The sequence below is a fragment of the Setaria viridis genome, chromosome 7 (genome assembly GCF_005286985.2).
Source record: "Setaria viridis chromosome 7, Setaria_viridis_v4.0, whole genome shotgun sequence".
Taxonomy (NCBI): domain Eukaryota; kingdom Viridiplantae; phylum Streptophyta; class Magnoliopsida; order Poales; family Poaceae; genus Setaria; species Setaria viridis.
In genome coordinates, this window is record NC_048269.2 from 25,213,205 (window position 1) to 25,281,849 (window position 68,645).

General features: G+C 51.1%; 6 protein-coding genes and 2 non-coding genes across 10 annotated transcripts; 4 read left to right on the forward strand and 4 right to left on the reverse strand.

Moving 5' to 3' along the window:
- The first annotated feature begins 5,215 nt into the window (after positions 1–5,215).
- Positions 5,216–5,287, forward strand: TRNAP-CGG (transfer RNA proline (anticodon CGG)). Its single transcript has one exon. It is a non-coding gene; the product is annotated as a tRNA-Pro (tRNA).
- A 183-nt stretch (positions 5,288–5,470) lies between these two features.
- On the forward strand, positions 5,471–5,542 carry TRNAP-CGG (transfer RNA proline (anticodon CGG)). The gene has a single exon. It is a non-coding gene; the product is annotated as a tRNA-Pro (tRNA).
- A 941-nt stretch (positions 5,543–6,483) lies between these two features.
- On the reverse strand, positions 6,484–10,970 carry LOC117865178 (SH3 domain-containing protein 2). The gene is made up of 10 exons (XM_034749317.2): positions 10,772–10,970; positions 9,561–9,674; positions 9,409–9,478; positions 9,135–9,286; positions 8,570–8,671; positions 7,893–8,093; positions 7,737–7,799; positions 7,452–7,607; positions 7,272–7,346; positions 6,484–6,851 (listed from the first exon to the last, which is right to left on the reverse strand). The coding sequence occupies exons 1-10, from the start codon at positions 10,823–10,825 to the stop codon at positions 6,735–6,737; spliced, it is 1,104 nt and encodes a 367-aa protein (XP_034605208.1). The 5' UTR covers positions 10,826–10,970; the 3' UTR covers positions 6,484–6,734.
- Positions 10,971–18,292: 7,322 nt separating this feature from the next.
- On the forward strand, positions 18,293–20,406 carry LOC117862983 (B-box zinc finger protein 20). 2 transcript variants are annotated; one of them, XM_034746544.2, is made up of 3 exons: positions 18,293–19,018; positions 19,117–19,497; positions 20,087–20,406. In XM_034746544.2, the coding sequence occupies exons 1-3, from the start codon at positions 18,815–18,817 to the stop codon at positions 20,279–20,281; spliced, it is 780 nt and encodes a 259-aa protein (XP_034602435.1). In that variant the 5' UTR covers positions 18,293–18,814; the 3' UTR covers positions 20,282–20,406. The 2 variants fall into 2 exon arrangements, with proteins under 2 accessions (XP_034602435.1, XP_034602436.1); XM_034746545.2 differs by having other exon boundaries at positions 18,302–19,018; positions 20,090–20,406.
- Positions 20,407–20,492: 86 nt separating this feature from the next.
- Positions 20,493–24,424, forward strand: LOC117865292 (COBRA-like protein 7). Its single transcript, XM_072295022.1, has 5 exons — positions 20,493–22,367; positions 22,471–22,559; positions 22,793–23,294; positions 23,369–23,809; positions 23,910–24,424. The coding sequence occupies exons 1-5, from the start codon at positions 22,256–22,258 to the stop codon at positions 24,188–24,190; spliced, it is 1,425 nt and encodes a 474-aa protein (XP_072151123.1). The 5' UTR covers positions 20,493–22,255; the 3' UTR covers positions 24,191–24,424.
- Positions 24,425–25,514: 1,090 nt separating this feature from the next.
- On the reverse strand, positions 25,515–29,661 carry LOC117865001 (aldehyde dehydrogenase family 3 member F1). The gene is made up of 8 exons (XM_034749067.2): positions 29,221–29,661; positions 29,020–29,088; positions 28,832–28,928; positions 26,996–27,202; positions 26,665–26,894; positions 26,393–26,553; positions 26,222–26,312; positions 25,515–26,129 (listed from the first exon to the last, which is right to left on the reverse strand). The coding sequence occupies exons 1-8, from the start codon at positions 29,422–29,424 to the stop codon at positions 25,743–25,745; spliced, it is 1,446 nt and encodes a 481-aa protein (XP_034604958.1). The 5' UTR covers positions 29,425–29,661; the 3' UTR covers positions 25,515–25,742.
- A 17,667-nt stretch (positions 29,662–47,328) lies between these two features.
- Positions 47,329–48,836, reverse strand: LOC117862984 (salt tolerance receptor-like cytoplasmic kinase 1). Its single transcript, XM_034746546.2, has one exon. It carries the CDS (start codon positions 48,611–48,613, stop codon positions 47,558–47,560), a length of 1,056 nt encoding a protein of 351 aa, XP_034602437.1. The 5' UTR covers positions 48,614–48,836; the 3' UTR covers positions 47,329–47,557.
- Positions 48,837–58,804: 9,968 nt separating this feature from the next.
- On the reverse strand, positions 58,805–63,241 carry LOC117864415 (trihelix transcription factor GTL1). Of its 2 annotated transcripts, none has more exons than XM_034748519.2 (3): positions 62,206–63,234; positions 59,737–61,315; positions 58,805–59,635 (listed from the first exon to the last, which is right to left on the reverse strand). In XM_034748519.2, the coding sequence occupies exons 1-3, from the start codon at positions 62,583–62,585 to the stop codon at positions 59,378–59,380; spliced, it is 2,217 nt and encodes a 738-aa protein (XP_034604410.1). In that variant the 5' UTR covers positions 62,586–63,234; the 3' UTR covers positions 58,805–59,377. The 2 variants fall into 2 exon arrangements, with proteins under 2 accessions (XP_034604410.1, XP_034604411.1); XM_034748520.2 differs by having other exon boundaries at positions 59,468–59,631; positions 62,206–63,241.
- Positions 63,242–68,645: the final 5,404 nt, after the last annotated feature.

Consider the following 68,645-nt stretch of genomic DNA (forward strand, 5'->3'; position numbering starts at 1 on the left):
GACACTTCTGATTGATAGGGTAGCCATGGTGCTCGGATCTGCTGTAATATTGATGCTCCAAATGCCGGAGAGACACCTGATGAATTGGTGCTCGGATGCGATGTAATGTCATTATTCAATTGCCGAACAAACACCTACGATGGATATTATATCCACACTGCACAAATGTTAGTATGTTGACGGTGTGTTTGCTACCATATGCGGTGGTTTCGTATCGAATTTATCCTATACCATGCATGTGATTTGTCCCCTTTCATTGCCTACTATTTACTTGTATTTGATTGTTCAAATGGTAGGGTGCGTATCGCGCGCCGAATGGTCCAGTCCTCTATAAAAATAAGGCCCCGTTTGAATACTATAGATTCTAGAATCTAGCTTCTAGAATCCAACTATGGATCCAAACACTTTAGATTCTGCCACAGATTTTAGAATCCAAAGCTAGCAGATTCCAGAATCCTAAAAGCTGAGCAAACCTAACTTCTTGTTGATTCTAGGTTATCAAATGACGATATTGCCCTTACCTTTTTCACATCACCATGCTACCAGCAAGGGTATTATAGGTATTTGGTACCATAAAGCAACACTCCACCTAACCTATAATCCATTTTTTTGCGAGAAAGAGATGCAAACGGTGGTAGCACAGTACATCTTGATTTTATAATAAAGTCCCTGGGTAAAGCAAAAATTACAGCAAGAACCTTACTGTTTATCTTCCTCCTCAAGACCGAGCGCTGACGCCAGATCCGAGATCGCGAGGTTGCACGAGGGATCTTAAAGCCACCAAACTCACCTGTCCAAATCGAAGGGCGAACTCCAAACATTGGCAAACTACAAGAGATTCTCGGTAAAAGAGCATGAGCTATCGGCCACTTCGATTTGGCCCCATCAGCCTTCATCCTCCATGGATGTGAAGCATCCAAACCTAGAAGAACTAGAGCGCAGCACAAGCTTCCCCAGAACAAGCACCAGCACCTCCGTTGAAAAGGGCAACCCAGAAATAGAGTCCCATCCGCAGGCAACCGGATGGACCAAAAAAAACCTCACCGGACAAATCGAGAAAGAAGCCTTACCCGATTCATCCCGAAGGAGCAAAATCCACCTCACCATGTTGCCGTCTCCGACCACCGACGAGAGGAATAACAACAGAGCAAACACCTTTTTTCTGGCCCAGAAGTGAACGAAAACGTAGGCATCGCACCCTAGCAAACCCTAGCTCCGCCATCAAACTCCGACGACGAGCCAAACCTAGGCCTAGACAGACTCCTATCTAACCTATATACATCCGCACGCCGATTCTGCAACCCACCTCCCTCTCCGACGCTGGACCGGTCGTAGGAGAGGAAAGGGGCCGAATTGCCGTCAGAAACAGCTTCCGCCTCGAGGTCGCCTTTTTCTCCTTTGAGCACTGTAGCAGGGGATAAGAACGAGTCGAGTGGTATTGACAAGGCAACAATCCCTATCTACCCTATAATCCATGGATCCAAACACCTCATCCATCACAACTTCTACAATCTGGATTTTAGAATCTAGCTTCCACAATCTATTAGGATCCAAACACAGCCTAAAAGTCTGTTCTCCGGCTGGAAGCTCGAGCCTGAACATTTTACAATGGCGCTTGGAGAAACGTAGCCGGCCGGCCGGCCGGCGGCCGACTAGTAGTAGTAGGTTGCGACTGTGTGTTTGGGGTGGATTGTTTATGCCCGGGAATTTCGCGACGAGGAACCGGGGTTGGGTTTGGCCTGATCATGAGAGGTCAATCGGATAACGCGAAGGATGGAATCATGCACGCGGCTGCAGCAAACACACCGAATCCATCAGTCTACTGCTACCACCGGTAGCAAGGTTTTTTAACCCTTCTCTCACGCCCACAGTTGGTCACGTGAGCCCGCTGGGCCCCCCACGTCGTCGGCGCGACCGGTTCCCGGCATTCAAACCCTTTGCGCCCGTCGTTCCCTCCTTGCTAGGTACTCAACGAACTTACGAACCGCAGCAGCGAGCAGCGGGAGCAGTAGTGACATTGTACGGATGGTACAGTTGATGCGGTGAGGCCAGCGTACCCGTGGTAAAATGAAGCCGCCCGCCGGAGCAACGCATAAAGGTCGTGGTCAGGCTCAAGGGGTACGTGTGTACCCCGTAGCTTTTACGGTTTTACCTTCGTTGCTCTTCTGTTTTTATCCAAAAGCATAGGATGCTTGGGTAAGGGGTAAAAAAATCTCTGGTGTCGCCTGCTGAATTTTATTTCACTGTTAATGGACAACACGCTATCAGTTCTACCTGGTTTGGCTGTCTCAGTTTTGACCTCAATGGAGGTGCCCAATTTTCTCTTGTGCTGAAGAGTCTGCGGGCTGCAGTCTCCAAATGTTTAGTTCCCAGCTCCCAAGGATAGCGGACACCTTATATTCGATCGTGATGACTGATGAAAAGCCTGATAGCAACTCGTCGGAGAGAAACTAAAAATAGGAGGCCATCGGTCATGGCCCCATGAGTCTCCCAGTGGGCAAGGACGGCTAACACTAAGCATTTCATTTACTTTTGGAAATTACTGGCTGAGATGCAACGTACAGTTATTTTAAGCTATGGGCGAGCACCGAGCAGCCGGGGAAGATTCGAAATGGCTTGCAGAGTTTCTGGGTTTTGTCTCTTGCACCGGTCAACTTATGAGGAAAGGGTAGGAAATGACGCAAGCGGAGGATGCTGCTTACCAGCTAACCTGCAGATTTCGAGCCAACTCCGGTACTCTTGCTCAAAAATTGCGCTGTACAGTGTACAGACATCTTAACCGATTTCGTTTGGTTGTGACAGGGGACAACATGCGGTTTTCGTTGCTAAGCACCTGTCGGTTTGCTTTCTCATCCGAAACCATCCAAAGCCTTGCTCCGAACAAAATGAAATCGACAGTGCAGGAAAAGGCACAAGCTGATCAACTCAACTCTTCTTCAGCCTGGACGTAGCAGCAGAATTATTGGACGGTTGGACCTCCCGCATGTGCTGGCGCTCGAGCTGCGACGACTCGTAATGGCTCACCGCCGTAGTGCCCACGACGTGGTCACATGGAGGAGGAGGAGGCACTCCATTATACGCCCAGCACGAGCAGGCGAGCAGCTCGTCCCCGAAATGGGACGACACCGTACGCGTCCAGATGCTCCAACCACTGACCCAGCCAAACAATTTCCGGATGCAGCGCCTCTCTCTCACAACGTAGTTCTTCTAGACTTGTAGTTCCACATGGCGTGACATTTGCAGAAAGAGATGTTGGAGGAGAAGAACAACGTCATGTGCTGCAACACCGATGCATTCCAAGAACTCAAAACAAAGGAAAAAAGGGGGGAGTGTCACGCCCTTCGCTCATTCGCCCATCCAGCCACCGGAATTCGAAACTGCAATACGAGGTAGCAGTTCAGTGGTGCGGTCTACCGCTGCCTGCACTCCTGGCTTTTCCTCCCTGTCCGTTCGAGTTCGTCGCTGTGCAATTCATTCCGGTTGGTGCTAACCCTGCAGTGCAGGCCAGAGGGAGAGAGTGGGTTCAGCTAACCCACCAACAGGTTCAGGAAGGTTTGGAGCAACAGAACGCGAAAGCGGAGAGCCCGCATGCACCGATCGATGCGGGTAGCTCTGTTTCCTCTCCATCCATGTGGGCGTTGGAATGAGGGGGAATGATGATGGGTGCCATCCGAAAGCGCGGCACCCGCTCATCACTCGCTGCAAGCGCAGGGTTCGCAATGATTACGGTTAGCACTCGCACGGTAACAACAGCACGGAGAGCCGCGCGACGGCGAGGTATTTTTGGAGCGGCGTGCTGGCGTTCTCCTCGGTGTTTTCTTTTTTTTTTCTCATGGCGGAAAGACGGGTACGGGGTGCGGCGTCTTTTGGGTCATGTTTAGTTACCCCCAACTCCCAACTTTGATACTATGCAAAAAGAAGATTCCCCATCACATCAAACTTGCGGTACATGCATGGAGTACTAAATGTAGATGAAATTAAAAACTAATTGCACAGTTTTGTTGTACTTTGCGAGACGAATCTTTTGAGCCTAATTAGTCAATGTTTGGACAATAATTCACAAATACAAACGAAACGCTACAGTGTGCTACAGTGCCAGCACAGTGATTGGCACCTCCTAATTTGGCGTCTCACGATTCTCGCCCTCGTCTCTTTTTCTGAAAGAAATCCTCACCTATCAGCTATCAGCTCCGCCCGTTCGCTCTGTCTGATTGACGGGACGGCCACGGCCTGGGCCTGGCGCGACGGCAGGCCTGCGGTGCCCTGTCCTGGCCTTTCCCTTTTGGTCCGGTGGCCCGTGCTGCTCGTCCGAGTCACCGCGGCAGCTGCTTTTGACCCCCGTTTTCCCACCCACGGGCGCGCACCGCCTTTCACTGCTAGCCAGGGCCCCACGTAGTAGCTAATCATCTCTCACTAATCACTATCACTACCTATCACCTCGCGGTTTCTTCGGAGTTCTGTTGATCTATGGTGGATTGATTGGACCTTCCCCGCCTTATCCAGCCAGCTCCGTGGACCCTTTGGCTGTGCCTGCCAGCCACTGGGCCCACGTGATCAACGGAACGCCTACTGTGCATCCATTTGGCGACGTCCTGGTCAGGTCCAGGGAGCTCGCTGACACTGACAAGCGTGGTGGATGCTCGGTCACACGCAAGCTCTCCGCAAGGATGAGTGCCGGTTACGTGTATCTGGCGGACGTGACGGGCCGTGGGCCGGGGTCGCTGCCACCGCCAGCGGCGTCTCCGGCCGGCCAGCTGCCAAGTTGCACCGACGGGCGGCGGCTGGCTCGTCCGCGCGCACGCGATCGGCGTCGAGTGGGTCGATTTGGCCGGATCGCTGGTCGCCGCGCTGCGTCGGACAAGTCGACAACCCAACGGATTTCGGTTTACCCACCACAAGACGAGGTATCGGATATCGGTAGCTCACCTACGCTGAGGTCACGCGGCGCGGCCGTGCGTGTGCCTGCTGCGGACTGTGGCCGGTGCGTGATGTAATGCCGGTTGCTGGAACTGAAAGCGACGGTATGACCGTGATTACTGTCGTCCTTGTGTTCGTGGATGTTGACAGTAGAGCTCACAACGCATCCGGAGGCGCTGCAATGCCCCGATTTGGCGTCACGGTAAAGACTCCGGCAGCCTCTTGTTTGTTGGTCGAGGACAGGTCTCCTCAATCTTTTTTAATCTAAATTATTAGCTTTATCAATTATGAACAGTTTGGGTGTTTGGTCTAGTGGTATGATTCTCGCTTCGGGTGCGAGAGGTCGCGAGTTCGATTCTCGCAACACCCCATTTTTTTATTTTCGAAATTTTTAAGCTGCTAAAAACCTGACTCGCCCTGCTGAGGGCTTGAGGCATCTTGTGCAGTGGCCCAAGGCCCAACTGAACGGTCCCAGTCTCACGGCCCAATAGCTGGGGAACAAAAATATTGTTCACTTTTGTTAAATAATTTCTTTATCGAATATCAACATGTCGGGTGTTTGGTCTAGTGGTATGATTCTCGCTTCGGGTGCGAGAGGTCGTGAGTTCGATTCTCGCAACACCCCACGTTTTTGGTTCCTTTTAATTTTTAAAGCTGCTGAAACGCAAGTAATAATACTTCTCTCCCCGTTGAGGCACCCTGCGTAGTGGCCCAAGGCCCAAGTGGACCGTCTCAGGCTCACGGTCCAGGTAACAAAAGCATTTTTTATTTTTATTTTTTTAAAAAGCTTGAAACAAAAAGCATATCGAGCTTCTCCTGAAATGGGAACGAGCCGGAGGGGCCACCTTTTTTCTCCATCTTCTCCCATCCTCCATATAAAATACTCCGACTCTTCTAATGCTCCATAGGTAGAATTATTTTTTCCCAAATTGTTAAGACTTCAGCTGAAGCCGCAGGAGAAGTCGCAACTCGAGCCCGACCAAATTGGCCCTAGGTTTCCAACAGCAGCGGAGCAGCTTTTTGCACGACCAAATTGGCCCCAGGTTGCCAACAGCAGCGGAGCAGCTTTTTGCACATTTTACTGCTCAGTTTTTTTTTCATATTTGCACCGAAGCTAATACCGGTATACTGAGTAGGTTTTCCCTGCAGCCGATTCATTTAAATTAAACGGTTGGTCCTCTACTTCCAACTGCCCCTTCACATACGTTGCCCATTACTGTAAGTCTGTAACTGATCAATGCAGTGGGCAACCGACTTTATGTTTCGCGCGCCGGGGCAAAGAGTACAAAACGCCGTTAGCTTACAATATCTAGATTCGAATCGAGAATGGACCCAAAGTTTGGTACCCAGCAAGAGCCGTTCTATCTAGGGCAACGTTGATTTCCCACGAACAAACCTTGATTTCCACGCAATTCCTGCGCAGCAGAAAGTAGCTTCAAATTCCATTCAACTTGGCCATTTAACCTCGAGAGTCGAGCAGCGAAATTGTCAGTGGCTGTATACTTCCTGTTGCTAAGAAACAGAAATTGAAGTTCACTTGCCAAAAACAAAGTTATGAACAGCAAAAACTCTGAAACTATATCTATTTCACCATTTCAATCGACATCAAGACAACTAGTGTTCAATTCAGTCTCCCGAAATGTTTTACATTCAAAATCTTCTCGAAACTAAAAAAATGGGAAGCGAAATTTAATCTATACACATGGCACACGGTAAATACATCGCGGAAGCTATGACGCGTTGAATCAGAAGACATAGATACTGTTACAACCTCCAACAATAGAAACCAAAACCACGTAATTGACAGTTCAAAACTCCTAAAAGATATGTGGAACTTTGCTTGCTAAGACACGTTCCCGCCTTTCAATATAAGCATGAGGGAACCATCCAGCTTTGCCCTTGCACTCGCCTTCGGCCCACCCATTGCTTGAGATCTGTGTTTGCACAAAACAGCATCAGACAATTGGCAGACTGAATGATCTATATGCTTATCACAGCTGCTGCTGAAAAGACGAGCATTTTGCAGAAACCAGAAGAAGCAAAAGAAAAGAAAAGACCATTGGTTCAGACGAAGTTAAAGACAGATACATATGATCATTTGTTCAGATGAAGTTAAAGATGATTGCCATGGCTGCCTGAATGATCATATATGGTTATTACAGCTGCTGAAGAAAACATAAGCATTTTACAGAACCCACTACTTTGAGGAAGCAAATAAAAAAGACGGTTCAGATGAAGTTGAAGGGAGCTAAATGATGGTGTTTATCTGCTATTAGAATGCATTTAAAAAACACAAATGGTATTAACAATGTGGAGGAAGATTTAAAAACAATGGTTGTCAAAACGTATATTACCTTTCGGACAATTACAATGTCACCAGCTGACAAGGTAAGCTCAAACTCACTTTCAGCTTTGAAGGAATCAAGGGCCTGCAACACAGAGAACAAATAGTCATATTCAAGAAGCACATTTGGTGAAAATCTTAATGAAAAGGACAGTTGGTGCAATAATTCTTTATTAAAAATATTCCACACCTCTCCGAGGAAGAAATCGACAGGTTGGACTGATTCATTAGCAGAAGTGGATGCAAATACTCCATTAACTTCATCATAAGATGGTGGTGGTGGTGGCATATAATTTTCTGCAGCTGGGGTCGGAGGTGCTTCGATTTTTTGGCGCTCAGACACCATCTATCAATCAGAACATAACGTCAAATGAATATATAAAAGATTCTGCATGTTACAGTGCACAAGAACCATTTCAACAGAGCAAACCAATATATAAATATGCTCAAATAACAAAGCCTATAGCATGCATACTTCTTCTTCCAGCTGGTCAAGTATCTCGAGAACTCTCTGATGGTAAGCTCTCTCAGCCTCAACCTTAAATCCGAAACAGGAATGATTAGTAACCATGAAATACAGAAACCTGAAGGATAAGAAAATGTTGTGCCAAGGCACCATTGATATGATTACCAGTGCAATGAGACGCTGTAAGGTCAACCGCTGCTGCTGAGCCTCAACAGCCGACATTGCTGCAATAGCTTCCTTCCCTAATCCCACCATGCTTGACTTCAGTTCTTCAAGCTTGTACTCAGCAGCCTCCAACTTCGATATCATATCACCGTTCCCAGGTGATTCCCTCACTCTGTTCTGCCGTCTTGATACTTCGACAACCTAGAAAGAGACGAAAAGGAAGGGAGGACTAAGGGATTGTACTGTTTTATGTTGTAGAGAAACAGAAATTTAGCTCAAACTACAGATTAGCACAGCCGATTCATATGATCATAGAACATAATAGAATTATATGTACAAGAGCCTTGGCATTGGATAGTGGGAAATATTAAATGATACTGTTACATTGCTTTACTAATGATTATATCTTACAGTCCCAAGCGTTAAGGTTACCATTTTAAAAAAACCGTTAAGGTTATAGTATAGCATGGACCGTATTAGCTGTCATTAAGCTCATGCAACTCCTGATTAACTGTCACCATCAACTGTGAGAATAACTCTTTTAAGGCAGTTACTCCAGACACACAGGTGCCTTTTTGGATTTTTTTTTAAGTGTCTTCTTGGATGAACTATAACCATGAAGAATAAAGTTTTACAATTGCAGGGAACTTAGCTTATCAGCTAGCAAAGATATTCACCTGTGCTTCGGCTTCTTGCCTCATTCTGTCATATCTCTGGGCCAGATGTCTAGCATCCTCTAAAGGTGCACCCATTACCATTGCCCGCAGCGGCTCTGCCACCTAGAATTCAAATAAAATTGTTAATTATTTTGTCAGAAATATATACACCCTGTCTACATCAGTGCAAAGACAAAAAAAAACTGTGCAATTATGCTTCTAAAATAGTACAGATAATTAGAAAGTTCTACATTTTTCGAACAAATATCATGTGTCAAATATTTTTAGCAAACCACTACCAGCACTGCTACTCTGGCTCTTTCATTAAGTAGGGGAGAATTCCTCAAGAAACCAAGTAGGGGTGAAAATAATTAAAAAGGCCCATCAAATATCCCGGTGATTAGCATGCTATGTAGAAGACAATTACAGCTTAATATTTAAGACATTAACAGCTTGCAAAAAACAACGAAAATCAGCAGATCAAGGGAAATCTAGCTTGAAGTTTCAAACAAAATAATTTCAATCTTGCAATTTCATTATGATTTGGTGCTCAAGGCAAAGCAAATTAAGCATTAAGAACACAGACCTGTGTGCCAAATGCTTTCAACATGTTGCAACGCTCCTTTTCCATCTGTGAACGTGCCTTTCCAAAGTATGTAGCAGCTTTGGATAAAGTATCACCACTTGTACATGTGTTCTCAACACCATATTTCTGGCTGTCATCAGACAATTTATTCCCTAATACAGATTGCAGAGATTATCAGTCAAAATCAATTTACTCAGATGACAATATAACTGACTAGTATTGTTCAGCATAAAGAAAATCTCCATTCGACTGATAGATAGTAGGAATGAACTACCTATTTCAACTTGTTTCGATCCTGTGACTATATAGCCCTCCACGCCCCGAACAATGTCTCTTTGAAAATGCTAGAAAAAGATGCCAATATTTTATCAGGGAAAAAAAGGAAGGTAAAGAGGAAAGGAGACGAGAAATATGCCTTCATCATACTTTAGCAGCACGAGTCGATAAGTAAAGCTTTTCCAATCTCTGATGCAGTTTAACCTCTGACTCATCTGTAAACGCATTGTCTGAATTCCCATAGCCAAACTGCTTGAACACACCCTGCAGATGTGTCAATGAAAATAAAGTTATATCACTTCTAAGAGTTAAAAAAGTAAGAGTTCATACACTTAAGATGGAGCATTTCATACGCTTATTTGATGTAATCAAAACAGCAAGACAAATATCAACTAAAAGTTAAACATAGTATAAATAGGTGATCACTGAGCTGGTGGTGATCAGTGATAATATGGGCAAATAAGCAAACAGGTTCCAGGTATGAATAACCATTTTGAACACTGTATATGTAATTTAAGGGAGCTATGGTTCAAGTTTCATGCTTGTGAATATGACTTATGCAGCAAGTTTTGCAAAATGCAGAAATAGGCATTTGAAGTTCAGTATCACATTCAGAATTCAGCTGAGAATCCCAAAATTAGTTTACCAGCTGATCTTATCACACTTTGAGGTAGGAACAACATCTGCATGAATGACTACATACCAAATTCAAAGTTAGGCTTCTATACACCTAAAATCTTACATATCCTAACAACTCGGATATCTCAACAAGAAACACGATCGAACTAGGTCACCTGATTATTGCCAACTACTGTTTCATGTTGGCTTTTAAAAAAAACTGTCCTCCTTAACTCCTTTATACACTTGGAGCCCTCTAATACATATACATTTACTTGGGCGTTCCTAAGCCACTACAACTCCAGGTTTCGGTCAAGCATTTCAAGACTGTTTAAGACAAATGCAAAGCAGCAGACTAGCAGAGAGGCTACCAGTCTACGACTGCAACGATGTGTGGTGGATAGAAGAGAAAATGTTCATGCGGCTCTTTAATCCAGCAAGGAAATCAGGGGCGATACTTCCAATCAGAATAAGTCAACCAGGCTGATCGCACCTTTTTTTCCCCGTCGAAACTACAATTCAGAGCCCACTTCGCACGATCAATAATCGTGCACACGGCTAGATCCTACTCTGGAGGCAACCTCGCACGCAGAAATCAGGACCGAAAAAGCATAGCGTATACTCCCCTTCAAGCGACACATGTCATCAGAAATTCAGCGTCCAGGGCGGCGCGTAGAGGGTGCTCAGATGAATCGCGATTTGGGAGAGGGTGGCCGGGACGGACTCGGGAGCGCGTGACTGACCTGGCGGGCGACCTGGTCCTTGAGCCTGGAGGCCTGCTTCCACAGCGCCTCCATGGGCGGGCGCGGGAGCGGACGCGCGGGCAGCGGTCGGGACGAGAGGGCGCACCGGGGTCTCGCGGGGGGCGACGAGGAGGACCTGGGGGTCCGGCGGTCTCCGGCCCCTCTCCCTTTGTTTTTCCCCTCGCCTGGATTGCTTCGTCCGTCCGACTCTCCGGCGCTTCCGCGGTGGTTGGCTTCCCGCACGGCCCTTTCAGTTCAGGCCAGCCAGACCGCTGCGATTGAACCGCGTGGGTGCGTGCCTTCTCGGTCGGTGGTCGCCCCCGTCGGCCGGGGGATAATAAAAACGGCTCTGGCTGTCAGGCCGGGCCCGCGGGGCGGTTTGCCCGTGGCTGCAGGACGCGACTCCGGGGAGCGGCCGGGCCCGTGGCCGCGCCCGTGCGTGCGGTTGGCAGAGGACGACGACGACGGACGAGTCCGTCCGTGTGTGTCGTTGAATGCGGTCACGCGGACGCGGCAGGCTCGATCCAACCGCCTACCGCTCCCCCCTGTCGGCGCGCGGGCGCCGAGAGATCAAGCGCTCCTCAAATATAACTGCACTAATATGAAAAAATCGTTTCTGGGTCTATAACAGGTGGAAGCTGTGGAGAGAAGCGCGATCAGGAGGCTGGAAAAAAGATATCATTTGACTACTTAGGGTGTGTTTGGATCGGAGACAAGGAGTGATGGGACGGTCCCGTTCTAATTTTTTGGGATGGGATCGTCCCGTCTGATGTTTGGTTGAGAGGGATGGATTCATCCCAATTTTTTATTTGGTACGATGGATTGAAAATGAGGGACGGATGTCCTGGGTAACACCGTTAGCTACAGGTTTTAGTGGGACCCACATGCCATCTATGGGCCCACATGTCATCCTCTTTCTTTTTTTCTCCTCAACTTTATCTTCTCCGACCGACCCCCTTCTCCCCATCCGCCATCGCCAGCCAGCTCTCGCGCCCGCCGACCTGATGTCCCGGCCGCGCCGCCGGAGCAGCTCCCGCACCCATCGGCCCTGGCTGTCCCGCCCCCTAGGACGGGCTCCGTCGGAGGCGGGTCGGGCAGCGCCGCTCCCACCGGCCATGGAGGCCCGCGCAGCTCGCCCCCGCCGACCATGGAGGGGGCCGCGGAGCTCGCCCCCGCCGGCCATGGAGGCTCGCGCAGCTCGCCCCCGCCGGCTATGGAGGGGCCGCGGAGCTCGCCCCCGCCGACCATGGAGGGGGCCGCGCAGCTCACCCGCCGCGGGCCCTTCATGCTCGCCGCGGAGCCGAGCGCGCCGCCTGCCGGCCCTTCACGCTCACCCGCCGAGCTCGCCTCCCGCCGGCCCTTCACGCTCGCCGTGGAGCTCGCCCGCCACCGGCCCTTCACGCTCGCCCGCGGAGCTCGCCCGCCAGACGGGAGGCGACGGCGTTGAAGTGGGACGAACCCGTCCGCTCGTTTTTGCCGGACGGGTGCGTCCCGGATCTTTTGGGTATATTCTCTGGTAGGGATGTCTCTATCCCACCTGTCTCCAAACCAAATACGGGCTGAAGTGGGATCGTCCCATCCCGTCCCGTCCCGTCCTCGGTACCAAACGCACCCTTAGTTTTGGCTTATCTTAACATAAGTAGAATTTAAACTGTTCAGGAACTCTGGCCTAACTCCTACGAACTGTAAATCGCTTGAAACATATAGTTTTTGAAACATTATTTGAAACATACAGTAAGCACTAAATATGTTCTATTATTAGCAGGTAAAAAGCATTCAACATGCGTTACCAACAAAACGTGAAGCCATTTTGGCACCTTTTGGTGATGCTCGTAGTTTGGAAGATTTTGGCTGCAGGGTAATTAGAGAATGTTCAATGGTAATAACGTTATTGAGGAGGTCTGTTGATGGATCATGGCGTGCGTGATTGACTTATCATTTTTCGAGTGTCGAATGACTAGTTTTTTTTCCGAGCTTAGTCGTAGGCCATTTCTTCTTTGTCGTTATTTTATAAATTCTCCGTTTGAGCCTTTCGGTGTGAGATTGAGTCTGCATAGGGCTAGTTCCTAATTTGGGAGTGGTAAAGTTTGTATTTTGCCATAAATGCGCAACTGTAGCATTTCGTTTGTATTTATGAATTAGTGTCCAAACATTGACTAATTAGGCTCAAAAGATTCGTCTCGCAAAGTATAATAAAACTGTGCAATTAGTTTTTGATTTCGTCTACATTTAGTACTCCAAGAATATACCGCAAATTTGATGTGACGGGGAATCTTCTTTTTGCATAATGTCAAAGTTAGGAAAAAGAGGAACTAAACAAGGTCAAAGCGTTGCTCAAGCAAGTTTTTTTTTTTAAAAAAAGATGGCATCTACGAGACGTAGCTGTCTTTGTTTTTCTCATGGACAAGCTAGTATGGGGGTAGGGGCCATGCCCCCCCCCCCCCCCCCCCCCCCCCCTGATGGCTCGATCTTCTACACCCTAATATATTTTACAGTATTAGCTTGTCTACGAATAAAAACACATATGGCTTTGTCACTGTTTTTTCTTCTTCTTTGCTTTGACAGTTTTTAAAACGAAGAAAGACAACAGCAAATGAAGGTTCAACCAATAATGGGCTTGCAATACGTTGGGCCGGATCTCCGTAACCTGACCAACTGGACCAGGCCAGACCAAACAAGCGTGGGCCGGCGTCTGTCGTCTGATACCTTTGTACCCTCTCCGGAAACACATTTTGAAAGGTTTTACCCATCATCCGGGTGATTTCTCATTCGAGAGAGGTAGAAGAGGGCACAACCTGACGACCTATCCTTCGCCGGCGTCGACCACGCGATCTTCCTCTCGCCTCTCGTGAAGGAAAAGCGCAGCGCAGCCACGCACAGCGACCGCAGTTCGCAGCTGCCGCCCGCGGGGAGGATAAGGAGCTGATGGGCCACGGGCCGATAAAAACGAACGGGCCCTAAAATGAAACAGCAAGAAGTCCGATACACCACTGTTAACGTCCAGAAGTGGCAGGTTTAGGTAGATCTGGTCAGATCTGTTTAGACCGGTCTCCCAACCGATCAGATCGATTTGGGGAAAGTCGCTAAAATGCAAATTGGACTTCACCATGGCGTATCTCTCGTCGAGACGATCGAAATGCATATATGGAACGTCCGATTTGGACTTCGGATAAGAGAGTTATACTCTCGGGAAGAACAGCACCCCGTGCAGATAGGTGAGACCGGCTGACCCCACCGGTCAGACCGGTTGGATCAAAGTGCTCCAAATGAAGATTGGACTCCACCATTGCATAGATCTCGTCGAGTAGATCAAGATTCACCTATAGAACGTTCGATTTGAACTTCGGATGAGAGAGATACGACCTTCGTAAGATCTGCACCCGGGCAGACCGGTTGCCCAGGCCAGTCTGACCGGTTTGCCTCTGTGTAATCCGAATAGGAGTTGTAATTTAGCACGATTTGTATTAGAGTTTTTGCGTGGGGAAGACCTTCCCTCCCTATAAATATAAAGGGATTCAGCTGACTGAGGATATCCAACCCAATCGACAAAAACCAATCTACTATTTTGTATCTTTTCCTTTATTCTTTTGCCCTAACTTTTCCAATCTACTACATGCTATTCTTCCTTCGTCTCGATGACGTTTGAAGACGCTCTAGGTGGCCTGCTGATCCTAAAGCAACCTTACGTGCGCCTGCCCCGATAGGATCCTTCCCGTGCGAGCGTTCGAAGGTCTACCGTCAGCTTACCCGACAACCGATCAAACCGGTCCCTGTAACCGGTCAGACCGGCCTGCACCGAGATGCTGTAGCGAGCCCCTTCACGCGCCGCACGGTCGTGTGCGTTCGTGTGTTGGCCCAAAATAACGTCAACAACCACGAAACGTTACCCGTTTCAGAACCTGACGCACGAATCGTAAAGGGATCTCGGCCACACAAAACTGAGTGAAAACAATACGGGTAATCACCCGAGAGACGGTTAGAAATTCTGTTTTAGAGTGCACTGCCGTTGGCTTGGCCGGTTGGCCCGGACTGCTCAAAGACACTAACCTAAAAATTTGAAGGAGAAGAATCTTGTTTCAAAAGAAAAGGAAGAAAATCCTCTCAAGAGGAAACCTGGAAAAAAAATAGTCGCCAATAAGTAGGAGCACGAGGAAAAAGAACTCTTGCGATGTTCCAAGTTTCCAACTACTTTACTGCCAGCCGGGAGGCGGGCAGCAGGGATAAGTTGTAGAGCACTATATTATACTCCCTCTATCCTAAATTACTATTCATTTTGATTTTTTGATATAATATTTATCTAGACAAATATTAAAAGCTATGTATCTAAAATGAATAGTATTTTGGGAAGGAGGAAGTACAAGCTAGCAGATCAAGGTCATCCAGAAAATTAATAATTAAATAAATCCTAGAATACCCTCTTGGCGAAATATATTATACCCATCGTAACAGTATGCCCGATTGATCATGGAGAGGAAATGACCCGAGAAAATGCGATGGCTAAACAGCAGCGCAACATCCACCACGCACGCACCGATAACCAACGCCTTGTTTTTTTTTTTCCTTTTTAATCTCGCTGAGAAAGTGCTGCGACCTGCCTGTATCCTTCCTGCAAGTGGCCTCGGGATATCATCGTCGCAGCTTGATCAGGCTTCCAGCGTCGGGTTCCCCGGGCCGTCGCATCATCCCACGCGTACGCCGTCTCATCGCCATCGGGCCTGCGATAAGGCGCGCCCGCGGCCCGCCATACCTCTGCCGACGGCGACGCCGCGGGGATAAAGCGACGCCCTGCAGAACGGCATGTCCCCCGCTCCTCGTTCGGATGAGTAGTGCCTTTCGCTCATGCCGTCGTCGTACGCCTTTCACCGGCGTTTCGTTTTCCCTGCCGCCGCGGCATGCGGTCCTGCCTCCTGCGGCGGGAGTCGGCGCTCGGGTTGCCGTCACCAGGAGGTCCGAGCCTGTGATTACCGGGGGATTGATTGGGGCGTCACGTCTGCAAAAGGCTGGCTTTCCCTGTGCTGTGATCCTCCCATGATCAAGCGGAGTTATGAGAGTTTTTCAATGTGATGGCGGCACCGAGAGCTTCTGAAGTGAAGAGACGATGCGCCAGGCAATGGCACGGCGTCGCCAAAGCTTTCTTCTGACCGGATGCAGAAGCAGAACCCTGGTCGTCTGATCGATCAGGATGCCTTGTTGAACATGAACCAATCAGGCAGTCAACCAAAAGAACGAGCCGATGGGGCGGTGGTCTGTGCAGATGGAACGATCCGCCGTGGTGTGAACGGATCCCGCCGGATCTTCCTGACTGTGGCGGGGCTCCGGTGGTTGCACAGCACTTGCGGGGTGAGAGGACAGGCTGCTGCGTTGTTGGACTTGGTCAAGGCGTCAATTCCTATCGGTTTGGATGGCCTTTTCGTCCACGCTGGCTCCGCGGCTTCCAATGCCGTGCCGCCAGCTGAGAAAGCGAGCACGTCCAAGAATGCCCTTTTCGGTCTCGGAGATGGACCTACCAGCGCGGCATTTCTTTGTGTGCAATTGTGCATGCCTCACCTACACTGTGCTCTGCTGTAGTACATGTAGATATGAAGAACAGAAGCCGTGAACAAATACAACGAAGCCTGCAGTATGCTGTGCCTGCACAGTGTCCTGTAAGTAAGCAGGTTGACAGTGATTTGCACCTAACCATTTGCAACTATCTGTTCGTGCCACGGAGTTATCTGCATGTACAGTGTTTCCATCCTTTGCTTATATTTGAACATCCCTGCCTGCCCATTTCAGTTGCGAAAGCAAGGTTTCACCGCCACCCAAATCATACGCTAGGGAGATAATTCTTAGGGGTGTTAAACTTTAGCATCTGTCATATCGGATGTTTGAATACTAATTAGAAGTATTAAATATAGTTTAATTACAAAACTAATTGCACAGATGGAGTCTAATTCGCGAGACGAATCTATTAAGCTTAATTAGTCCATGATTTGACAATGTAATGTTACAGTAACCATTGACTAATGATGGTTTAATTAGCCTTAATAGATTCGTCTCGCGAATTAGACTCCATCTGTGCAATTAGTTTTGTAATTAGCTCATATTTAATCCTCCTAATTAGCATCTGAACATCCGATGTGATCCTATTAAAATTTAGCACATCGTATCCAAATAACTACCAGAACCGTACAACCTAACGCATCCCGCAACGATCCATTTCGTACTAGCAATATGATCAATCCTGCTCGCGATTGATGGGTTCAGGTCCCAAACTCTGGCATATCCGAGAGCTTGAGGCAACATGGGATTCTTTTTCAAAGGACAACATGTAATGAGGTCACCCGTGACCTCAATTGTCAATGGAAAGGTATTTTGGTGAAGCAGTTGGATTTGATTATGCCCAATGTATGAGCATGACTATGGGGGACCATGGTATGGTTCTGGAAACATGCACATACTTAATCAGTAAATTCGCCATAATTTAGCCCTCGGCAGTCGCAGTGGTCCCGTATGCTGGGCAAATGAAGTGCGTGATCTGTGCAAGTACCTGAGTATTCATTCATGGGAAGTGGCAAAGGCATCTGCCCTTTTTGCAGGGGAAAAGGGTAGTATAAGAATTGTGCTGCTTTTGTTTAGGGGAGAATCATTGTACTGCTTCTGAAGCTTACTGAAGACCGGCATGCAATTGTGCATTTTTATCCTTCACTCTAGTACCAACCTTACATAAAACTAGGTCCATTTGTGTTGTAAAATAGGTGCTGAATTTGTAGAAACAAAGAAATCATATTTTCAAGTCCAAGCAGATGGTTTACATTTCATAGATCGATGAGCATCAGTGACGCAAATTTTTTAGTTTTCTCGTTGAATTCTGATGACAAAGCTCTTGAAGTCCTTTGCTTCACAAATGGCCAAAACAACAACGTTGCTACGACCACAAGAAAGAAAAGTGCATGAACGGATCACCCAGCACCAGAGCCCCCGGCATCAAGTTGCAGGACGGCGTCCCTATTGTGAGCCTGACCTATGAGCGCCCATGCAGCCATGTCTGAGCTCTGACCCTTATCGCCTGCCCATCAGCAACCCACGAATGGGCTAATCATTGGGCCGCCCGCGGGTTTGGAAATGTCCCATGAAGAAAGAGTACGCGATAAGTAAGGTTAAACTAGGAAAAACCCACCGAGCCCATTGATCAGTTTTGACAGTATCACTGCATTACTGTTCACTGAAAATAAGAAAACACCACGGCACTGCATCGCTACCTTCAGTAGCGGTAGACTTCATCAGCATGTGGAGGCGAGCTTCGCCGGCTTCGGGCTGGCAGACCTTGATCTTGATCGGGTCTAGTAGATTGCAACGACGGGTGGTCCCGAAAGCGACCCCTCTCTTTTCATTTTCCACATTTTTCTCTGCTTACGGAAACATGAAAGCAATGACAATGATAGAGAAAAGTCGTGACGTTTATCTTACACCGCCGTACTGCTGCTAGATTTTGCTGCTATTGATCTCGATACGATGCCCCCTGTTCTCCTCCTATGGACCTCCTTGTTCTCGCTTCGTACCATCATGGTTCATCAATTTTATTGGAAAAACCAAGATGGTCGGCGGAGACCCTAGCCCTGCTGGCTTCCATGTACTTTGTTGAATTTAGTCTTTTCACCGAACAAAATTTTTTAGATTGCAGACAAGTCATACTGCCACGGAGATGCGTCGGCCACTATCACACGCCTAAATTTGCACCCGTGTGTGTAAAGAGAGAGGGAGGGAGAGATTTCTCCAACGCCTACTTTCCCACTGCCCTAGTACAATATTAGTATACATGACTCCATTGCTGCCTTTTGTGGCACCTCCCCAAACAATATATAAACGCATCTCCTGTGCCACTATTCTAGCTCCTTTGGTTGCAACATCTCTAGCCGAGAGACATTGACTTGAGCAAGTCTTATCTACCTCTCCCACTCCCATACCACTTTTTACGCTTGAATCAGCATCCCTTTTGGGCATCGAACTATCGAGGCGAAGGCGACGAGGCGGAGTGGAGTACCTCGGCGGCGGGCGGCCGGGATGAAGGTGCAGTGCGACGTGTGCGCGGCCGAGGCGGCTTCCGTCTTCTGCTGCGCCGACGAGGCCGCGCTGTGCGACGCGTGCGACCGCCGTGTCCACCGCGCCAACAAGCTCGCCGGGAAGCACCGCCGCTTCTCCCTCCTCCACCCTTCGTCATCGTCGTCAGCAGCGCAGACGAAGCCGCCGCTCTGCGACATCTGCCAGGTAGCTATTGTTCTTTGCCGTCGTTGCTTCTGTCGATCGGGGTCCGATCGGTCGTTGCTTCTGAAACTGACCGATTGCCCCCGTGGACTTGCGCGCAGGAGCGGAGGGGGTTCTTGTTCTGCAAGGAGGACAGGGCGATCCTGTGCCGGGAGTGCGACGTGCCGGTGCACACCGCGAACGAGTTGACGCGGCGGCACAGCCGGTTCCTGCTCACCGGCGTGCGCCTCTCGTCGGCGCCGGTGGACTCCCCGGCCCCATCGGAGGGGGAGGATCAGGAAGAAGAGGAGTTGGAGAACAGCGGCAGCCCCTGCAACGCCGACTCCTGCAGCGGCGGCGCCGGCGCCACCACCGCGGCGAGCGCGAGCGACGGGAGCAGCATCTCCGAATACCTGACCAAGACGCTGCCCGGGTGGCACGTCGAGGACTTCCTCGTCGACGACGCGTCCGCCGGCGCCTGCTCCGACGACGCCCTCTATCAGGTCAGTCCGATCATCTCCATCCCCCTCCGATCCGCCGCTTCATCAGTGGCATGCAAATACAACTGCGAACAACTCCTGTACCTCTCACGGGCATGTTCCTGAGAACGCCATGAACCTACACACCACGTTACGGTCTGGTCCTGCCCTGCGCCGCCAGGTGCACAGAGAGGCCAATGCGCCACACGCATCGCCGCCGGTCGCCGGTCATCTACCCCTAACCTAACCACACCACTACCTTCTTTGGCAACATTTGCGAGCTGACAATCATGGAGGCGGCTTGTTGTCACGCTCACACTTGCATTAAGAAACAAAGAAAACCCCCCGAGTTGCTGGACCAGCCTGTCAGGATAATATCTCGTGGAGACCACCTAGATACGATATGATCTGATGATACAAACCAACAGCTCGCGTATCTTTTTCTCGGTCGGCTCCGTGTCAATTCTTCGCATTTGAACCATCAACTTTAACCACGCACTACATGTAAAAGAAATGGAAGGAAAAAGAGAAAAAGAATCAGCAATATTCCGCTTCATGCTAGGACACTCACTTGGCGTGTCGGCAATTAATTAACTTGCGTTTTATTATTAAGCAGGGAGAGCAAGGGCAGATCGGCGGCCTGCTGCAAGAAGCTTACACGCCGTGGACGGGGCGTGAGCAGATGCTCGCCGACGTCGTCGTCACCACCGACGAGCGGGCCAGCCGGGAGCGGTGGGTGCCGCAGATGCACGCGGAGTTCGCCGCCTGCAAGCGGGCCAGAGCGTCGCCTCCCTGTTCTTACTGGTGAAAAGCTCGCCGTCTTTCAGTAAGATGATGATCTGTACTGGACTACTAATATGTACTATTAGAAGGTAGGAACGATGGAAAAAAGGAGATCTAAAAACGAATCGAGCGAATCGCAAACTTTTCGCATTTCTTCTGGCTAGACTTTCAGAAATGTTTGGTTGGGCATGGCCGCGGGGGGGGGGGGGGGGGGGGGGGGGCTAGCTGTCGCCACAGACGACAAACCTGCGAGGTAATGCTCCGCCTCACCGTGCCAGCATTTGCGTCGCAGTTCGCCCCGCGCTACCCTCGACCTCCGTCTCCAACAGCTCCCGCCGCTGGATTCGCTCCCATCGCCCACCGCCGTCCTAACCCGGCTTTGCTGGGGAGCTCACCGTCACACCCCCGCCTCCTCCACCACCCACCTGATAATCCTCTAACACCCGCGACTGGCGGCACCTGCCACCTCACCCAATCCTTAGCCCACCGGCTATTAAGCGCCGCCCCGCCCTGCAACCCACCTCTGCCGCCGACCTTCCCTTCTTCCCCTTTTATCCCTTTTATAAGATCGGGAGCTAATGGAGCTCCCCGACAACCCCGCTAGGATCCTAACCTAGCGGTGCAGCGGCGCCGCCAGCGAGCGGAGGTGGAAGAAGGCAGAGGAGGTAATGACGCTGACAAGCGGGATTCACGCATATGCGGTTATCTATCGCATATGCGATATATAGTATCCATATATAGTATCCATGGGGTGTTGTGAGTTGTGACTACCTCTCCCTACTGGCATCGGCGCACTGTACCGTCGAGATTGGGCATGTGCCCATGCCTACCGGTCGAATGTTGCCGAGGCATCCGAGGGCCGCCTCGGGCGCCGTCGGGAAGATACAGAATGTCAGCATGCGAGGAAGCGAGAAGGAATTCCACCATGTCGATCGGTTGCCGGCCTCGGCGAACTCTCTCGCTTCTTCCGCTGCTGGCTGGCGCCCGTTGTCCGGCTGTGTCGCCACCGGCTCGCCGTGCGCGTTGATGATGGACAGGCCCAACCCTACTATGGTGTCCGAGCGTGGGCCTTACAGTTACAGACGAGGGTCTAGCAGCCTTTGGGCCTTTTGTCTCCGTCCGCTCGTTGGGCCCAGTTTCACACAAAGCGCTCGGGCTGAATTTGGCCCTGCAATGTGTTTTCATTCTTCTTTGGGGGTTCCAGTGTAAGAGGATGCATGTAAACTAACTTTACATATAATAATTTCTTTTGCAAAGTTGTTAGACATTCGTGTTTTTTATCATATCCTAAGTTCCAGTCCACTGCTCCCGAATCCAGATACGTTCACCAGTCGCCACTAAATTTCTGCCACAATAAGGTGAAAATACGAGGTTGCTGCGAGGTACCAAGCCTTTGCAAAAAAAGGCCACTCCATTGACTTTGGCAAAATATTCGGAAGTCACGTCATCTATCTCTATTGATATCGGGCCGGCAGGTCCCTCATCACCTGCCAATTGCCATCTATCGACACGAGCAGCTTTACATGCGAGGTTGCTCGATTCATGGTGAACTTCTCTTTGCCCCGGACCGGGACCACACGCCGGCGAGCGTGACCCTCCGATTCAAAACTTCCCTCCAAATGTGGCAACACCGTGCCAAATGGGCGTGCAGGGGCCTGTATGGCCAATCCGGGGTTTCTTTCCTTTCTACGCGGTGAGCAGACGCCAACTGGGCCGCCACCAGCAGGCGGCAGTAGTAGGAGTAATCAATGTTTTTTTGCGGCAGCAGACTAGCAGTGGCGGCGTATCTGCGTGCAAAACCCCCGTCTCTGGCGTTTAATTCGAGGCAAATGCTGCGAGATCGATGAGGCGAACGTCCACATCGGCCGTCGGCGACCGGATTATCTACTGACTGAACCGGTGTCTTGTTCCTCGTATCCCCCTCTCGTCTTCCCCTTGTCTCCTGCGAAACCGAGCGTCGAGCGCGTTCAGACGGCGGGGCGGCGGCTCGGCGTCTGGGATGCCCCGGCGTGTGGGGAATTCTATCGGCTTCGGAACCGGAACGATGGGGACGGTGCGCTTCGTCTTCGTCCTGCTCGCCTTCTTGTGCTGTTCTTCCTCCCGATTTGCAGGTGACCTTTCTTCTTCTTCTTGCGCGTTTCAATCGTTCGCTGTTGTTATCGAGAAATGGCCGGCCGAATCGTGGTTGCTTATTGTTTGATCGCGTTGAATCAGGTGCCTATGACCCGCTGGATCCGAACGGGGACATCACGATCAACTGGGATTTCCAGAGCCTCGACGTCAAGGACGCGAACCCGTACACGGTACGCATGCGTGCTCGCGAGTAGTGAGTTTTTGCCACAGCCATTTTTACCGCCTGCGGAAATCTTCCGGCTGATGCACCCGAAGAAAAGATTCAAATCTCTCTGCTTTTCCCATGTTTGATGTTTCAAGTTGCCATTTCCCCCCTTTGCTCGCGGTGATTTTTTTTTAATCTGTCCGTGCATAGATTTCCTGAGCGAATTAAGGGAACCGTTCGATTTGCTCTGGCGCGCAGGTCATGGTGAGCATCCACAACAACCAGCTGTACCGCCACATCGAGCGGCCGGGGTGGCGGCTGAGCTGGAACTGGGCCGGCAAGGAGGTGATCTGGGGCACGTGGGGCGCGGAGGCGACGGAGCAGGGCGACTGCTCCCGCTTCGGCGGCGGCAACCGCCCGCATTGCTGCCAGAAGCGGCCCGTCATGGTGGACCTGCCGCCCGGCACGCCGTACAACCAGCAGGTCGACAACTGCTGCCGCGGCGGCGTGCTGTCGTCCCTCACCCAGAGCAACCGGACGTCCGTCGCCGCGTTCCAGATGACCGTCGGCGAGTACGCCGCCGCCAAGGACGGCGGCGGCAAGGAACCCGAGATGCCGTGGGGCTTCGACGTCGGCGTGCCTGGGTACTCCTGCAGCAACGCCACCAAGGTACCCCCTACCAGGAGCAAGGTCGACAAGAACCGCCACGTCCAAGTGCTCCGTAAGACCTGTTTTGTCTTGGTTACTGAGATCGTGTGCCGTGTTTCCGTGCATCCGTTACCGTGCTCCGCTGCCGCACCTGACCTGGTACATTGTTTGTTGCTGCCGTGACAGTGACGTGGCAGGTGACCTGCTCGTACTCGCAGTACCGGGAGTCGGGGGCGCAGTCGTGCTGCGTCTCCCTGTCGACGTTCTACAACAGCGACATCGTGTCGTGCCCGCGCTGCAGCTGCGGCTGCCAAGGCACCCCGACGTCGCCGCGGTGCGTAGCCGGCGGCGAACCGGGGACGCTGGCGCTGCCGGCGGGCGGCGGCGACGACGACGAGCCGGCCGCGCCGCTCGTCCGGTGCTCCGAGCACATGTGCCCGATCCGGGTGCACTGGCACGTGAAGGTGAACTACCGGAAGTACTGGCGGGTGAAGATGACGGTGAGCAACTACAACCTGGTGAGGAACTACAGCGACTGGAACCTGGTGCTTCAGCACCCCAACCTGCGCAGCCTGACGCAGCTGTTCAGCTTCAACTACAAGCCCCTCGTTGAGTACGGCACCTTCAGTAAGTTGCTCAAATCGCAGCACAAATCTGAAGCAAAAATCGGAGTCCGAGAAGAAAATTGATGCGAGGCTTGTGGGGTTTTGCCATTTGGTTCTTGCAGACGACACGGGGATGTTCTGGGGGATACGGTTCTACAACGAGATGCTGCTGCAGGACGGGAACGTGCAGACGGAGATGATACTGGAGAAGAACGAGGGCGAGTTCACCTTCTCGGGGGGCTGGGCGTTCCCGAGGAGGGTCTACTTCGACGGCCACGAGTGCGTCATGCCGCCGGCGGACCAGTACCCCGCTCTGCCCAACGGAGCCTCGGCGGCGCGGCGGCGGTCGCTGCTCGCCGGCCCTTCCTTGCTGCTGCTATCTTTCTTAGCTTTGTTGGTGTAGGATTATTTTTACCCCGTGTAAAAGGGGAACATATCCCATTTGCACATCTTCTCCCGGATAGAAGGTCACGAGAGAGAAACGAGTGCAAAATCAGGCTTGTGGTAGTGGCTCAGGAAGCAAAAGGTAGTGCCATTAGCTGCACTGCAACTAGCGATGATTGGGAAATCTGAACCTGACGAATCAACCATGCACAATTGCACGACACAAAGACAGAAAGCTTTTACAGGCCGCGAACGTTTTGCTATTGGCCCAGAGTTTTCCCTTCGACCAAGATGGACATCAGCCCAATAAGGTTTACCTAGGCCCAGTACTGGCCTGTTTTGTTTTTCCGGCCCAGTGTGCTGCTGTTTCTTCACAAGCTCACTCTTGTAGTTCAAAAAAAAAAAAATTGGCTGAGTGGTCTAAAACTAATTCCTGTGTAAAAACAAAACGTGGTAAAAATGGCTGCCGGTTCTGAGTTCTCAGAGCAAGTATATTGGTGTCGTCTAATAGACGATCTCATGTATTGACACGTAATCTTGAGATGATTTAACAGGCAACCTGTATAATGGGTTGTCCTATAAGTTGTCTGGTAGTGGTATATAATTCCTTAATTTGTGCATAAGAAAAATAAAATATTATGAGTTGCATTGCATCAATAACTCGTATAATGGTTGTTAAGTTGTCTCGTAGTCCTACAATTTAGCTCATGAGGTGGTTGTTTCGCGAAGCAACGACCTCTTTCTCTCTCCTCGCTCCCTCTCCTCCACATCATAAAAAATCCTACGTGGCACTGCATAAGACGATCTATGAGACCACTGATGTGTAGCAATGTACTTGCCCTTACCGTCGATGGTTGGTCTATAAGACAAGATGGCGAATTCCATAAGACAGCTGTGCGAGCGCCGGAAAAGAAGAATACGCAGTATATTTTTGTTCACAAAATCAGCTCAAAACCCACGAGTAAATTAAGCAAACAACACGACTGTTGTACACTGTTTACTTAGTGTATTACTACAAGTAACAAACAAATCAGAGACATTTTAGTTCAAATTCCTTCTCACTTCAAACTTCTACTCCATCCCAAATTGTAGCCATTCCAAAAATCTTGAAGAGTCAAAGTATCTCAAGTTTGACCAAATTTATATGATAATATAATAATATTTATGATGTCAACTAAGTATCATTAGATTCTCATCAATTATATTTTCATAGTATACCTATTTGATGTCATAAATCTTTATAATTTTTTCTATAATTTTAGTCAAACTTGAGATGCTTTGACTCTCTAAGATTCTTGGAATGACTTATAATTTGGAATGGAGACAGTACGTAGTATGGATCGTATCCGACTAATGCGCTGCTAAACATTATTGCAAATTAGTATTTTTACGGTTTGTCTCACTAGAAGGAAATCCCAGATCGGGTGCAGGCAGCACATATGCTACTTTGCTCTCACAATAACATAATTACTGCATACTACTATTCTTTATTCGCTTATATTCCTTCATTCACCATCAGTTTATTGGCTCCAATCCCTGTTCAATTTATCGGGCTGATAATGGAATCGAGCTCATCTCCTGAGGCCGAGGAAGGAGAGCACGAAGGCGAAGTAGTTGAAGCGGTAGAGGTGGCGCATGAGGGTGACCTTCCTCTCGTCCCACGGCGGGTACCTGAGCGCGAGCTCGATGAGGTAGCCCCGCTTCATGATCGCCTTCTTGTGGCTGAACATCTCGAACGAGTACTTGCCGTGGTACTGCCCGAACCCGCTCTGCCCCACGCCGCCGAAGGGCAACCCGTCGATCGCGTACTGCACCACGGCGTCGTTGAAGGTGACGGTCCCGGACGACGTCTCGTCCACGATCCGGCGCCGCAGCGCCGCGTCCCGGGTGAAGGCGTAGATGGCGAGCGGCTTCGGCCTTGCCTTCACGAACGCGATGCTGTCCTCGATCTTCTTCACCTGCGGGTAGTCAACACAACCGGGGAAGCAGCGTTTCAGTTCACCGGAGCAAAAGATGGCAGCTGCTGCGACAGCGTTGTTCATGAACGTACCGTGATGATGGGGAGCAGGGGGCCGAATATCTCCTCGGTCATGATTGCGGAGTCCAGCGGTGGGTTCAGCAGTATCGTGGGCTCAATGTACCTACAGGGACAGTTTCGTCAGGAGATCAGGTCACCCTGTGCAGTTGGGAAATCATTCAGTGTTGACAAGAAAGAACTCACAAGTTCTTGGCGTCCATGGAGCCGCCGTGCAGGATGGACGGCGCCACGGCCCTGTCCTTGAGAAGGCTGCTCAGCCTCTCGAAGTTGCGCTCGTTGACGATCCGCGCCATGTGGTCCGCCTCCTGGAAAAACCTCTTGAGCGTCGACTTGAGCATCTTGATCTTCAGAGGAAGCAAAACCAGATACGAGTGTCAGGCTCCATGCGATCCACCCGGACGTAATACGACGCAGATGTTGGTGGGTTGGGTTGGTTCATCAGAATTCTGCCGCACCAGGACGGGCGCGAAGCGCTCCTCGACGAGCACGTAGTCGATGGCGATGCAGGCCTGGCCGGCGCAGGACGACCACTTGCCGCCGATGATGCGGTTCACCGAGACCTGCAGGTCCCGCCCGCCGGGCATCGCGTCGAAGATGCAGGGGCACTTGCCACCCAGCTCCAGCGCCACGGGCGTCAGGTGCCTCGATGCCGCCGCCATCACGGAGCGCGCGATGCGCGGGCTCCCTGTCCGTCGTCGGGCAACCAGGAAAACACAGCGCGCACGTGTGAACGTCCGTTTCGCGCGGCAGCAGATACATCATGTACCATGCGCGCGCGGGGCTTACCGGTGAAGAGGACCTTGTCCCAGCGGTGCTCCATGAGCTGCTCCCCGACCTCGGGGCCACCCTGGACGACCTTCACCGCCGAGGGGTCCACGTACCTGCCGATGTTATCGGCGAGGAACTTGGCGGTGCACGGCGAGAGCTCCGACGGCTTCAGCGCCACGGCGTTCCCGGCCGCGATGGCCCCGATCAGCGGCTCCAGCGACAGGCCTGCGCGTGGAACGACCAACGACTGAGAGTACGATGCAACCGTACTTGCGAAACCAACCGTGCCCCGATCTCATCTACCGTAGTGGCAGAGCACCGGTACCACGTCCCTTGCATTTACGAGTTTACGACTGGCTTTAGTGGCTTGCTGCGGGCCTGCGGCGTAGTAAAATGACGAGCTGGGTTACCGGCAGGGCGGCGATTTTAGCCCACGCGAGGTGAACAGGTGAGCAGACAGCCAGGCAGGGTACGACGCCATCATCTCGAACGGAAGGGCACCCACATGACCACATGCCGCGTCCACGTGGACCGCCGGCCGGGCGCGCACAGACACAGCACAGGACAGCACGGCAGTGACGGCACGCACGCTAGTGCATGCTGAACGAAGACGAACTAGCCCCATGCCCCTGAAAATCTCAGGCACACTCTGAACCCGTTGCTCTGTGCATGCTACTGTTTCAGCGATTGTATCATTGGAACGACGGGGATCGCCCCCACACCACGGAGGCGCGCACATGGAGCCGACCGAGAGTCTGAAGGCGGGTGCCGGTGCCCCTGCCCCAAATCTGGTACAAATAAAACTACCGATTCCTGGTCCTGCTACTGCTCTGTATCGGGCTCTTGACTGTGCTTTGTTATTGCGTCAAGTACGATAGTTCGATTCAAACGTTTTTAACGTGCCAGTAGGCAGTAACAAGTCACCGAATGACCAACCAGACCGCCCCATTAATCCCGACAGCTCCAGCCTTGTGAACTAGTGAAGCGAAAGCGATGGCTTTTGGCAGTGCTACCTCATAGGCCTTGTTTAGTTTCAAATTTGGAAGTGGCAAAATTAACATTTTACCATAAATGCACAACTGTAGCATTTCGTTTGTATTTGTAAATTATTATCCAAACATTGACTAACTAGGCTCAAAAGATTCGTCTCGCAAAGTACAACAAAACTGTGCAATTAGTTTTTAATTTCATCTACATTTACTACTCCATGTATATACCGCAAGTTTAACGTGATGGGGAATCTTCTTTTTCATAGTGTCAAAGTTGGGAGTTTGAAGCTAACTAAACATGGCCATAATTAACTTGTACTCTACCAGAGTACCAGTGACAGGCTGATTAGTACCCGATGGACAGTTCGACTGTTGACGGGGACGTGCGTGTACGTGCGCGTGATTTCTCAGCCATTGGACGGAGGCCAGGCTGGGAGAAATGGCCCCACTACAGCGCCCAGGGCATCAAAACTGATACAGCGAGATACTGCATCATCAGTCGATGTCGGCAGGGCCCGTGATCCCCACTCTCGGACGTGTCTGTGACTGTGCGAGCGCTTTGAACGCCACCAAACCTATTGACTCCAAGTCTCCAAACAAAACAAAGACAGGTAGAGCAGCAGTAGGATGAGTACATGACTACAGCGCAGAGAGCAGTAGTTGGAGCACAACTACGATAGTACGTAGCGGTAGGCGACATACAGGCTGCAAAAGGCGATGTAACGTGTCGGAGGCGTGCCATACTATACTAGGTGAAGCCGGTGACATCTCGATTGCAAGGTTTGCTATCACGAATGCAAGTCTGCGATTTTTGTACGAACAGATGGAGAGAGCGAAATCAAAGAGGTGTGGATGTTGTTGATACCCAATGGGACGTTCCAGCAGGAGAAGATGAGGACGACCCCGAGCGGCTCCGGCACCAGCTGCGCGGTCGCCGGCCACGCGACTAGCGGCACCCACACCTGCATATACACACAAGCGTCAGAGAAGTGAACGGCAGCCGCAGCTCGATCCATCGATTTCAATTAGACGAAGCAAAGTTTCGCGGCTTACCCTCTCCGGAGCCGTCCATTTGCCGAGCTGCTGCAGCGCGCCGTTGGCGGACTTGTTGAGCAGCCCGACCTGACAAAAACCGAGCCGACAACCAAAGGTGAGGAATCGAAGATGAAGCAAAAAAAGGCGCCATGGCACGCACGCACGCACGCAGAAGAAGAAGAAAGTGAGACGATGGGTGGATGGCGATGCGGGGCCGACCTCGTCCCTGTACGCCTCGGCGTGGTGCTTGCCGAGGTCCTTGTGGAGCGCCTGGAACGCCTCCACCTCCTTCTCCTTGAGCAGCCGGAGGAGGCCACGGAGCTGGGACTGCCGCCACGCCAGGCTCCGGGTCCTGCCGCCCTCGTAGGCCTCCCGCAGCTCGCGCACCGTCTCGCCCAGCCGCGCCCCGGCCTCGGTGCCCATGCCCTCCCCTCCAGCGGCTGCTCGGCTCGACGAGCTCACTCCAAAGATAGAGCTCGACCGGTGGTGGCGCACACGGAACACTGGGCTGCTCCGCCCCGGGTGGCCTATTTATTGCAACTGGCTCGCACCTGCGCTCTGACAGAACGCTTCAATGTTCCTCCCGCCGTGGCAGTAGCTTTTCCTTTACTTCCTGCACGAGAGGGAGAGAGATGAGCATGAACGTGCCTTGAATGCATGTACCGGGGGTGGTTTGCTGGAATTATCATCCTTCAATGCGACAATCACAGCAACAGTATGGGTTCGATTCATTCCTCAGACAAAAGAAACATTAGTGGCATCTTGACGGGATAGTCGCCGTGCACGCGCTGTGTTAGCGCTCCAAACAAACAAAACGTGAGGCGCGACGTCCGGCGTCCGGGCAGGTAGCCTGGCCGTACCGTGATCGCCGTCCCTCGCGGCGAACTGATGGAGACCCTGTCGATGGATTCCTCTCCGGCCGCGAATCGGCCGTGGTGATCTCAACTGCCGGCCTGGGTTCGCCGATGGCAGAGTTGACTCCTCTGAGTTGTTGTCGCATCAACTTTGGGATGTGCGCCCGTGTCCGTCGTGGAGTTGACACGCGATCTGCCTCTCGGTTTCACATGTTTTCTGTGCTGCAACCTGCAAGAGTGAAGTTTCAAAAAAAAAAACACTGCAAGTGTGGGCATCCAGTGTTTGGATTGGCCGATCGTATTGCGGCGGGGTAACTTGGGTTGGTTGCGGTTAGTGGTTGCTCTTCTCTGCTTCCTGCTCAGAAATTCCAAGGTGTGCGCGCGTGTACGACGAGTAGGTGCAGCAGCGTGTGCGGCGTGCCCGGCATGGCTGCTACCTGCTAGCCACCACCGGTAGTAGTACGGGGAGCTCACCGTTTGTCGTCAACGAGACGGGCCGAGGCACCAAGCACGGCCCGTTCGGGTGTCTGCTGGCGTGAGCTCTTATCTGGGTGGGGACGTACGTCCCATTCTCATTTCGATGAACCGAGCTCAATCCCGACCGGCGACCGATCAGTCCGATCTGCACGGACCACATGTTAATACGATCAGGCAATGGCGCCTGGTATTTATGTAATGAATCGACGAAAAATGAACAGCACATACGCTCCTTGCAAATGTGGTTAACTTTAGTCACGCCGTCCGACCTGCATTCATGCAGATCACTTGTTGTAATATACGTAGTAGTAGATTTGTTGTACCATAGTTTTTTAAGACTTGGATAGCACGTTTTTCATTAAGAAGAAGAGAAATACAATGATGCAATTTTGAGGAGAGACCCTAAAACGTGGAGTTACAAGAACCAGCACGTGCGACTTACAACAGAAAAAAGAAACTTCAGCACCACCACCACACTCAACACGACCTAAGACTACTGAATCCTGCGGGAGATAAGGACACCATGAACACACGCACATCACCGATTGCCTAACAACCCGAAGCCAGTGGAGGTAGAGTGAGAATGTCATGCAGGATGATGCCTCCAAGGGGGGAGCAAACGCCAACGCCGCCATCGCCCGTCTGTCCACGGAGGAGCATACCAAGTCTTCACCTGGCAAAATCAAATAGATTTGGTGGCCGCAACAATGCCCCCAGCGAGGTGAGCTACGTTAAGGAACACAACCGTTGTCAGCACCGACGAATGCCAGGCAAAGCTTTCGCTAAAGACCCCAAAACCGACTCCACGCGGCCGACCGCCAAGGCCTGGATGAGAGCCAAATCGATGGGATGGAAGCAAGCAATCCACGACGACGACGATGGAGAACATCCGTAGGCTAGCGACCAGCATCATGATGACCGAAAGACGTCCAGGGGCGACCACGACGACCAAAAGACGACCACGGGGGGAGGGGGGAGCCGAGGGCCCCAGCAACACTCGACGACGATGATTAGGGACGACCCGTGGTAGCGGCAGCCGCCGTGGGGTGGCGGCGACCATGGGCAGGACGAAGACCCATCCTCCCATCCCTACTAGCGAAGAAGACTGGCTGGAGGAGGCATGACCCTACCGAAGAGGGCAGCTACATGGTCATCCCCAAAGCAGTTGAAGCACAGGCCGACGAGGTTAGCCGGCACCGAACAGCGGGGGTAGGCCGGTAAGTGCGTCCTTGGACGTGTCAGTGACATCCCAACCTTGCCGGGGGGGGTAGCATGGTGACCCGGCTCGTAAAGACGCGACCTTGGATGTGCCGACGACATCCTGACCCACGGGCGGCCTCGACTGCGGGGAGGAGGCCCAAACCGGCCATGCGCCGACGGCAGGAATAGTAGGGGCCGCCGCCGCACCGGAGTAGGAGGGCTCGGGGAAGCACGGATTTGGGTGCGCCCCATGCGTGGCCATAGCAGACCCATTGCCCCGACGCCAGGAAGCCCCGGGCAGCGAACGGAGAGCGCCGTCCATGCCGCGGGCGCCCTGTCGGGTGGCGGCACCACGAGCAGCACCGCGAGGATGGGTGCGGCGGGAGGTCGGGTCAAACCCTAGATCTGGGTGGGCTCACCCCCACGCCAAGCGCTGCCTCCGCCTCCAACACCAGTTGGCTGCGGCAGCAGCCAGGGCATGCTCGCCTGCACCGGTGCCACGCATCCCATCGACCGGAGGCGCCGTCCCCGGGCCCTGCGCCGCCACCTTCGCCCAGGCGCCGTTGGGCGGTAGCGGGCTCCAGGGTCGGGCTCGGCCATGCTAGGCCCGCCCGCCCCATCGGTCGAGGGTGCTACCTCCTCACCCGCCGCCGCCGCCGTAAGCCCCGCGACGTTGGGGAGCGACCTTGTGGAGCAACCAGAGAACGACCTTGGTGTGGTGGGGTGAAGGGAGAGGGGAGGGAAGGGGAGGAGGGAAGGACGTGTGCGGCCGCTGGCTTCAACGCCGCCGCTGGCTGGCCTGGGAGTGCCTTTGGCAGTGCGGGATGGAGCCCCTGGGTCGCCCTCACGCGAGAGCGACTCGAGGCAGGAAGCTCAATAGTCCTCACTGTACCGTAGTAGGTATTAATATATTTTTTTTAAAAAAAAACTTGATCGAAGGTAGAGTTGGACACTTGGACTTAAGACAAAGCTAAAGCAAACAATAGACATATGCGATTATTCTTTTATTCAAATATAAGCTAAAAGTATTTCCATAATAATTGTTACATTTCTTGTAAATTCAAAGTGAGAAGATTATAATCGACTGTAACCCGCATCCTATTCAACCTGTATAGTTACAAATCACTATTTCCTTAGAAAAATATGATGTTAATTATCTAGAGGCAAGGAAAACAATACTTGACGTGTAATCGTGTGCACGAGGACATATAGCGTGCATCTTAGATTGAGATCTTCTTAGATACTTGTGGCATCGATGAGGTAACCATGGAAGTCGCTGCAGCATGGCGGTATGCTAACTCTTACCTGACAGTGTTTGTCACGGTGCTTGCTGAAATAGTTTTCTGTCACCAACAACTACCTCAACGATGGAGCAAACAGTGCCAGCAACCTCATGTTCGAACCTCTATCCGTCTACACCGTGCTCTCCATGGTACTCACTGGCTCCAAGAGCAGCATCCATAGCGAGCTCCTCATCATCCTTGCCAAGAGGTGTCACGTGTCTAGATGGGCTCGTCGAGAACGCCAGTGGCACAATGCATCACACCCTAGCCATTGGTTTCAACCAAACCAGAAACCCAACAGTGGAGAGATAAAATACTACTCAACAAAGGCTTAGATACCTACATGGCTTTTTAGATCGAAAAAGTATCGATATCCTACAGTGGAGGTACATCCCTAATTTAAGAAGGTCAACGGGCTTTTCTCTTGACTTTTTTATCCTTAACTACATACTAACAATATACTAAAAATATGCTTTACAAATGGGTCTGGTATATAGACTTATTCAACTTGGAGATTTCTAGCTTGATCACGCCATTCACCACACATTCGCTTGGTCTACCTTCTACGATCCAGTTACCTTGCGTCCATTGGAGGTGCCAATCACCAAAGTAGGCACGCATCAGAGGTGCCCATCACCGAAGGTGGCCCGCATCGGAGGTGGATGTTTGTTTTGCTGGTATCTCGTTACATCAGCTTCAATTCTATACCTCATTACCAGAATTCTAGCTTATGATCTATGCTCGGAGGTGTTAGGAGGTCTCCACCACCACCCGCATCGCCGTTGCTTGCTTCATAGGCTTGACGAGCACCATTGATTTCCTCCTAAGGATCATTACTTAGTTTGATCTATTATATAGCATTGCAATTTTATTGGGTGATCTTGCTAGTGCAGGACAGGGAAACAATGAAGCATATTAATAGACTAGCATAAATACCCGTACGTTGCTACGGTTTCTTATCTGCTCTCTAGTTGTCATCCTCTAGCTCCTAGTTCGATTGTTTCACTTCCTAATCTGGTTTAGGATGTTTCATAATATTTGTATACACCTCTCATAATAATAAGCGGACAACTCCTTTGAATCCTACATGGCCTATTTGAAGTGGAATCTCAATTTTTATACATATGTAATGTGTCGTACATCTAGTTCAAACATGCATTAAAACTTCTGGTAAGATTCAGAACTAATGCAACTCCTGTCTTAACTTATCTGAATATGCAAGTTTTTATGAACATAAGAGATTGTCCACAAAACTTTCAACCTATAAAAAGAAAAAAATTGTAAGGCTAAAATAAATGTTCAATCCTTGATTATAATATACTCAACAATTCATGCCTGAGTGTATACACCCTTACAACCTAACATCATGGCCTAGTTGCTCCAAGAAATATGAGCAATCAACCAATGCAAGTATCCTTCTGCAATTTGTTCCTCATAATATAGTCAATGATGACCAAATATTCTACCTACAAATTAATCTTCAGATTCAGATAGTAAAGGTATAGCAGTCGACCTACTATCTTGCGGCTGAAAATTTCAAAATGTAAGGACAAATCATATTTAAGATTTGATTGTCCATCAGTTGGGCTCAAATCCTTCATAACAAAAAAACATGATTATTGTTAGGCATCTGAGAGAGGGCGTTGTACTAAGATGAACAAAAGTTGTAGAAGAGAAGGCATTGCACCTGAGTGACCATGAAGTGTGCCCCCAAGAAGTACCACAGTATCCGAGTGACCAATGATAAAGTCCTCAATCATATTACAAAATAAGTGGAGCAAGAAGATCCCTCTTATCATTAATTTACCTCTCTCATCTATAATTCTTGCGACTTAAAAAGTACCCATGCAGATCAGCAGCGACGTGCTCCAGTGGATTTTTCCTCGTCGTCCTACGCATATGGTTCCCAGTTGTATATTGCCCTCTTGGTGATGCAGCAGTGGGTAGTGGAGCTTCTTGCTGAGGCCGAAGCGGTAGCCCTTCTGGCAGGTGGCGGTGAGTGTTGCTGACGAAGATGACATCAACTAGCGTTGCCTCTTGTTGAGGACTATTGTTGGGCATGCGAGCGAATCCACACTGGTGGGTGGTGGCATACATCACTATGGCCATGCGAGATATGCTACAAATCATAAGGGAGCTCCTCCACCACTATGCTATGCCTGCGATGCCTCCCCTATCGACCATACATGCCCGGACCCACTAGAGGATCTGTACGGACCCACTCAAGGGGACGTACTCGAGATGAATCAGGACATGAAGACTACGCTATAGATAAACGTAGACTACATGGAACTCCTAGAGGGTTAGTCGGAATACAAGGAAACTACTCTACCAAGTTAGAAAATGACTCTATAGTCTTGTTCGACTAGTTCTCTTCTACTCAAAGCTATCCTTAACCCTGCTCCCTGGATATATAAGGGCGGGCAGGGACCCCCTCAAAATAGGTTCAATCAAATACAAGCATACAACACACAAGACGTAGGGTATTATGTGATCTAGCGGTCCAAACCTATCTAAATCGTGTCCCTGCGTCACCATCGACTTCTTGAATTTGGCGACACCCACCAACCAAAATACTATCTCAGGTACTCCCTTGATAGGTTGCCAGGTAGAGGGAGTCGCTGAAATTCTCCGCGAGAGATCAATGGCTTCAGTCATCGTTAAGCCCGCATTCGTGTTCGAAGCGGGCACAATGTTTGTTTTCGGCTCTTGGCTTTGCATCGCTGACGGCATTGGAGGTTTCCAACGCTGCGTTATCGAAGAACCAGAGAAGAATCATCTTGGTGGAAACTCTCGTCGACAGAAGGAGGAAGATTTCATCGAGAAATTCGAATTTTTCGATCTCAACAACACCAAGTTCGATTACAACTCGGACTAGTCCGCACGAGCAGGCAATTTAGCCATCTTGTGGACTGGATCAACTTCAAATCAATTCCCTCTCGGACTCCAAAACATAGCCACGATTTATCAAAAAACTCCATCCAAAGTCCAGTCCGGACTAGAGTCAATTGAAGACTGCAACTCTGACTCGAACTCTTTTGAAGAACTCCCCTTATCAGGCTCGCAACAAGGCTTGGTAATCACATCAACGCCCCAAGATAGATTCATCTACTAGCTGGGCATGAAGCCATCATTCCTTGCCCAAGACAACGAATCACGCCTCATTGCACACTTGGATATCCTCCCATACCAAGAGGGTACTCTACTTTCACCGATCAATGAAGATGGTGGCTCCACTGAAGTCATAACATCCAGTTCTAGAAGCTACTCTCCGGATACAGAACTCTTTGTTTTGGTTTTGCCAATTGATGGAACAGGAACTAGCGACCACCACCAAAGAACTCCTCGTCGGGAATGCCAAATGAAAGAAGTCTTCCAAGATGAACTATCAGCCAATGCCCTGGAGGGCGAAACTAGCACCTAGAAAACCCAAAGAAGAGCAAGAAACAATCAGAGGGCGACGTCATCGACTTCTAGCCACAAGAATTCCCATTATGAACCTCGACAGAGCATTCGAAGCAGTTCAAACACGAGAACATAACACACCACTTGCCGCTATCGCTTGTATCGACCTCATCGCATGATCAATGCCTCCAAACAAATACAACGATCTTCTGTTATATTTGGCAGAACACGCTTACAAACTCCTCGACAAAGAAACATCAATCCCATCCGTACCTCATAACCCAAGCCATCATGAAGATAGCAAAGACAATGCAAGACTCTCAAACCAACAACATGAAGAACCAAGACAATATAGGGGTATACTCGAAGCTCCAAGATGAAACAGAGATGCAGCTGAGGGTAGTCGCACAGCCTCTGCGGAAGAACCACGCCACCGTAGAGCAAATCTGGAACCCTCGCACATCAGTGATCTTCAAGAAACATTAAACCACAATTGTGATGCTCGAGATATAATCAACAATCGCTGTTGCGAACGTGAAGCTGAGGGTGATGACAATGACCACTTTCCCGTTTTCACAAGATGCATCATGCAGACTACTCTCCTAGAGAAATTCAAACCAATGGGCATCACCAAATATGATGGCAAACAAGATTCAGTTCAGTGGCTCCAATGCAAAGGGATTAGCTTCAGGTTCCAGCAAAGGGTGACGGCAATGCGACGCGTCGCCACCGCGGGGAGTCTAAGCACCACCGCGGGGAGTCCAAGCGCCACCGCCGAGAAAGCCGCCAGTCCGCCCTCATCGAAAGCCACGGCACCCCCATCCCCCACATGTGGTGGCGTAGCTGCGCCAGGACCACCCCTCGAGCTCGGCACCGGCCATGCCCGCGCTAGCCGTGCAGCTCCGCCAGGCGCTCGACTGCTGCTCCATCCCCACCCTCACACTTAGCGGCCATTACGAAAAAGCTGAGCAACTTTTTTTGCAAATCATCAACAAACTACGACAGTTTAACTTCTAGGACTACGGGTTGATTATAAAAAAAGTTGAGGAACTTTTTTGCAAAATAATCACGAAGGTTGGTAGAAACAACCGCACTTTAATATTATGTATAGATATCTGCGGTGCCAACAAGCGCACTTGTTGACTCCATCCTTAAGATTGGGATCAATGGTTGACAAAAATACATGTCTTATGCATATATGTGCATGTTAAGAGAGGACTTTCTATAAGTGGAGGAATGATTTTACAAATATGTGTAAATACGTTAGTTACGAAACACTACTGGAAAATCCACCATTAGTCCCGGTTGGTAAGCCACATATGTCTCCAAGGACCAATCGGGACTAATCATTCGGGACAAAAGTTCCCCTCTTTAGTCCCGCGTCATTCACCCGGGACTAAAGACCCCATTTAGTTTTGGTTGGTATTACCAACCGAGACTAAAAAGGTTAAAAAAAGTAAAACAAAGTGGCCACTCTGGGGTTGCTGGGGCGCCGCTCAGCCACCTCTGCTTCCAATCCTTCTTTTAGTGTTCCGCTCCCATAGCATACATTGAAGAATGGTCTTGCAGCTAGGGCTGGCTCTTGCTTGCACCATGATTCTACTACATATTGCTGCTGCATTTGTATGCTAGATTGCCGATTGGCGTCATGCACCCACTAGAACTCGCTGAGCATGTCCTAGAAGTCCATGGCCAACCTGGGCACAACGGTGGCCGCGCTAGAGTGACGGGGTTGGCCAGCCTCCAGGTCGTGTTCCACACCAAGCGTGTGGCCTCGATGCGCACCTTGCAGATGCGGTCGCGGGCGTTGTGGCCTGCGGCGGCGGCAAGCTTTTCCCCGATGCGGCGGACTGAGGACACCTTGGTGCTGATTTAGAACATGAAGTGCGCCACCACAACCTATGACGGCGGCAACCCCTCAATCTTATGCGTCGCAAGCAATCAATGCTCAACAAATCTAAAAGTTTCCTTGCATGGTTTAATATGGCTACGATACCCAAGAAGCTACAGGCCACATCTACAAACACTTTGTAGCATCACATCTTCATTTATATCGTTGGTTCAAGAATCGATGTTTGATTATGCATGGTGCTTATGAACATAGCTTAATTAGTTAGCTAGGTGCTAGCCATTCTTCACTGATTATTTTAGTCATAAAAATTATTGATGTTGCTTCTACATTTTTATCTGCATGCATATCTATTTAGTATACAATGCAGCATCACTTTATACATGTGCACCTACAGCTATGCAACAGGATGAAGGAATTGGAGTACTTAGTATGAAGTTTTGATATCAGCAGGAGGCCTCTTATGGCTCAATGATACCTGCTAATTTATGTCTGCATTTCCTAAGTTTTCTCAATGGAAAATTTAATTATTCAAATAAGTGTTACATTGAAACTTAAAGCATGACTAGATACACTCACCACAACAGTCAAAAACTTTCTATTGATGCTATAAATTTGAACAATATCCTCTCTTAGTTAATTGTCTGATTATATTTTATAATGTTATATCACTATTATATGTTTATGGAGGAAAATGTAAGATTTGTCCATAAAGGTTCTCAAGATACCTAGCACTATTCTTCCTGGGAAAATTTTATTAGGCTATAGTGGCAGTTGGTGTGACGGCTGACCCCAAATCTCTCAAGTTAGTCTTAATCCGAGCCCTGATCACGTGTCTTAGTTTTCCAAGCCTAAGTGTTCAACCTCCAGTCCGGTCCCGACCCCTGAGACCCAACCCCTCTCCGCTAGCCTCCAGTTCCGACCCCGCCGACCCCAACTCACCCGCCGGATTCTTCTAAGTCTTCCCCCAACACCTCCCTTCAATCGGACCGGTGGACCCACGAGATCTTTTTCCCCCCAAATCTTCCGCGACAGGCGCACTCGAGTTGCATGCTCACCTCAGAGTTCCTCCGCCGCGTGGCTCAACTCTTCCGACGCCCGCTGCTCCGCCTCGTCCTCGGCCCGCGACCGAATGGATTCTCGTGCCCTCCTCCCAATCGCAGCGGAAGCCCCTCTGCAACCTTTCTGCAGCACCTCGCCACCCGCGCCCATCATCACATCACCAGCTCTCGGCCGCAGAGCCCGATGTCGCCCGTCTTTTCTGTCACCTCGCCACAGTCGCGCCGCCCGGTCTTCGCTACACGACGATTCCTCCTCCGCCAACCCCGACCACGGCAGCTACAGCTCCTTTTCCCGCCCTGTCAGAAGCCGCTCGACAATCTGTTGCTCCGCGCTCGCCCGCGCGCCCGCAGCCGCCTATCTTCTCACATGTGCGCCCTCGACCCTAGCGCCGTTTTCCCGGTCACTTCCATCAGCTCCACCGCACGACGACGCCCGCCTCCGCCAAATCTCAACCACCGGCAAACCCGCGCCTGCGCCGCCCTGACGCCAGTGCTCAATGACCGCTAGCGCCATCCCCGGAGTTCTGCTCCACCATCCTCGCCGCTCAATCGCCGCCCGGGCAGAGCACTCCATTGCTTTTTCCCCCGGTCTTCGCGCCGCTCCCCTTCTCACTCCCGCGCCGCTATAAAAGGGAATGCGCGAGCCCTAGCTGCCATTTCTCTTGCTCCCTGTTCGAGCTCACAGCGTCACCACACTAAGTCCCTGAGGAACTCTCCTCTCCGCTCCACACCGCTTTTCCCCAATCCACCCAGCCGCTTGCTCCTCCGTGCTGCGTAAAAGCTTACTTGTGATCCACCAGAAGCACCGCCGCCGCCGGAGCACCGCCGGACATCTTCGCTGCAAGTCTTAGTGTTCCAGTTCCTCCGCCAGAACCTGCTCTTTCCCGACCCCCAAGCTTTCCTTGTAAGACGAAGGTAAGCTGCCGACCCCTTTTCCGTCTCGCCCGACCCTGTCTGTTCTGCCGACCCTTGTCCGCTTCGCCCGACCCCTCTTATCCGCCCGACCCCGGTTCCGTCTCGCCTGACCCTGTCTGTTCCGCCGACCCTTCTCCGCCTCGCCCGAGGGCTCGGCTATATCTTTTTCTTCGAACCGAGGGTGTATATGTAAAACTTGGGGACCTTTCAGCGTTGAGTTTGAGGACCCCTAGCACACCAAATCCTCTAGATTAAGGGTCAGATCATAAGTTCCTTTCCTCCGACCCTTACCTCTTGATCTCCATCAACTCCATTGAACTTTCCCAACCTCCTGTATCTTGTCGCAAGTTTCTGGGCTCAGACTTGCAAGTGTTGCTGTTGAAATAACAGTCTATACTGACTAATGCATTGCATTCGTGTAGAGCTGCGTCTCGCCGACGGCTACTACGAGCTGCACCCGGCGCCAGAAGACGAAGCTGTAGCCGAGCTCCTGCCCCCAGAAGCCGAAGCTGCCCCAGAAGTCGAGCAGTTCCCTTCCTCTTTGCTCGAAGGCAAGCCCCGGATGCATGAATCCCCTATGTTTCACCAAACTTGCACATGCCTTCCTTAAAACATGCTTGTGCATTTACGTATAGGAGTTGGTTGGAACCCTAGATGCATGACTTAGCTCCCATGATCTGAACACTAGCTGTTGAACCGAGTAGATGCTTTGCTTAAATAGGAGACGGTAAAAGCCGAGTGATTTCCTGTCACTCGCGAGTTGTAGGAGTTGGATGTCTACCCTTCTGTTACAACTATAAGGACGATGGACGGGGCAGGGTTTGAGGTAACTCTTTGGTGGTCGGTTGATCGCCCCATCTGTTTATGAAACTTACTAAGGCCCGACAGTGGTGGTGTTCGTGATCAAGTGTTTGAAGGTACTAATCTCATACCTAGTATGGGATGGGGAAGCCTAGTACCTGATTGAACTAGGGCGTGGCTTACACCCCTGCTGTCCCTGGAACGAGGTTCCCATGGTGCACCATGTGGGTGCAAGTGCGGTCATAGTACGGTAGAGGCCGGGACTGTGGAGCATTGCATGCCAAGGGAAGTTTGGACCTGACACGCGCCTGAGAATTGATGGGGACGGCCGACACAGGAAGCGGCCCTTGTGGTGCGCGGATGTCGTGAGATTAGGTTCGCCATGCATGGTTAAGAAACTCGAATCGATTTGTCTGCCTCTCACAGTTTGAGACTGCTTGATCGCTATGTCACCCTGAGTAAATAAGGAATCTGATGAAGACATGGTTTTGTTGATAATATATATACCTTTGGTTGGTTCTATGATTGCTTAGAATAGGTTGCAAACTTAGACCGGATAATAAACTTAGAACCGGAGCTAAAACTTGAAAGTAGGGTTACACCTAGCGCTTTTGGCAACCAAACCACTCAGCCAAAAAGCCTTGCATGTCTAGAAGAGGTAGTTTAGCGCGCTCCCTATCGGTTAAGTCTTGTTGAGCTTAGTAGCTCAGCCTTGTTGTGGCTTTTTCTTTTTCAGGTGAAGTTGTTGTTCCCGAGCCCCCTTCTGCTGGCACTTGGCCGCCCCAACTCCCTCCGGGTTGGACGGTTGAGTGGGATCCCTCCTCGGACGGTGAGGAGAGGGATCACTGACGTCTTGGCTGGCCTCACCAAGGACGTCCGACCCCTGCGTTTAGCTTCCGCTTGCTGTTTTACCTTCGGTTGTTTTCTTTTGAACCTTGTAAAACTCTGATGATTGGTTTTATGGCCGAACTCAATGGTTAAGTTGTTTAACTCTGTGGATTGGTTGTATTCTCTGGAACCACTCACCTTCGTGTGAGTTTGCTAACTCGGTCCTGTTCAAGTGGTTAAATCGAATAAAATCCAACGGCACTTCGTGTTAACTTGGCTAAGGCATGGGTGTCGCATGTTAGGCGACTTAAGCATGTTTAATCAAGCTAATCCGAAGTGGATCCACCACAGTTGGTTAGATGCAGATCATTATGGAGCTAACACAAACAACACGTGTTACATATCTGAGATAGTTGAGACTGGACTGCGGAGACCTCTACTTAATGTTTATGGTAAATTCGAATTTTTGTGCTACATATCAGAAATATTATTATACAAGAGACGGCTTTGGATTATTCGTGTGTGGACAAGACAAGAGTTTGCACCCACTCAGAGTTTTAGATGAGCACCATAGTCCTTTTATTAGTATGATGTAACAAATGTTCATCCAAGGAAACATAATCATCCCAGTTTACATGTAAACACCCACTTATATGGTTATTAGGGTTCCAATCATAGGGACACAACTACAGGATACAAAAGATAATCTTATCCACTCCACAGAGGATTACCACTAGCTAGCTCAAGAATGGCGCGACGCCTCCTGTTTTCCTAGTACTATTCATATTACTAACCAATTCTAAACATATAGTAGCACACAAGCTTCTCCAAGTTGTGAGAACTCATGTGATTTTTTTTCATCTTAGTGACACTGCCCTCTCTTCACAGGTATCAAGATAATATTAACATATGTCATGTTCACTCCCATATTTAAGCAATGAGAAAGTCACCGATTAGTTGGCTTACGTATCGATATCTAATAATCAATCACAGTGTAGTTATATTAATAAAAATACAAAAATTACTAGTCCTATCACATTCGTATTTAAAACATATGTGCAACAAAGAAATATCTTTCATATGTAAAATCTTTTATCTAGAAGCATCTTTCAAAGTACAATCTCTATATGACTCTATATTATATTGTAAGAATTATATATCAATATGATTTAAATAACACTATAGGAATTTTTAATAGTATCAATTGGCAAGCTATGTTAAGGTGGCGACATATGAACCTCCTCCATTGCCGCCGCCGAAGGGGTGGTGTCACGGCACCAAACATGTCGGTGAGCTCTAGTTGCCGGTGACAGCTCGCTGCCAACACGAAGCCAATGCTCTTTGCCCTTGCACTATTGCACTCCTCCACCGGTCAAGTCCTCACTTTCGTTGCCACCATTCACTTCTTACTTGGGGGCTAAGCATGCGCAGATGGATTGTCAAGCACTAGCCCTTCATCCGAATATATTCTTTCCTTCTTTACCAACTCAAATCAATTAGACTTTTGTGATATTAATTTCTAGTCCATTATTGCCTCAAGCACCAACTCAGCTTCTATTGGCTCTAGCTCCACATTGCTTTAGCTCCACTCGCTCGCTACTTGTCAGTTTAATCATTTGGAAGCGCTCTACACCAGATTGTTCCCAGTCCTGCACCATACCTGCACCGTCGTCTAATCTCTTGGAGACCAAGCATGTGTGCATATCTTCCACATCATCCTTAAAGCTCCAGGACCGCCATTACCCTACCGCCGCTTGAGAGGTCAGAACAAGTGGCGACATGGAGGAGCAGTCTTGAGGGGGCAGCATGAGCTGCATCAAGGAGCTGCCTGAAAGAGAGGGGCCGTAGGGAAGAGAAGTAGCGGCTAGCAGATGGCACATATCGAGTCGCGGGTGGGGGGAGCAACGGTGGGCGACCCAAATTGACGGTGCAAGTGACAACGGGTGATAGTGATCCACGACGATGGGCCGCAACGATGTGGCTAGCGTTGAAGAGTTGGGGAGAATTCAGAGAGAGAAAATGGGGGAAGTAGTGTTTTTGGCTCCATGAGAGCATTGTAATCAAGGAAGAATGATTCGACTGATTGTTTTGTGGAGTCGGAGAATGTGGTGTCGTTTGGTAACGCTCCGCCGATTTTTGCGTGGGGTAGAGTTGCAAGGACACTACCAAAGGTTCCTTGATCAAAAATCGCAAGAGTATCCTCGAAGAAAATTGTACTTTTGCTTATTCGTAAAACCTTGCTCCCACGTGTACTTTTGCTCACCTTAATGGCATGGCAAAATGTAAACATCAATGACATTTAGGATTTAAGTTCCACTTATTTTTGGTCATTGAGTTGATCCAAAATTTGATAAAATGAACTAAAATGCATACCATGTAGTTAATTTAGAGGGAGAATGAACCAAATGTATTGCCATGTGATGATTTGTCCTTTTCATTTCTCTTTGTATAAATTTTGTTTAATCTTAAATTTGCGGGAACATAATTCCTTACATTATATGTGCATAAATATTTTTTGTTGATTTTTATGCACTTTTGAGTATTTTTCTCGGTGGAGTATGGGAGGACTTCAAGGTGCTGGAGCAATTGATGGAGGTTTGAAGCTGGAACTCGCACCTGATTGACGCAAAACTGATTCTGCCCACTCACACTGTCGCAGCTCCTAGCGCGCGACGGGCCCACAGCCAACGTGCCCGGAGCCCGGTGCTGCGCCTGCGCGGAACACGCACCTGCTGGCTGCCTAGCTGTGCGTTTTTTCTTTTCATTTTTTTCATCTGATTTTCACAGCATTTTGTATATAACATACGTGCACAAATTTTTAACAACACTTCCACTAAATTTATGGTAAATATTATACTTATAAGTTGTGTGTATAATAAAAGTTATGCTACAAAAATTATCATATAAGTTGTCGTTAGGAAAAAGTTATGCGTACAAATCGTGTATATAAGTTACAATTTTCTAAAAATAAAAAATCGAAGCTGTCCATTTAGAAATTGTATGTAGAAGTTATATGCACAAGTTCTGCATGTCATCATAGTTGTGTAAAAAATTATATCATATTTTTGTTATTACGAAGTTATAAATTAAAATTACATGTATAAGTTATGATATTTTAAAAATAGAAAGTTGTGGGATTTGAAACTTTTCGAAAATGGAAAGTTCGGGGAGGTAGAGTGGGTCGTCGGAGATCCATGGTTGGGAGGCTCCCAGCCACGCGCGCGAGTTAGCATGATCCCCTGATTGACCAGATGCTGCTTCAAGCGGGCCTATCACGGAGGATCCCAGGCCCATTCGGATCGCACTCTTCTTACGCCCTGTCCTGGATCTCTTATCTGGGCCGAGACTAGAAGTTCGCCAAGACTAGAGGCAGGCTCGAGACATGGCCGGTTCGGCATTGCGATGCCGGTACGGGTGCGTAACGGTGTTCGTCTCCGGGATCGTACACGCGTCGCACTTGCGCAAGGACGGCCAGACTCTCCGGTGGCTCATGCCGTCGCGATCCCCGGTGGGATTTAGCGAACAATGGAGGAGGCGAGGACTGCGAGCGACAGGACACCCATGGTGCGCACAACGACAGGAGATATATGAACGATATAACAAAAGATACATGAACGATCGAATACAAAAGGAGTTTGTGCGTAATCTATTTTCAGGGGCAGATGGTCCTTAAAAAAAGTGGGGCAGAAAAGAAAAGGAGAAGTACAGAACGAAGAAAGGGAGCGCCTTTGATAATTTGATTTGCCCGTGTTGAATCCTGGGTCTTTATCGACGAAGTATCTTTTTTGGTACCGAACGCATTGACGGACGGAAGATTTTCGCACATGAAATACGTGTTCCCTTTATTGTACACTGTGCTTGCAGTGCACGCTTATTGGGACCAAACGCTGACGCGCACTCGGCGCACATACACTTTTGTTTATTTGCAGGGAAAAAAGGTAGGAGCGGCAGTGCAAGGCTGCAAGCCTGCAAGCATAGTATCCTTTGCTCGCCCGCGAAGCTTGCCCGGAAGCTAGATCTGCCGCACGTGATTTCAACAGCGAGCCCTTTGCATATAAACAAGTAAACAACGGACGATTTGGAACCACGGCACGCGTAGATCGAGCAAGAAAGACGTCCTAGATTTTAGTAACAACTAACACGGAATGCCAATCAGCCCCAACACTAAACAAGGGGAAAAAAGCTTCCACCGAAACCACAAAACCAGATCTGGCTTTGCTTTACGCGGCACTGTACTACTGACTGCCAATAAAAGAATTCTGAACGCACCAATTCAGAACTCCTCGAACATGAGGGTGCAATCATAACCATCCTACGGGAACGGCAATTCACCGAGGTTTCGCTGGCCACGCGCGCCGGCGCCGCAGCTCCCACAGCTCAGCTCCTCACTGACTGCTGACGAAGGAGTTTGTTCCCATCAGTGACTGACAGCTATCTTCAGCAAACGATGGAGCTCACCCAACAAGCTCGGGCAGGTACGGACAAGGCATGACTTCTCCGTTGCAGCCGTGGCTCAGGCTGTCATCAGGCACCAACTCGTGCCGTATACGGTCATGCGCCGTAGCTAAGCACATTAATAAGAGCTAATAATCCAATGCATCGAGTTTGGGCCATGAGAAATACAGCACATTTTTTGAAAGATTAAATGCAGCAAATTTTCTTCCTGTTTGCAGCTTTATTGGAGTAGTGTTTCTCTGGTCATCGACGTATCGGTTGTTAGGACGTCACAGAAAGCACCTCATCAGCATCGTTTTCGTGCAAAACCTTTCTTATGACCCCCGGCTCATCTTTCGTTAATCAGTGATGGAGAAGCATCGACAGAAAAGCTCAGGTCGTCACGCAGCGCTCGAGTTCACCGTGCGCACGGCTAGTGGCTGTTGCCGTTTGGGCATCTTTTCTCGTGGGGTTGAGATTGAAATATGCAAAGCGAGCAGCGAGGATCAGAAGGTTCCTTTCTTCGGGACAGAGAAAAACACTGCCAAAGTGAACGAGCACTGCAGCGTCTTCAGTAGGGCAGTAACGTCAGTAGGACAAATGGGCACGAAGGTTACAGCCCGCACACTTTAAGATCGGGGATTACCTTGATCTGATTGAGTTATGGCTATCTTAACGAGTCATAACACTTCGCTAAAAATAGGTTATCCTTCGTTAGAGTTTTTGCTTAACTTTTTTCCCCCTACTATCCGGTTTTTCTGAATCTGAAGAAAGCACAATGTATGATTATGAATGATTCAAACAGATCAGCAGCTCGCCGTTGCCAGTGGGAGCATGTGGCTGATCCAAAATTGGAGCTGGAAAGACGACCATCGTGAAAAAGGAATCTGGCTTTGATTGGCGCAAAAGCTTTCTGGTTTGGAGCGCTTACTGGTGAAGCTAGCTAGCTAGCTCAACATAATTTTTGGACCAATTCGTTCTGCCAATAATTGGTCTTCTTAATCCTGTTTCTAGGTTCACATCACATGCATGCCTATTTTAAATCGTCGTTCGTTGGAGCAGGTTAATCTGACCGTGTCATAAGAAAAGCCCAAAACTGAATGCTAATCTTTCAGAACTTAGTCCTCACCAATAATGTCACAGGTGCGTCTAAGAAATCTACTCGATCAAACTGGTTCAAGGACCCTAAGAAATTACCTATTGCTTGTAGCGACCTAATGTGTGATAACAACAAGGCAACACTGCAAATTGATAAATGAAACAGTACCACGATGTCTTCGGTTCAACAAACACGCCATGGCATGACAAAATTTTCTATCAGACCTAGTGATCTACAAGCTTCAATTTTTTTTCTACCTCATCTCACTAGGCAAATTCTTCTCCTAACTACCCTAGACATAATTCTAGCACCAACAAGGACTATTTACAATCTACGCCATGCAATCCAACTTAGGACATCATCTTGCGGTCCGATTTCGATCCAGCGGCGGCTGTCTTCTCCTGGAGCACGCGCACCACGTCGGCCATGGACGGCCGGAACTCTGGGCGGTCGCTCACGCACTGCATGGCGAGCTCCGCCACGGCGGCGGCCTCCGCGGCGTCGTACTCGGCGCCAAGCCTCTGGTCCATCACGTCCGAAACTTTACCGCCGCTGACCTTTGGCCCCACCGCGGCCGTGAGCCGGTGCCCGGTCTCGCGGCAGACGGCCTCCTTCCCCGTCAGGAGCTCGAGCAGCAGCACGCCAAAGCTGTACACGTCGCTCTTCTTGGTGGCCACGCCGGAGCGGAGGAGGTGGGGGTCGACGTAGCCCGGGGAGCCCATGACGGCGCGCGCCGAGGGGCGTCCGCCGCCGCCCACCGTGGCCGAGACACCGACGTGCGCGAACCCGAAGTCGCAGAGCTTGGCGTTGAGGTTGGCATCGAGGAGCACGTTGGAGGCCTTGATGTCCCCGTGGATGACGGCCTGGTCGCGGCCCTCGTGGAGGTACTCCAGCGCCGCGGCCACCTGGAGCGCGACCGCAACGCGCCGCTCCCAGGGGAAGGCGCCGGCCGCGCCGTCGCCGTCGCCGTGGAGCCTCTCGTGAAGGTCGCCGTTGGGCGCGTACTCGAACACCAGCACGCCCTCGTCGCGCTCGTCGCAGTAGCCGAGGAGGCGGACGACGTACGGGTGGCGGAGCGAGAGGAGCACCTCGAGCTCCCGGCGGAACGCGCGGTGCAGGCGCTCGCTGCTGCAGCTGACCTTGACGGCGCCGAGCCGCGAGGAGGGGAGCGAGGCGAGGTACACCGTGCTGAACCCGCCGCGGCCGACCACGCGGGACGAGAACCCGCGCGTGGCGGCCTCCACCTCGGCCCACGCCAGCTGCCTCGCCGCGCCGCCGCCCTGCTCCTCCGCCTCCACCGGCTCGGCCGGCGCAACTCGCGAGCTCGCCCCGCCCATCTCCCCGCGCTTCCTGAGGTCGCCACGGCCCCGGCGGGCGAGAGAGAAGAGACCGCAACCACTGAACATTGTGAGATCGGATCCGCGCGAGTGAGCTACCTTCTCCGGGAAGAACAAGTCCTCTGCTCCTTTAATCGCCTCGCAAGCTTGGTTGCTGGTGAGTGACGCTGGGTTCTTGGCTGTGCCTTCCTGGATAAGCTGTGGACAGGGTGGACAGAGGAGGCGGCGGATGGAAGGAGGAACAATGGCGAGTGGGTGGCTCCGTGCATGCTCCAAGTCAAATGCCGTGCCACTGCATATATATGGCGCCCGCTAGCCTCTGGCTGCTCTCTTTGTTGTTGTTGGCTTAACCCAGTGGACCACACCTAATCATTGTGCGAAAAGAAAAGGCCGGGAGAGTGATCGCTCTCAGGACGTCATCGATCGAGACCGGAAATTTTCTGTGCCTGCAAATATTTTTATGGGTTTTATGCCGTGTGCGTCGGTCATCAACGTGCTATTGACTGCTATTGGGACGATTATTAAACGACGATCATTCTAAAACCGTGCTTCGTTAGAATGTTTGGAAGCCCAACGTGTGCTGACTTTGTTTTGTTTTCTGTGTGAAGAGGACTGCACTTGTTCCTACTTGCATCAGGCTAGAACTGAACTAACCCTCTTTGCAAATAACGAACATGATGCTCATGTGTCTACTTTTAAGCTTTCAACCAACATCGATGACGTCCGCCAATTAATCTTTCATTGAGATTTGGTAATTCAGTAAGGATTTTTTTTTAGGCTAGAGGTGTCTCCAGGCTTAGAAAGACCTCCTTAGCAAACCGCCTCGACGGTTAAGATGCAAGTGAGATGGCGGTGGCCATCGATGGATCTAGCTGTCATATGTCGCATGAGATAGAGAAGGAGATAGGGGTGGGAGAGTGAGGTGGCTACATTACAGTAGACACATCAAGAGGGGAAACGGGGGACGAGAGAGGTGGCTACACCATAAAACATTGAGGAGAAGAAGAAAGGAGCAACCGAGCGCGGCAGCTAGGTCATAAGTGATAGAGAAGGATATGAGACGGCATGAGGGTGAGCGAGGTGATCTACTGACATGTCATAGGACAAAAGAGGAAAGCGAACAGCTAGAGAGAAAAGAACATGATAATAAAAAAGATAGAAATTAAGATTGCCATAACATCTTCATGAGATCGTAGAAATTCATCTATAGTGTTTTGAGGTATTCGTTTTACTTATCCTTAGTTCTGTATTTGAAAATGTTCGCTAGGAATGGGCGACCATTTTAGTCATAGACATGTGTGATCCTCGTGTCCTTTGTTTTCTTTTGATCGATGAAATGTTGTATTGTTTTTTTAACCAACATGCCTAAAGAAGGGGAAATGTTGCAACTATGAGCTGTAAGCTATATGGTTGCCTCTACCTTCATTTTTTTGGGGAAAAAAAAACAGATCTACAATCGTAAGATGGTTAAAACCGACAGTCTGGGATACAATACAAACGCCACCTACAACCGTACGCCATTCACGCGCCTTGAAAAACAAGCGTGCAAAACAAGCAAAAGGCGAGCTGTCCACAAGGCACAGTGAGATTCCCCCCGGCCCTGTCGGACCCCCAGCCCCCTCCAGCTACAGGGTTACACATAAAGCAGAGAGTAATTAGCGGCGGCCGTGCAGTAGTACCGTCCAGCCGTCCACGACGACAGCACAGTTCCTTGACTCGCTGTGCGCTCCTCGCTCGCCGTTCCCGTTCGCGCATCCTCACCCAGCGTCAGGCACGCCATCGCGCTCGTGCGCCGTGTGCCGCACAGGAGGACCATGGGAACCATGCGATCCACAACGGCGCATCCACCACACGGAGGCCAACACGGCGAGAGCACTACCATCACCTGCCCCCGCGGGCACACGCGCTTCCGGTCACCCGGTGTTGTTGAAGCACCTAACGGAGCTAGTAGCTGCTCAGCTGCGGAGAAAGTGGAGTGCCGCGCGCCGCTCGTGCGGGTGCTCCGAATCCGACCTGAGCGGTGCGAGTCGTTGGGGCCCTATCCGATCCTTCGTCGCAAAATATGCAGCCGGGCCGGGAACATATCGCAGCCATGATCATCAGGTGGGTGAGGAGACCGAGCGGGAGCAGGCCCGCACCACCGACGCGACGCCACGCGTGCGGCACCGGCGCGCGCGCACGCGCATCGGCGGTGATCGCGGTTGGTGCAGCAGCTGCGGCAACAAGGGGACCTGAGGTTGTGAGAAGCTTCGTGCCGGGAGGTCGGAGGCCAAGGGGGGAAGCTCCGAACGATCTTGGGTCAGGGACTCAGGAGGGGTCGGGAGCCTGAACGAACGTGGCAACAACTTTGGTTGGGACGGGACGACTTGGCGCATGAAACGGGGCCCTGCCGGCTAGCCGCTGCAGGGTTTTAGTCAGAAGCTCAGAATCAACGTCTTTTCCCCTTAGTTTTAGACGACGAGACGCGATTCGATGAGGATGCGGATGCTCCTGTGCTCGAACCAGCAAGCAAGGCACAGGTTCGTCAGGGGGAGATGCCTGTCGGTGTCGCGCGCCGGTCGTGAGACACAAGCTGCAGATCCGGCCTGGTCTGGTTCGTTTCCGCTTCTGTGTTCAGGGATTTTATGGTCGTCGGTTTAAGGGATTTCAGACCACGTAGTAACGGGACCTTGTATCTGCTGCAGTTTATACACTGTGGCAGACGTGGCAGTGTGTAGCAGGTACATACGTAGCACGAGCTCAACATGTAAGAATAGCTTGCGCTTGCCGTAACCGTTACATTCATTGTTCCTCCCGGAACCACAATTTCCGCGCTTGATGTCAAATTGTTGACCGTACATGCGCAATAATGCCGTAGGAAAGGAGCGGTAGTACTAACAAGGACGTCCACACTCATTAGGCAGGCCAGGAGAAACCGATCCTTCCGCGAGGAAAAAAAAAAACATGACGGCGTTGTGCAGAAATCAGTTCTTGCCCCGTGTGAGTATCATACACACTGCCGGAACGGAACCGAAATCGTACGTGCTGCCGTCTATGTCCGGAACGGATGACACGACCGGGCTGGTGCAATAGGAAAATGTCCACGGGGATTCTGCGTGCTTCGTGCTACGATCGCAGAGCTAGCGACTTGCTCGTCACCTAACCTGGAATAACCAAAAGTTCAGAAATAAAAACCCTTGTTAATTGGAAATCCGAAACGCCTGACCGATGACAAATCGGAGGTTTGTCAGTTGGCACGTCTGGGTCCGTACCGTTCGAAGAGGGACATCACGGATAAGAAAAACATGCCGCAAAAACAAAACGACTATGTTATGGATGGGGTTTTGCTTGTGCTTAAGGGACATGGGAATCACGCGTCAACGCATACGGGGATGGCGTCGGCAGCTATCGACAAGCTAACAAACATTATATTTTCATGCTGGATCATGTAAGAAAACCATGGGGCATAGACGTATCGATTGATTAGCGAATCGAAATCTGAAGAACTAGTTTGTAATTGGAAACTTTTTATTCATAGATCAAGTACGTTTCAGCGACGTGTCTTTTTCTTTTGGGCGGGTGTTTGAAACAGCAACTACGAAGCAAGAGGCAAGAGCAAAGGTATAGTTATGACAATATTTTAGGCTTGTACTCCCTAAGGTCAATCTTAGTGCACAGTTATCAAGATTAATAACTAGGTAACTGTGTCATCTGAGTGTCCTTTTCTCATATGATGAAACTCCCTCTTAATTACCTTATCAAGTCATCAATTTTATCATTGAATTTAATACTATGAAAAGATAGTTGAAGTGCTACTAGTTTATTATCGTAAATCCTCGCAATAAAATAGTTTATCGGGAACCAATGTTATTTCGAAGTTCGCAACTTCGCAGAAATCTTCTGAACTCTGTTTTAGACAGAAAAGGAAAAGAAAGGGGGATATTATGGGCCATATTTCAATCCAAAAGGCTATAGGCCACACCAAGAAAGTTGAACGGGCGTCGTTCCTGAGTTCTAAATTTTACGTATGGCCTAAATTCAAAGAATCAGTCTCCAGATGTTGTGTGCTTGTGGGGCTGACACCAGGCCTGCCAAATTCAAAGAAATCTCCTCCAAAGCCCGTCCTCTACGAGGAGGTTAATGGCCTGGTGCTGTCTGGGCCTTTCGGCCCGTTATTATTCCACTTCCGAAAGCTGACTGACTACATCACGTTTCTTGCATTTTATTCTGATTTCCTTGGATCGTCTGCGCTCCTACGCAATGGCACAAAACTTTCTCGTCAGATCACAGTATGTGACCTATGAACAGCCGCAAAGCGTTATGCTGCTAATGCTGTACTACAGGATTGGGTGCTTTACGGTTTATACCTGCAAAGCCAGCATTAACCGAAGTTCCGGGCCTTGGAATTTGTCAGCTAGACAGGTCCCGCGATGGGTTAGTGGTGTCCAGGTAACCTTCACAAACAATGGAACTGCTAGTTCATTTGAGTTGTCTACGTAGCATTAGCATGGCAGTAAGAACGCGGTGAAAGGAGCAGCACATTCTTGGAAAAGAAGAACAGGGACAGATGACCGATACATATAAAATTGGAAAGAGGGGTTGAGGATAGAGCAGACCTGTCAACGTCAGAAGAGTCCCCAAGCTCGGCAGTCGAGTGACCCCAAGCTCCCACGATCAGCGGCCCATAAAAAACTCAGTTGAGGATGCAGCACTGACTGACACTGAAAGCGAGGAAAATCAATTGTTTCCTCGGCACTTCCAAGTTGAACACTTCCGGGACGCATCATCGACGTCACAAGCCTCTCATGCTCGACTAAAAGAAGAATAAAGCCGGAGGAGGCCAGGGGGGCTAGCGTTAAAGCAGAAAAGAAGCCACCACGGGGTTTTTGTTTATTGTTGCCCGTCTAATCCGAGCGACGCTGCCGCTGGTGATGCTGTCATGGCGATGGCAACTCACATTACCCGGAGGAGGAGCCCAGCCATTCGCGTACCATGGGCACGCACGCATGCATGTGATGGTGACTTTGGATCAAAGCATCATTCTCCTTCGGATGGAGGTACCAACTAGCAAGCTAAGCTCAGATCAGGAGCATTAGTTTATCAGGCCAACTCCAAAAGCAGTAGCCAATCTGATATCTGCATCTGATGACTCATGATCTGGAATTAGTATAAAACTACTGCTACCTGATAAGGGATGGGCATGGACCTGCTCTGTCCCCCTGAACCCAGACTGTAAATAAAATGCAAGCCCTTGTGATGTCACCGGACGCAAAAGCTTGTGCGGCTGTGAGTTTGGATCATGCTAAAGCCGCCTCCTTTAGGGTTAAAGAACACGGTTTTTGGTGCTAATCTAAGATGGAGCGAGCACCATGGTTATCCTCCTGAGTGACCTGTCCCCGGGTCCCACAGCATGCTTCTGGTGTGTGCGTAAAAGCGGATCAGATCAGAAACCGGATCATGGCAACAACTCAGAAGCAAGTTGCATTACTTGACGCGGTGATTGATTAAGCAACCGAATATTAGCCTGTTCGGGCTGATGCTGGTCCACCCCCCATTAAACTGAGACTTGCAAGTTACATCTTCCCCGTATAATGCCCGGTCTCATCCGCCGGGGGGAGAGTTGTGTGACGTGCCATTGTTTTTTGCCAACCAAGGAAGATACTTGCTACAGAGGCGATTCCCTATGTTTGGCCTAAAGAAAACGAGGTGATATCCTAATGCCCTAATGGGATAGCTCGTGGTATGCTTACACCTAACCGTCATTGTTAGCAACAGCAGCAACTATTCATCAGAGGGTGTGTATACACAAGCAGCTATAATAATCCAAAGCTTTCCTTTTGCTGATGTTGTTGGTTTTATTTGTTTTTTTTTTGCTGGAAGAATTTGGATGCTCGATCTGCTGTCAGAGTGGGGCGCCATGCTAACAGCACCACATCGAGATCCCCCTTAGCTAGAACAGCCGTTTTATGCATCTGATGCTCCAGGCTAAGTAGGGTGTAGGGATGAGGGATAAAAGTAAATCCCAGCAAATCGGATTTGGCTTTTCTTCCAAGGGAAAAGGGGCAGGCAGGGAAGGGAATACAACAGATAAACAAGGGGAAAGCGACGACCGCACCCGGCATATAAAATCTGCCGAGGATCGGAGGACGCGGGCGGCGAGAACGGCGACGCGCATGTGGCCGATGATCCATCCATCGACGCGGGCGGACGCGGCAACACCGCTAGCAGCCGCCCCCCGGCCCGCGCTACTCTCGCGCGCACAAACAACAGAGCACTAGCTACACGTCAACGCCTGGTCACTCACCTACGGTTGTAGCGTGCCACGCAGCCAACGCTCGGCTCCCGGTTCCGCATGACCTCGTCCGGCTAGCTGTGGCCATCCTGGCCTAGCCGCCGTCTCCCCCCTCGCGCGCTGTCCGTCGTGCCCACGCGACCCAACCGAACACGCCGTAACAAACAAACAAAGCGTAGCGAGCCATCCACCGTACCGCTACTGGTAGTCCATCTGCGAGCCGAATTCACCGGCGGCCCGTTCGGTCGCGGCTGCCGGGGTTGGCTTGGTGCACGTTAGGTCAATTACGCTCCCGGAATTGTGGTTGGAAGGCACGCCGAGCCGGAACCCGGACGACGCGAGGAGGGAGAGGGACGGAGCACGCGCCAAGGCGCTCGCGCGTGCGCTCGCGTGCCATGCGGTTGCTGGTGCGCGGCGCGCGGGCAGGCGGATGTGTTGCGTGTTACTACGGTGGTGGGGGCGGCGGGCCGGCCGGCCGGGTTGGCTAAGCTAGCTAGTGAGGCATGGGTTGTAATGCACTGTGCGTGTGTGTCCCTCTCGACCGCGCGTCCTCGATGTGGTGTGTGCGTGCGCGACATGCCACTAGTGCCCGACGACAGTGGATCATGGGACGAGTAGTCATGCCATCTGCGTTCCAGCCCTTTAACTCATCCTTGCAAGCTACAACCAAGCCACCTCCGGTTTCCCCAGTTCTTCTCGCCTCCTCATCTCTGTTGCCTGCATTGGGTCACTGACACCTGCAACTCGATCCCGCGACACTAATCCGGCCACCCCACACCAACCTCTAACCAAGGGCAAGCAAATTGAGCTCGCCTAATCTTCCACCGTACGTACATACAAATGTACAGTCACCGCGCCGTGGCTCTAATTGTCCAAGCACCGTGCACGGGCAGATGGATTGGACAAGGTGTGTGTGTGTGTGTGTCGTACCCGTGCACCGGTGTCATGCATCGCTACGCATGTGTAGCTTGGCTAGCCGAGAGCTGATCAGCAGCGATGAGCTGGGCGGGCTAGCGCTAGCGCTAGCGCATGCACGTGACAAACTTGCCAGGCTAGCGATCGTTAGGTGGAGGACTTTGTGTGCGCCACACACAGGTGCCTAAGATTCTAGTAGCAGTGGTGCGTCGTAGCAGTTAGGTGGGTAAACGTCGTCCCGTTCCCGCTGCAGTGACGCGGGAGCACTTGTCCCTTGCACGGCGGCCTAGCTGGCTACCTGCCTGTTTCCGACGCCTTGTAGCCTTGTAGGTTCACAGTAACGAGCAGGGTAATCCAGCCAGATTAGGAATGACACGAGATGTCGAGGTGGCGATTGATCGGGCGGCAGCAGCAGGTAGCTAGTAGCGAGCACGGGTTCATGTCCCCACACCCCAGCCTGATCAGGTCAGGTGAAATTGCTGGACAAAAAGCATGCGATTTCCACCAGCTTCCACTGACATGCGGGACCGGCCTCACGTTGGAGGTCCGTGGACTTCAGAGTTCAGACTTCAGTGCAAATGTGAATGAAAATATGCACAGTTACACAACATAAGCATGCAGCAGACACCGAGGGTCCATGAGCGAGATGTCAGTTATTCGTGGGACGCATATGGTCCCTATAAGGGGCATGGAGCCAACGTGTACTGGTGCGCAACATAATGACGAAAAATCGGACGCCGAGCGCTAATCAAAAGAGCATCGCCAACAACCGCTAAATTCTCTTTCCGGTTGTTTTATTCCGAATTCTCAATGGGAGAAAAATAAACTCAGCGCCAATAACAATAATAACCCTGGCAGATCCAGGGTCGGCGTTCGTCGCATGCTCTGAAACCAATATACTAGTGCTTTTGTACTTACTTTTTGACGCGTTCAACTTTCACGGTAAAAAAATTAAACTTGCCAAACCTACACGATCAGGTTCGCGCTCAACTGCATGCTCGAGGTAAAAAAAGGTTAAGAGAAAAGTACAAAGGTGATAGCGGCGTACTAGTAAAAGTGGATATACTACACTATAGTATAGTGTAACATGTATAAACGCGGCTCAGTGTGAACGGGTTGGTGTCGTCTTGTTAGGCCGGGGGGTGCATGGGGGTCATTATCGCCTACTTACCAACAAATTTACCGTCACTTTCCGCGCCCTAATGATTCCCCCGGCTTCCGATCCAATCGCCGCTCACGCCCATGCCCATCTTCCCCTGTTCCCTACCTGATTGATTTATCTCCGAGTCACGCCTGCTACTTTTCAATTCTCTATCAATCCACGCAAGTCATGAGACCAGCCTGGCCCTGCCCTGCCATCCCTCGGTTTGCAGTCTAATCCGGTGAATTTGCATTGCTTCCCTTATTGATCTGTCCGGATTACTGTTGGCAGTGTCACCGACCTGTAAGTTCCCTTCAGCTTTGATTGGAGAAGGTGAGCTGATGGTTTGGAATTCGTCTACGCTTTCACTTGCAGCATCTTTTGACCTTTCCTCCTGTTTGCTGTGCGTGTCTGGATCATGCATGTAATTCTGGTACAGTAAAAAGGTAAATAGTCCTACAGAACATGGTAGTACTACCGGCAGAGTTTTCTACTGAGCGGATGGACGGCATCGGCAAGCATATATGAATATCTCAGCAGCGGCTCTGATAAACAAATGCTGCTGCAGCACCGGTTGCCGACGGCATGACGTGAAACTTGATTTGATTTCTGTTTGTTCCGTGTACTGTACGTAGGACGCATACAGACTCGAGGTTTACAGCGAGGTCCCCACACACCTGGCCCTTCTTGCAAATACATGGGGTCCTTCGGGGCCGAGTTGCAAACTGCCACGACGGGGGAAGTGAGTCAGCGCTACACGTGCCGACATGCACATCACTTCGTGCCTCGTTGTCCTCCTGGGTCGAGAGCAAATCACAAGAGCCGTATGTGTATGTGTATAGCCAGCCGGCTAGTCTGTATGGACCGCCAGACGGGGGCGACAGTAACAGTGTACTGGTGTACTGGAACGGTTCCTTTCACTGGTCTTCAAGACGTATGGTATGCTGTACACGTATACAGTACACCACGCACTGTGTGCTGCCTGTATGGTGGTATCCGGTTCGCTTCTGACAAGATTAATCCCAAAATGTGTTGTCATGAAGCTGTAATGATAGCTAGCATCTCAATATAATCCTGATCTGAGAGACACAGTTTCATCGTAGTCGGAGTACTGTATTTGGAAAAAAAACGAATTACACCATTTTTCATGTTTCTCTTAAAAAATGGATTAATCATTATCGATACATTGTCAATCTCATTAAGCATGCATTATTAGAGGGTTTGATAAAAAAAATGTCAAAAATTTTAGTACAAAGTACATTTGAAAAATACCAAACACCACTATATTTTCAAATGCAAGTGGGTATACAATTTTTTGGGGGAAATAGAAAGGTAAACTATGCTTGAAAGTTTCTATGCGTTCGCATGTTTTTTCTACCACACGATCATCCTTGTTGATTCAAGCTTGGCCATCCGATACTATCTTCTTACGCATCTCCGGTGGAGATCTCCTGCAAGCTAGGTGTTAGGTTTCGGGGTTGGGGGTTGGAGGCTTGATTTCCAGCGGATTTTCACAAAATCTCTGGAGCTAGAAAATATTGGGATGACTAATGGGGGCATTGCACGCCATAGGCGGTGTTGGATATCCAGTTTGGCTGCGAAGGAGGCGAGGCTAACAGGTTAGTGTGGGAGTGGCCATGGGCGGCGTCTTCCGGTGGTGGTTGGGGCACTAGACTTAGGCAGGGAAACCATGGCGGCAGGGGCGATGTGGCGCTGGTCCGTTCGCTATGCAAGCCATGCATTTTAGATCTAATGGTACAAGAAAAAATCAAGGACCCGCTCCTTAAAAAAGTCGGTTCCACCATAATTTACAGTATCGATACGCTCAAAAAATAATTTATAGTATTGAAGTGAGTTTCTTTGTATATTCTACCGCAACAATAACATTGTGCACATTTCGCAAAGGGCAAAATACTGGAATATGAACACCATGTACACTGTAACAAGTAACAAGATTTATATCCGCTGTAAAAAAAAGAGAGAGGACAAAAGGTAAAACCCCCACGGCAAAAACACCTTTCACCTCTCCAAGCGCAAGTTGCTTGAACTGTATGTAATTCTTGTATACCTGTATACAAACTTGTATACCACCGTCATCGGAAGGGGGTAAAAAAAGAGAGGGAAAATATCAGGGACTGACTGTTACATCGATTTACAATTTTTGTTTAACACGATCGACGATGGCCTATAAATAAGTTACTGGACTGACTCTCGTCTGTTTACTCTTACCACCGGAGCCCCACTCTGCGTCCTCCGGTTAAGGGGCCGTAAGGATGGGGCTCTTATTAATTACCCGAAACAAATCAATAAATAATGGAATGGCACGGGGGAATTACAGGATGCATGAACAAGAACAGTGGTGTAGTTGGTTGATGGACTGATGGTGCTTGGTGGACTGGTGGAGGAGGAAGTGACGCTGATGGCGATGCTTGCAGGTTTTCGGTTTGAAAAGCATATACGTACGGTTTAGGGAGGTTGTCGGCCGCGCCCGCGCGTGCGCTCCTGCCTATCGAACCACGGCGAGGAAGGTGCTCGTCGGAGCGGAGGTCGCGGGTGCGGCCGCCGTCGTTGGTGCTGGTGCCGGCGGTGCGCTGTTGGTGCCGCCCGAGTTCGGCCTCTGGAACTGTATCCTGTACTGCATTTTTCCGTCGTCCTCGCCCTCCTCACCGTCGGTGTACTCATCGCCCATCTCGTCGCTGTCCGTCTCGTCCGTCGTGAATTCCCGGGGCGGCTGCTCGTTCAGCTCCCTGACGATGTCTTCTGGCTTCACAGCAAGCACATATCCGGTCAGCCTCCGTCGATCGAGCTCGGAAATGCCATAATTAACGAAGGAACCAGATGGATGGGAGCACATGGCGTCTTTACCTTCTTCATGCCGCTGTCAGCGTCGAACGCGGCCGGCGGCGCCGGCGCTTTCTCGCCATTGCTGTTCGGCTCCTGTGCGCCTGCGCCCGATCCTCCGTTGTTCCTCTTGTCGTCGTTGATATTCTTCCCCTCTAATTCCTGCCTTGTCGGGTTCGCCTGCTCAGCAGGGAGGGCGGGAGGAGCGCCGGCGATGGCGACACTGGACGCTGAGGCGGCTCCGATGCTGCGGAGGTGCTTCCTGTTGTAGATGGCCTCGAGCTGGTGGAAGTATGGGCAGGTCTTGGAGTCCTCGGGCCGCTTCTTGTTGCTCTCCTTCACCTTCTTGTAGTACTTGTTGATGTTCTCCCACTTCTCCTTGCACCGCTTCGAGCTCCGGTTGTATCCCAGCCGCCGCATCCCGGAAGAAATCTCCTCCCAGAGCGGGCCCTTGGGTCCCGTCTCCTGGTAGCGCATGTCCAGGTCCATGCGCAGCTGGATGAGCGCGTGCACCTCCGTCTTCGGCCACCGCGAGGACGACGCCGCCCCGCCGTCTCCACCACCTAGACCGGAATCGACGTGCTGCTCCGTCGTGACTGGCGGCGCCAGCTCAAGTGACGCGCTGGAGGTCGGGGGCGCGCTGCGCGGGGTGCCAGCGTCCCGGTGCGCCGCCGTTTCCTGAGGCTGCTGCTGGAGCGGCGCGGCTGAGATGGGCTTCGACTGCGGTGTCGTGGCCTGCGGCGACGGTGGAGGTGGGTGCTGCGGCTGTCGAGGAGGTTGCTTCGGCGGTGGCGGGGTCTGGACTGGCATTGGGATGGCGACGGCGGCAGGCGGCTGCACGGACTGGCCGCCGATGCGCTGGAGGAAGTTTATGATGGCGGCGTCCCGGGATGCCGCGGCGGCGCGCTCCTGAGCGAGCTGCTCCTGCTCGCGGTTGAGGCGGGCGACCTCCTGCCTGCGCCACGCCTCCTCCCGCGCCGTGCGCTCCGCCTCCCGCTTCTCCATGGTCTCCAGGAACCGGTGCTGCATCTCCTCCTGCCTCTGGACGACCTGCTGCATGAGACCCTCGAAGAAGGACATCATCTTCTTGCTGCCGCCAGCGCCGCCACCGCGCTTTCGCTTGCCGAGGTGGTCCTGGCTGCCGCCCGTCTCCGCCGTCATGTCGTCGTCCTCGGACTCGTCGTCCGACTCCGAGTCCGACATGGACGAGAAGCTCAGACCTTGCAGGTTGAGGGGCTGCTGGGCCGGGGGCAGCTCCATGGGCGCCGCAGCCGGAACCGGAGCCGGGCCCGCCGAAGATATTGGCGCCGGCTGCATCGGCCCCGGCGGCGGCGGCGGCATTGAACTCATAGGCGGCGGCGCGGATACTGGCACCGCGAAGGCGTGCAGCGGCTGAGCGCTGCTTGCTGGCGGCAGCTGCTGCTGTGGCTGCGGCTGCGGCGCGGCCGCATGCAGCGCCTCCAGCTCGTCGAAGAATCGGTAACTCTTGCCGTCCTGCCTCCCCGCGCGGCCTTCTTTGGTGCGCTTGTAGTACTTGTGCACGTTCTCAAACTTCTCCTTGCACTTCTTGGCGCTCCTCTTGTAGCCCAAATCCGCAAGCTTCCTGAAAGGCACAGCCGCGACAAGGACACCGGTCAGCCATTACTTGCGTGCAACCAAGGACTCGAGTAATCTGCGAGAAAGAAGAATTAAATGATGGCAGCGTTTACAGGCGGAAGCATCTAGCGCAGTGGCATAACACATCAAGGCTCTCTGGAGGAAAGAGACAAGCAGATGGGAAGAATCGGAAGGACAGGGAAGAGTTAGGAAAGAAGCTGAAGGAGGGAGGGAGGCCGGGAGGGGGAGAGAGAAAGAGAAGAGGGGGGGGGGGGGGGGGGGGGGGGGATATGCTGCAGACTGGAATTAGTTAATCACAAACAGGCCATCTCGTCTTTTCAGGATCAGGATTGAGAAGAGATGTGAAGTTGATAGTGAGCGGATGAAGATAAATTAACAGCAAGGAGGCCGCATTGGGATGGGAGAGAAAGGCTGCCTTCCTTCTTTTCCCAAAAACTGGAACCATGAAAGCAAAAACCAGTGGCAGACTGCAGCCTGCAGCGGCAGCATTCAGCAGCTGCCTGCCTGCGCTCGCACTCACACCGTGGTACGATCCCCAGGCGCCTACTACTAGGCGACTACTGCCTCCCTCTTTCTTTCTCTCTCACTTCCCCTCCGTCTCGCTGAAATCGAGAAGCATTTGATTAGACCAGGATGGAAATGGAAACAACAAAACAAAATTTGAGGGAATTGGGTGCATTAACGCAGGATGATTATCCATCATTTCATGTGAGGAGCGGCTGCTAAATTCCACGAAACCGTTAGCCGCTTTCTGCAGGGGGAGATCATGCCGGAGACAGGCTTCTTGAGCCGGACTGCAAGCAAATGCGGGAACTTGGAATTTCTCTCTCTCTTTACGACCTCAATTCCAGTCTCTCTCCTCTCTCGGTTTGTTACCTGGAGACGTCCTCCCAGAGGGGGCCCTTGAGCGTGGCGTCGCGGAAGGTGGCGTCCATCTCCGACCGGATCCTGATGAGCGCCTGCGTCTCCTCCCGTGGCCACCGGTTGCTGGACGCGCCCGACGACCCGCCGCCGCCGCTTCCGCCCAGCATCTCGTCGTCGAAGCCGCCGGCACCGGCCCCCGACACCGCGGCCAATTCTTCGTAGGTCACCCTCGGCTGCTGCTGCTGCTGCTGGGGCGGCGGCTGCGTCGCCGACGGGGGCCTGCTGCTCAGCGGCATGGGGCCGGAAGCCGCCGGCGGCGAGAAGGGGCCCATGTCCGGTGGCGCAGCCCCGTACTGGGACCCGCCTCCGTCCTGGTGCTGCTGCTGCTGCATGGCGGCGCGCGGCCACCGACTCCCCTCCCCCGCCGCGTCTGACGCGCGGGAAGATGGACTCGCTGGCCCGCCGCGCGCGGAGAGGAGGCAGCAACAAGTGTGCCCGGCGGGTGGCTACGCGAGCAGAAGCTGTGTACTTGTAGAAATGCGTAGAGATAGCAACTGGTGGTAGAAGTAGCAAGGGAATTGGGGAGGGAGGGAGGGAGGGAGGGGAGGGGGAGTAATCCTACCTAGCCTGCTACTAGTACTGAGTTGTAGGCGAGCTCTAGCCGCCCAGACAGCCTAGCTGCTCGCTCTCGCTCTCTCTCTCTCTCTCTCTCTCTCTCTCTCTCTCTCTCTCTCTCTCTCTCTCTCTCTCTCCCTCTCTCTCTCTCTCTCTCTCTCTCTCCCTCTCTCTCTCCCTCTCCCTCTCCCTCTCTCTCCCACACACACACCGAGCGAGAGTGGTGTGGGCGAGGGGAGAGAGCCGGAGGGCTGCAGGAGGAGTGGAGGACTGGAGGAGGGGCGCCGCGGGGGTGGGGAGATGGAGGGCGGGGTGGTGAAAAAGATAGGAGCGTGGACAACTGGAAAGGGTCCAAATGGAGGGAGGGTGGGAGCAAGAAGCAAGCAAAGAGAGGCCGGCCGGATGTGTGTGTGGGGAGGACGCCCCTGGCTTTCTGGCGGGCGGGCGGGCGGGCGAGGGAGAGAGAAAGCGAGGGGTGGCGCCTACAAAAGGAAGGGCTGGTGGCGCATGTACTGCTGCGTTGTACGCATGTGTATCTCCATCTACCCTGGCGGCCCCGGCCGATCTGCTGACACTCGTGCTCGCTTCTCCCACCACGAAACGCAACACCGGCGATGATCTAGTCTCTACAAACTCGATCTATCGAATCGAAATCTGCCAGCCGGTTTTTTACTACTGCAAGAACGGACTCGTACGCAAAACTCTGGAACGAACGAACGATGGACGGGGTATTTCTGGTCGATGCCTGTTACGGTGGGGGCGGTGCCGTTTTATAGCCTGGGGCCTGGGCGGCCATGGTGTCGCATGGATGTGGGGAAATTGATGAGGAGCAGGGATGCGGACAAAACCGGGCGCGGGAGGGTGTGGACTGCGCAGGCAGGCGTGGGAGGCAGCAGCTAGCGGAACGGAACGGGACGGCCTGCGGGAGCCGCGCCCGCGCCGCGGCGGGTCGGACGGACACGTACCCTCCCCACCGTGCCGAGGTGGGGCGGGCGAGTTGTCCGCGCTGACATCGCCCCTCCCCCCGTCACCTCCCCGTTGGCGCACAGCGCACGCCTGATGCCCCCCCCTCACGGCCGTCACGCGTTGCATGCATGGGGGCATGGCCGGGCGCCGTGACACACCCCACGTCCGCGTGCGCTGGCTGGCGGTGGCGGGCTAGCTAGCTATCTCCTGCAGCCCATCTGCAACCGTCCCGTGCGGTGGAGATAGATAGATAGAGGGGACTGCGCGCAGGATACCGCAATTACTGAGATGCCTGCGTGATCTAGCTATAGCCGCCCCCTGGGGATATTGCTAAAAGATGTTGCTTGGCCTTCGTGCATGGAAGGACGCCGCGGCCTGCGTCCGTGTATCCATCCCCAGGCTAGCTAGCCCTTTTGCCGGGGCCGGCTCCCCTGTATTTACCGGCGCCGCGCGCGCCGCCGCCGCTGGTGTGCATGCATGTACGTCGATCGTGGATATCTGCGTATCCAGGTTAGCAAAAATCGTCGCCGCATCTCTCTGCATGTCGGCAAATATGAATTATGTATATATCAGCAAATATTAATGCAAAACACACAGCATGTATCCTTTTGCAAATCTTCTTCTGTTAACTCAAGCGCCATGCCATGCGTATCAATACGTGTTCATTAATCTTGCAAGATACGCGTATATCCTTTTCCTTGCTCAACCGTATCTGCCAAGATCTACTAGAAGGGATACAGGCGCGTCGCGGCACGGCTGGCCTGGTTAGGCAAAAACAGTCACACGCACGAAACTAACCTTGCATGGCCCAATTAATTACGCTCGTGCTGCATGCGCGTGCCGCTGTAAAATCGGTGCCTGCCGCCGCCGGCGTCGCGAGAGGACGGAGACGGGCGCGTGGGTCCCGGCCGAAGCGGGCGGTTGCGATGAGGTGGCCTCGGCAGTACAACGTGGTTGGCTGTGGGCCGGCCAGTGCATGGTGCAGGGGGGGTAAAGTGGTCATTTTCTCCTTTACCTGTGCGGCTGTGCCGCTGTGCGCACAAACGTCCTTGTGTTAAATCTGGGGACAAACCAGCCCTGCGAACTTTACCCAGAAAAATCTACCTTTTGTACACGTACACGCACCTCATCTCATCTGTACTTATCTGCATTTCAGGAGGCGTGTAGCGTACAACCGCACCTGTGACTTGCGGTTCCAGTATGCAAATACGGCAAAATACCCCCACGGCAAAAGTCACCTTCTGTTTTCCAGATCGTTCCGGCAGAAACGTCTAAGTCGCCGGGTTCACATGTCAACAATTAATCATGTTTACAAATTTGTCGCGTATCAAGTTTGTTGTACTTTTGCACCCATCCTCCAAATAGGATTAAGGGATGCATGGTTGTGTGCATGCATGTGCCGTATGCCATCAACCACTCGAAGGAGTCGCCGGATAAACCCGTGCAGCCAACAGTACTGACAAGTAAACAAAATTAGTGAATAGTAGTATGGGTTGTTTGATCGGAAATCTCAGAGCTACGAGTAAATACCAGCTTGATTAACAACCCATCGTCATCTTTCACGCGACTAAACATGTCGGTAAAATACTGTATACTCTATCCGCCAACGATTAGCAACTTGATTGATGTGTGGCACGTCAATGACATCACGGCATAATTATTTGACCATGCATGTATATTATCCTCAAACGACAGATTGCGTTGCTTAGTCACAGTTTTTTAAGTAGGGACACATTCACATTCACATTCACATGTATCATAGAGCAACTCACTCCTACAGAAGCTGCTATTACTGTCAGCCCATCACCACCAGTTTTGCGTGGGCTGGTGGTGATAGACTTTCACCGCCAGCTTCAAAGCAAATACGGGCAATATCTATTGAAAATGCCAGTGATAGATGGCATCACCGTCGGTTGCTAGCTAAAACAGGCGGTGATAACTACTCCGTTGGACAGTAAAACCGGCGGTGAAGGGGTGTCTCAGGCCTGAAATTTTCATACGCTTTTGAGATCCTTTGCGTCCGCAGCCCCACCTACGCCCGCCCGCCCAACCCCTCCCCCACCCCCCGCGCCCGCGGCCCTCCCTCCCACGCCCCCTCCTCGACTCATCCTCCCTCTCCTCTCGTCCTCCGCCGGCCCCTCCCTCTCACCCTCGACCACCAGCCCCCTCCCTCCCTCTCTCCCTTAGTTGCGGTAGTGAGGAGCGGCGGTGGGGCGAGAATCGGCGGCAGCGCACGGGGATCTGCAGTGGCGCGGGGTGCACAGGTCCATGGTGGCATGGGGAGCGCGGATCTGCAGCGGCGGTGGCGGTGGCCCGTGGGGGCTCCAGCGAGGTACGTCGACCCCCCCCCCCTCTCTCTCCGAGGTTGACAATGGCAGCGCCACCACGCCCCTCTCCCGCACCTCCCCTCCCCTCCCTTCCCTCCCACCGTGCCCAGGCTCCGGTGGTGGCGGAGCAGTGGAGTGGGGCAAAAAAAATTTAATAAGGCTTTACCGTTGGTTCTAGAACCGACGGTGATGGGTACCCCCATTAGTGCCAACCTTCATATGATGGATCCGAAACCAACAGTGAAGGGGGGTTTGGAGCCGGCAGTGCTGATGCTTAGTGACGTAGTGACTTTAATTTAAGGCAATCTTTTCATCTTGATTGACTATATTGTACCTTCTAAAGCTAGATTAGTGATGCAATATCCTTAACTGAGCTTCCCTCGTCAAAAAAATAATAATAATGGAGTTCGTATTAATAGAAAGAAGGAAAATGAAGGGAAGAAAAAGAGAAGGGCCATAGCATACGAGTTACTTGCCCGCTAGTAGGGAGAGAAGTTGGCCAGAATACGATTAACCTTTTCTGGCGTACGATGAAAACGATTACGTTTGGTGCTGTAATGACCCGACCTTGCTGTACCATTGCGCATTTAATAAATAACAAAGTACTCCCACCGTTTTGAAACTGTAAGTCATTTTGACTTTTATAGATACATGATCTTTGCTATGCATCTAGATATAGGTTGTGTCTAAATATATAATAATATCTATGCATTTAGAAAAACTAAAATGATCTACATCTTGCAATGGAGGGAGTAACAATCATGCATGTTTTGTTGTTCCTTAATCTGATAAGCTACTGCCTGCCAAAGTTCCGTGAGCGTAGACAAAATCAGCCTGCCGAATCGCCCTTCGTTTTTTTTCCAGCGATATATAACACCTTTTGTGTACTGTCGTAGGCAGGGCATCGGTGATCTGGTGGAGGCGTAGAAGGAACGGCAAGAGCAGTACGCGGGTAGATAAATTAACGTCTGTTGATACGACGGTTGAGGGGCTACAACGGGAACCGGGAGAACAGCGTGGTTTTGCCGTTTATAGGAGGTGGGGAACGTTGGGGTGGGCCCTCCTCACGGTGTGGAGACCGGCGTTAACACGGGAGGCTAACCACGGAACGTGGCGAGCGTTTATCGCGGATCTCACGCGATCGATGATTGATGCCGGCATGCCGCCAAGCCTCTCCCTCCCCGTTGGAAGAACCACGCCGAGCGTGCATGATGCTGTTGCTTGCACAAGGCGGCGGAAGAGAAACCTACCGTACTACTCAGATCACCACCCACTCGATCTGCAGATAACTTGAGTAGTTTTTACTCGTGGGTTCATTAACATGTGACCCCAGTTGTCCACCTCTAATTGGCATCTCCTCTATGTTAATAATTAGGTCGATCAAGCTAAACTATAAGATCTTGTGTAGTCCGCCGGTGAAATTGTACAACAGCGTAAAAGCATCACATTGCTATCTTACTTCTATACCTAATATTAAAGTTTGGTTGGTTCCAACCGTCATGGTTATTTTGAAAAAATTCTCTCAACTTTTTCGTAATCAATCCGCAGTCCTAGGAGTTAAACAGTCATAGTTCTTGATGCTTTGAAAAAATATCTCTCATTTTTCGTAATCAACTCGCCATCTTGATCGGAGCATGAACTTCTTGTTGTGGCCCAGTCAAACAACCCAGCAGTTCCGATCCATCTCCTCTATTTCCCAAGCTCCCCACCGTGCCGCACCGGTGGCGCGACACGGAGCTCCGATCTCACCGTGCACGGGTGCTGTCACCCACTACTGTACTCGTGCGCGCCACCCTAATCTAGCATCGGCTTTCTTGGAAGAGGCCGCTGCGATCTCACATATAATCCACACAACAGCAAAGCTTAAGCTGTTGTCGTAGCATTCTACCTAGCACAGACGCAAAGTGTGGCATCTCCACCCTGCTGCCTCATGCCGACGCTGACCGTAGGCTATCACCGGTGCCTAGCATCCACCTGACATTACTGATGCAGTGGTGCTGCCTGGAGTGTTCGTTGGTACTATGCGGCTCGAAATATGCTCAAGTTCGTTTGGTAATTGCTAGATGAATTTGCATGCAGTGAAACTTTTAAATTTAGAAGTGGTCCAACAAATTCTTGATTGGTAAGCATTTATTTAGCCTTGCAGTTTCTTTTCTTTTTATAGGTTGAAAGTTTTGTGGGCAATACGTCTATAATAACATGCTAATGCATGAAAGCTAAAATTGGAGTTGCGTGGATACTGAATCTATATACCAGAAGTTTCAATGTATGTTTAAACCTAATGTTGCGTACATTATAGATTAAATAATGGCAAAATAACCTAGATAGCCTCAAGGCCTGCTCTACAATCTTGGTAGCTGAACCTCCTTAACTTAATTAGAATTGCTAATTTAAATTTTAACTTAGTGCTTAAACAACCAGAGAAATCTGCATGGGACCAAATACAAATTTCATGGAGCACTCTAATACTAAAATTGCTGGATGATTGGATCAACATACATTGTGATAATAAATTAATTGCAGTTTCAATTATGCACACCAAAG

What these genes read in the sequence shown, in the direction of transcription:
- LOC117865178 (XM_034749317.2), bottom strand. Translation starts at nt 10,825, where the DNA reads ATGGAGGCGCTGTGGAAGCAGGCCTCCAGGCTCAAGGACCAGGTCGCC. An exon ending in ATCGAAACAAGTTGAAATAG is followed by an intron (nt 9,287 to 9,408) that starts GTAGTTCATTCC and finishes AATCTGTATTAG; the next exon opens with GGAATAAATTGTCTGATGAC. An exon ending in TCGATTTCTTCCTCGGAGAG is followed by an intron (nt 7,347 to 7,451) that starts GTGTGGAATATT and finishes TCTGTGTTGCAG; the next exon opens with GCCCTTGATTCCTTCAAAGC.
- LOC117862983 (XM_034746544.2), top strand. Translation starts at nt 18,815, where the DNA reads ATGAAGGTGCAGTGCGACGTGTGCGCGGCCGAGGCGGCTTCCGTCTTC. An exon ending in CGCTCTGCGACATCTGCCAG is followed by an intron (nt 19,019 to 19,116) that starts GTAGCTATTGTT and finishes ACTTGCGCGCAG; the next exon opens with GAGCGGAGGGGGTTCTTGTT. An exon ending in CCGACGACGCCCTCTATCAG is followed by an intron (nt 19,498 to 20,086) that starts GTCAGTCCGATC and finishes TTTATTATTAAG; the next exon opens with CAGGGAGAGCAAGGGCAGAT.
- LOC117865292 (XM_072295022.1), top strand. Translation starts at nt 22,256, where the DNA reads ATGCCCCGGCGTGTGGGGAATTCTATCGGCTTCGGAACCGGAACGATG. An exon ending in TTCTTCCTCCCGATTTGCAG is followed by an intron (nt 22,368 to 22,470) that starts GTGACCTTTCTT and finishes GCGTTGAATCAG; the next exon opens with GTGCCTATGACCCGCTGGAT. An exon ending in AGGACGCGAACCCGTACACG is followed by an intron (nt 22,560 to 22,792) that starts GTACGCATGCGT and finishes TCTGGCGCGCAG; the next exon opens with GTCATGGTGAGCATCCACAA.
- LOC117865001 (XM_034749067.2), bottom strand. Translation starts at nt 29,424, where the DNA reads ATGGGCACCGAGGCCGGGGCGCGGCTGGGCGAGACGGTGCGCGAGCTG. An exon ending in CTGCTGGAACGTCCCATTGG is followed by an intron (nt 27,203 to 28,831) that starts GTATCAACAACA and finishes TTCCACGCGCAG; the next exon opens with GCCTGTCGCTGGAGCCGCTG. An exon ending in TCCATGGACGCCAAGAACTT is followed by an intron (nt 26,313 to 26,392) that starts GTGAGTTCTTTC and finishes CTGTCCCTGTAG; the next exon opens with GTACATTGAGCCCACGATAC.
- LOC117862984 (XM_034746546.2), bottom strand. Translation starts at nt 48,613, where the DNA reads ATGTTCAGTGGTTGCGGTCTCTTCTCTCTCGCCCGCCGGGGCCGTGGC.
- LOC117864415 (XM_034748519.2), bottom strand. Translation starts at nt 62,585, where the DNA reads ATGCAGCAGCAGCAGCACCAGGACGGAGGCGGGTCCCAGTACGGGGCT. An exon ending in CTCTGGGAGGACGTCTCCAG is followed by an intron (nt 61,316 to 62,205) that starts GTAACAAACCGA and finishes TGTGCCTTTCAG; the next exon opens with GAAGCTTGCGGATTTGGGCT. An exon ending in CTGACAGCGGCATGAAGAAG is followed by an intron (nt 59,636 to 59,736) that starts GTAAAGACGCCA and finishes CTTGCTGTGAAG; the next exon opens with CCAGAAGACATCGTCAGGGA.